Genomic DNA, 72,089 nt, shown 5'->3' on the forward strand with positions numbered 1-72,089 from the left:
TTCCAAGAGTAGGAATGTCGGGCTACCACAGGCACTTAGGCGGCACAAGCTGGACTACCCTTGGTAGGTCCTTAATTGGAAATGGAAATCGACACGGTGTCGAATATGAACAATCACTACTAGATAGGGTCAGTAGTTGGATTACTTGGACACGCTATTGATATCGCATTGGTACATTTAGTATTCTTGCCAGTTCATCATTGCATCGTAGCATACTCGGTTGTTTGGATAAAGTTTACCCTTATGCATTGACATACGGCATTGTGAGGCTTACTCGCTTTTTATGTTGAGACATATTAGTATGTATCGGATATATTATCTTATGATAGCGTAGATGTACATCACCATGACATCATGCTTATTGGAGACTTAGTAGTATAGCATTTCATTCATGCCTTCTTTCAGCAGTTTTCGTATTCACCATTTATTACATATTACTCTATGTTGTTACTTACCCTTTTCTTTTGGGGCCTAGTGGTGCATTGAGCTGAGGTCAGTAATTGCCCACTGGGAACTATAAATTATAGTTCTCACGCCCTCTTTTTCTCGATGTTTTTCAGAGCCTTCCACTCAGGGTGAGGCCAGGGATCGCGGAAAGGGTATCGCCTCAGGCTAGCGCGCTTACCGAGGGATCGTTCGATAGGTGGTCTACCTCTCGTGTTTTCTTTTTGTGAGAGGTTGAGAGATGTACCCGCATATGTATAGAGACCACCATTTTTGTACTAGAGACAGTATTGTACTACTTATGGTTATCTTTGTTTGACTAGCTTTATTTCTTTACCTTGGTGTAGATGATTGAACTTTACTTGCTCTGATATCATTAGTTGCTAGTTATTTCATTTCTTATATTTGTCCTATTACTCGCTTTTACTTCCGCTTTTATTGTAGACGCCTTATATGTGTAGACATATGGCGGGTCTGGGCACGCCACCGGGAGGGCCTTCGCCGGTCCCGGGGCGTGACATGGGCGCTACCCAACCGAGTATGTAGCGTATCTCTGTCGAGCTCAAACAGGCTCTGAAAAGCCAAAGTCAAGAAATCGACTCTAACTGGTCTAACAACCAACAAGTAACGTGCCCTCAGTACAATCTGACGCCAAAAAGGCGATACGGGTCCACCGTCACTCTGACGGCACCCCACAGTCCGGAACAACCTGAACAACACTGTAAAAATCCACTCGGCATACCAGCACGAGCGTAAATGTCTACTAAACCACCTGGAGTACTCGTCTCGAGGATACTGCGACAGTACAATTTAATAACGGCTCCTAGAACTAAATCAGGCAGTTTAATCAAGTGACATGTCCAAATCGCAAGTTTTCTCCTAATTCAATTTTCAAGTCCAACATGTATAACCTATTCAATTTATTACCACATGCTCCAAATTCAGATATGCAATCTACCATTTAATCCATGAATTCGAGTTAGAATAGATTATCCAAAAATTGAAAACTATACATGTCGACGATTAGAACTAAGGAGTCAAAACCGATGTAACCCACCTCGATTGCTAATTCCTGGCAGCACGGAACTCCCTTCGGCTGCGGAACAACCTGCCGAAACGTCCGAAAACCTCCCAAGGCCCGAAGTCAAGCTCCCGCCAAACTCTACACGGAGAATCCGACAATAAACATTAATTTTGCCTCCAAAAACAGCAACAGAGAAGAGCGAAATTCTGACCTAGCAAACCTTTACCAAATCCAGCAAGTAAGGGCTTCATGGATTCCTCTCGAAGTCCCGAATCCAACGAACCAAGTCCCGTCGAAAACCGACGCTCCTACGCCGAGTACGAATTGAAATACCGACGGTCGACGCTGGAAATTCTGCAAATCAGCACCAAGCTCGAAATGATAATACTTGAAGCAATGCAACGGAACACTCACCTCAATGGCTAATCGGACATCGACGTGGCGTCGAGAACGGCGAAAACACACCCTCGCCTAGCTTCCTCGCAGCGCTACGATCCCAGCCGTACCCTCGAACGGCTTCGCGGCGCGTCGTCGGCGTCGAATCCGAGCTCCTCGGCACCTCTACCCGTGCTCTCCACCATGCACGTAATTAACTAGAGAGAACAAAAAGTGCACACTCTCTGTTAATTTGAAGGGATAAACATGAAAAGGGCGGTGGCATTCTTATCCAAAAAAAATGACCACTATGCCCCTTGACCAACTCAAAATGAAGGGTATTACACCTATCCTGTGATTTTCCTTCATTAATCTAAAATATCGATATCCTTCTGTAACCAACCCACTATGACTACAAGCTAACAAAACAACAATAAAAACTAATTTCGTTCGGGATTATTTTCTCCACCAACATCCTGTCGAAAAGCTCAACAGCCGGCCTCCCCTGCCCATGCAAAGAATAGGAGCACATCATTGAAGTCCAAAGAACGACATTCCTCTTATCGATGCTGCGAAAAGTTTTATCAGCATCTTCTAAACTACCACATTTAGCATACATGTAAGTGATAGCCGATGCTAAGTGTGCATCAAAACTAATTGAATGGGCTGTTCGACCACCGAAATTTGGCACAAGTTTGAGAAAAAATTCTCTTGATTCAGACTGCCACATGATTCATAGAAGGGTTTATTGATGTCATAATATGAAATATGTTCCAGATATTTTGACACTATAAAATTTTTTAATTAGTATAGTAATTTATTAGTAACATAGACTTCAAGTAGGCAATGTTTAGATAGATTTTTTTTTCTCATAGAAAAATTATTGCTTTGATACGAAGTAAAAGAGTACCTAGGCTTATTTATTGCTTTGTTAATTTCTCTCTTTGTTTCATAGCTCCCCAAAAATAAAAAAGAAGAAGAAGAAGAAGAAAGAACATATACAAATAAATTCGAAAAATTCACACAATAACAAATAAAATACACCAATCTGAAAATATTTTTACATAATTTTTCTTCTTTTCTCCTCTCCAATACTCTACATTAAATTCAAGAAACCAAAGTAAATAAGACTTCAGAAGCATGCAGTATAGATCAAATGCTATTTTTTCATAAATAATTTTTTGGGTCCGAATTTACACGCAATACACAACTATAATTGACAATATTTTGATTAAAACCTCAATATATTTTTTCATAACTCAATTTCTTCATCAGTGTAAGCATAGTGTAAGTAACAACTAATGAAAGAAAAAAGCTGTAAATAGTAGGATAAGTTGAAATAATTATATATTCATCATTATTTACCCTCTAAACAGAAGAATACTGTATTATCGACATGCTGATAGGGAATTTTGGGGATTTTTGGGTTTTGGGGATGATATTTGAACATTTTGGCAGCTTTTATTTTGATAAAGGCTTTTCTAACTTGCTGGGATAGATTTAGTGACAAATGATATTGTCTAATTAAATTGCCAATATATTTGAATTCCTATCCTTTGTAAGACTAAATACTGATGCTCTTCTCACTGTCTTCAAGCAGTTTAACAGTTGCTCAGAACGAGGATATTGTTGAGCAATTCCTCTCAAGAAATCTTTCAGCTGGTATGTGAATTTACGAAATTAGAGTGTAATAGCTGTTGCGCATTGTCCAATCTATCAATTTTAGAACAAAACAACATAAAAACTGCATCCTTTACCAAACCAATCAGGACAAACCAATCCAATAACTCAAAAACCAAAGCATCTAACGCCAATTACATCTCTTAAATTGGACAACTACTCATTAGAAAATTCAAACCAGATATGCATATTTAAACCACATTAGCTATCCATTGGTTAAAGTTTGGCAACAAACTGAGAGCTATAAGGCCCCCCCCCCCCTAGCTATGCATTGGTTAAAGATATGGATATTTTCAAATAATATTTGATCCATTTTCACCTCTAAGAGAGAGGGTCATTTTTGTAAATCTAAATTTTCTGGCACTATTTGTTAAAAAATTTGTTTTGAAGGGGTTAAATGCAAAAAATGAAAAACCCTTAACTGTGGCGCCGGTCCCCTCTCTCTCGATCCTGCGTCCTGAGAAACCCTAAGCGCTTCCTCTCTCTCGATCTCTCTTCCGGGGTGGCGCGCGCTCTCTCTCTGCCTCTCCGCTCTCCTCGCTCGCCCTCTCCGCTCTCTCTCCCTCTCGCTTGCTCTCGCCCTCCCAAAACCTAAGACGCGGTGGTGATCTCCGCCGGTGTCGCGATCTCCGCACTCGCCGTCGACGGTGCGATCTCCGCGAAGACGCTTCGAAACCCTAGCGCCTTCACCATCCCGCGATATACGTGGTCTTGCGGCCGCCGCCGCCGCCGCAGTCTCAGGCAGAGACGCTCCAATTTCCTTTCTCTTCACTGTCGTGTGATTATCAGGTAAACAATTGCCAAAACCCACTTTTGTTTCTGCCTAATCTCTCTATTCCCTGCTTAAAGATCCGAATTTTACTGATTTTTAGTAGTGGCAGTGGGAGATTTCTTGCCGAGCCTTTTTGACTTGGATATGTGCTATTTTGCCTCGCCTTTTGTTTTATTTCTGTTTTTTTTTTATATTCATTGTGGTTGATGGGAATTTGGGTGACCTACGGTGGGTTTGGTGTATTTTATTTGTGCTTATTTTTAGGAAGAAAATGGATTTTTGGGGGATTTTTAGCAAAACCCAGACGCCATTTTTGTGCTACATGATCCACTTAAAGGGGGACTTTTGGTGACTGTTTTGTGATTATTGATTAAAAAAAAAATCTTTTTTAAGAGATAGTAATTGGAGGATGATGGTGGACTAAGTTGGATTTGGAGTGTTTATTTCATCTTGTTTTTGGGAAGTAATAAGTGGTTTTGGGAGGGTTTTTAGCAAAACCCATGTGCTACTTTGCGCTAAATGATGCTAGATGCTTTAGATTTCTCCAAGTTTACCATTTTTGGGAGGGTTTTTGGTGATTGGTAGTTTGAATCAGATATCTTTGTGATCGCTAATTCATAAAAAACTTGCGTAGGAAGAAATACACTTTCAATTTTGGGTGGACTAAGTTGGGTTTAGAGTAGTTATTTGTTTTTCTTTTTGGAAGCGGTAAAAATAGTGTTTTTTGGGGTTTTTAACAAAATCCATGTGTCATCTAAATCGGATCTTTGTATGTTGTTTTGATTTAGCTGTACTTTAGTGATTGTATAATAATCGCTTCTTTGGTAATTTACTATTGGATCTTTGTATGTTGTTTTGATTTAGCTGTACTTTAGTGATTGTATAATAATCGCTTCTTTGGTAATTTACTATTGTTTAGGTAAGCTTCTTTTTGTTGATTTATTATTGTTTAGTCATTATTTAGTCATTTTGTGTTTGGTTATTTGTTTGCAATTATTAATTATCTAATTTACAAGTGTGGTTAATTTTGTGAGGTTTTATTTCTAAAAAAATTAATTAATGGGCTAAGTAGGGGGATTGGGAGTAGGGCTAGGGGCGGGGGGCAAGTGGGCAGGAGGGGTAGTCTATAAAAAATATCCAATCCATATTCTTTTCCATACACCAAACATAGAATAGAATTAATTTATCCAATCCTTTACTAATTTTGTGTTGCGCCAAATGCAAGATTCGAATTGTATATAGCCAATTCTATCTAATCCAACCTTGTCTAGTCGTGTTCTTGTTATCTTATCCAATCCAATCCCATACCCCAAACATGCCCATAAAATGTTTATTGTGATAATATGATTTCATCGAGTCTTTAGTGCCATTTAAACAATTGTTCGAAAGTATCTTGAAGGAGTCTTTTGTTTATTTAAAAATTCTATGAAAGCGTGCGCCTCACCTCACTGAGGGTTGCACCTGTGCAGAAGCACCTTGCGCTCACACTCTTATAGCTCTTTGTGCCTTGTGCCTTGTGCCTTTTTAGACATTGGCTCGCAGCTATAGAAACAGAGGAGGAGAAAGTAATTTTTACTTGAATTCTAGTTCAACCGAAGTGTGCTTCGACCCGAACTTCACTTTCTGTGAAATAAACGGGCCTTTACCTGCGAGTTTGCAAAACACTAAGCTAAGAGTTCCCCATTGACTCCTCTCCATCATCCAACAATGGCTGGCGCCCGAGGCGAAGAGGTATGCACCTTTCTCTCTCTCTCTCTCTCTCTCTCTCCCTCTCTCAACCTAGTTAGTTGAACCCTAAAGGAATTTTTGATAGTTTTGTTGAGAGGATTTGATGATTTTGATTCAATTTGAATGGAGAATTCCCTATGCAATATGATTACTTGGACAAACTAGAAGAAAACAAGCTATATGGAACCACATGGCATATCACATGGCAAATATTTGAATTTAAGTGCGTCAAAGCACTTCCGTCGCAGTTCCTGTCTAATTGTTGCAATAAATATCGCATATTCTTAGTTAAATGTATTTTTGATGAGTAATTTATTAGTTTCATTGGAAGAATTTGACTATTTCGACTCAAATTGAATTGAAAATTCCCTAAAAACTATTATCAATTGAACAAAGTAAAAGAAAACATGTCATGTGGTATTGAAAATATTCTCTAATTGAATAGTTCGAGGTAGACATTAGGTTTCAGTTTGGTGTTTAGGTTTGGATTTATCAAAAAGAGTGTTGGTTTCTATGAGGAACACTGAAGTTTTTATAAATCTGAGCTGATATTATGTTGATAGGTGCTTGTTTAGATTTTTTAAATATAAAAACTACATCAAATTTATTGCTTTTGTTTAATTGGCGGCATTACTTTTCAGTAATTAAGTAATTTTACTGAAAGAACTAGAGGAGTGCAACTCAATTTGGACGAAGAATTCGTTAAACAATGGAACTGTTTGAATAAGCTGAAAGAAAATTAGCTCTATGATTGTAAAAGATGTACTAATTGGATGGTAGGGAAAATCTCGAGAAGATTATTCCTCATAGAAATATTGCTGTATTTAAAGTTGTTAGTCTCCTTTTGCGTTATTCAAGAGACCATTGATTCCCATAATAAAAGCTAAACTTCTCTTAGTTTGAGGAAAAAGAATGAGGAAAAAGAATTATATTAGGTTGATCAGTGCATGTTTAGATATCTTTTAACAAAATGACCTCAATGGTTTTGACTTTTTTCCCCTCTCTAGTCAATGGATCAAGTTACAGACTTTCTGACTTTTATTGCTGAATTTAATACCATGTTGAAGTTCTGGTTTTAATACCATGTTAAGCAGTAGTAAGGTTTGTGTAATAATTATTTATTTTCTACTGATAGGCGGCATCGGAGACTGTGGAGTCGGTCCACTTTAGCTTTTATAATGAGGAGGAGATCCGCAAAATCAGTGTTAAAAGGATCACAAAGCCTGATCTCCTTGATACCAAGAATGTTCCTGTTTCTGATGGATTGTACGATCCAGCTTTGGGTCCGATCAATGATACTGATTCGTAAGTTTTAATTCTTTTGCTAAAGTTGTTCTAGTTGTGAAATTCATATATAAAGAATATTATAATTTTCATCATTAGTACTTCTTTAATAGCTTATTATTCTTACATGCATGGCAAATATCTTTCATTTTGTTTTTTTTTTTCTTTCTCGGAAAAGTCTGTTAGTGTGCGTCCATTCTCTTATTGTTATGACTGAGCACTAATTGAAATTGGCTTGATATCGATGAAGTGAAATTGGCTTGATATCGATGAAGCGAAATTGGCATGATGCTATATCAGTAAAGTCTTTTCAAATACCTGAAGCTAGGTTTCTCTGGCTATTCTTATGGTATCGGTTGGGTTTTGTCTTTGGCCAACTAGAGAAGCAATCATCTCTGATGTTTCAGCTTAATGCTCAATTAACTTTGTTCAATGGGTAGTTAGTTATACATGCATTATAGAAAACATAATTGGGCAAGGTTCCTATAAGCTGGTGTTGGTGTCACCATAGAGGAGTCTTCTCTGTAACACCTACATTTATGACGCCATCTTTGGCACATAGATGAACCCACAAGCATTAACAAAATAACAATAACCTCTTTTGCCGTCCTTCCCATTTGAAATTACTGAAATGGTCTTGATTTCGCATAATCAGTGTGACATGGCTATGTGATTGGCTAACTTGGTTGTCTACATGGTGTTGGTGTTAGAGAGAATGCATTCTCGTTGTAGTGAGGCCTTCTGCATTCCAATATGTTTGATTGCCGCTTTGTCAAGAAATAAAAGAAAAAAGGATAATTGCATATGGCTCCTTGCAAAGCTATCAAATAGCAAATATATCACTGCAAAACTTAAGTTATCAAATTTATCCCTCCAAAAGTCCTCCCATCTGCAAATGTGTCCTTCTGTTGTCAACATTTAGATAACCATGAATTAAAAAAGCTAACTACAATTAGCTAAGGGGTAAAATCACCTTTTTACCCCTTATATATATAATTTGTATTCCAATGTTGAGTCCCGTCATCTTTCTCACACTCTCCTCTTTACCCATGGCGACAACAAGACCGATGGTGGCGGCGGCGACGTCGAAGGTGAGACCCTCGATCACAGCAAAATAAGGTACGCTGCATGTGCCGCGGCGAAGGCGAGGAGAGAGAGAAAGAAAGATAACCTTTTTGCAGGGACAAATTTGTAATGGCAAAAATTGCCATTTTACACGCCCACAGGTAAAAAACTAATGGTGAATCAAACGGTAGGGACATGTATGAATGAACCAGAACTTTTGGAGGGATATATTTGCAAATCAGAGAGTTTTTGAAGGGATAAATCTGATCATTTAAGTTTTCTAGGGATTTATCTGTTATTTAATATTTTACAGGGAGCTGTCTGAAATTAACCCAAAGAAACAAACTACTCTTCCTTTTTGTTTGTAGTTTTAATTCTCATTTATAAGGGCGAAGACTAAAACAATATATTGGATATAGAAGGAAGAAACTTCGAAGAAAAGATGAAGCTTTTTTAAAATGCTTACCTGAACTTAGGTCCCAGTTATGTAAGTAATGTCTGAAGAAAATAGTGGAGTAGAAGAGGGTTTCAATTTACATACCTAGACTAGATGTGAATTTCAATATAGGCAAATGAAGCTTTCTAACAATTGCGTACTAGTTTAGATCTATGAAGATATGAAAGAAATATCTTTTTTGGTTCTTTCTCTTTAGCGAACTCAAGATGAAATGGTTGAAAACTAAAAAGCATATGTTCCTTAGCTATGTGTGCACTTAATGCTGCTTTCTGATGCATGTTTTCTTGACCTTTCTGTGTAGCTGCAAAACGTGTGGCCAGCTTTCTGTTCGTTGCCCCGGCCATTGTGGTCATATAGACCTTGCTAGACCAATTTATAACCCATTGTTGTTCAAGAGTCTTCAAACTCTTCTTCAGATTACTTGCTTCAGTTGCCATAATTTTAAGTTGGACCATGAAAAGGTAATTCTCCCTTCGCGTAATTTTTACTTATTTAAGGATTGGCTTAACTGTAGACTTATTTTCGGCAGTTTGATTTAGGTTTTGATTTCATTTCAAAAGTTTCAATTGTAGCAGTTTAGTCCCTGAATTTTGGTCCCAGCTTCAATTATGTCCTTGATGTCTCAATTTTGATTCTGAAGTTTTGTTTTGATTTCAATTTAATCCTTAAACATTTTATCCTAGTTTCATTTTCATCCTCGTGCTTGCTATTTAACAGAGAAAAGAGCAAGTGATGGTGCTGATGTAGCACTTTTTACAGATGATAGTCTGTGGAAAGAACTTAATTGGTATTACAATAAACTTCAGGGACTAGATTGCTGTAATTGAAATATGGGAGTGAAATTGGAATTCAAATCAAACAACAGGGACCACGTTTGTAGTTAACCTTTTAAAAGTGTATATTTGTCTAATTATCATCATAAATAGTTCACCTATATACTGTTCTTAGGTCAGAAGATATACCTCCCAACTCAAACTTATATTAGAGGGCGACATTATTGGGGCTAGAAATTTAGAAGCTGCATCATGGAATCAATTAAATTCTTCTGAAAATGAGACAGTGAGTTCTGCTGATTGTACCGGAGAATCCTTTTCATCAAATCCGAAGCAACGAACATGGACTTCCCTTCAATACACTGAGGCTCTCTCTGTCCTTTCCAAGTTGATGAGAGAGAAACGTAAGAAGTGTAATAATTGCGAGGCTAAAAATCCAACAATTACCAGTCCTACATTTGGGTGGCTGAACAAGGTACTTTTCATTTACAACTTCAAAATGATTGCTTTTACATCTTTGTCTCAATAGAGTGCTGATTTTTTTGTGATTGATACATCGGCTTATGATGGTGTGTTCTTATGTGATTATTCCTGTCTTTACTGTCAATGTGAGACTTCTAGTTGTTCACTTTTTTATATCAATCTTTACTTCCCCCTTCCTTTCCCTTTTTAAACTTGTCCAGTGGAACTTCTTATTATCTTGAATACAATGTCCTAAATATGTCCTTTAAATATTTAGCTATGCCAATTGTATTGGGATAATTTTTTTTTAGTTGGGGTAATTTTCAAAAGAACCCCTCTATAGTTTCAAATTTTCATAGACGCCCCTTCAAAATCTAAAATATCACATATATCCCTCTAAATATATGACTATATCATATTTGTCCCTACTATTAGCAAACAATAAGCTTACCCCGGTCAAAAGAGGGTTAAATACTGTTAAATTAATAAAATGACAATTTTACCCTCAATTATCCCTTGTTGGGCAATATTTTAATACATGTTATTTTTCAGTTTTTTTGTCTATCACTTTTATTTGATTAATTTTTCTTTTAAGAAATTGTTAAAATTTTGAAATTGCGTTCTTTGCGATAAGATTGGTAAGCTTTTAGCTTACTGGCGGGTAAAAATGAAATTTCGGAATTAATGTACCAAATTTGCAAGGAATTTTACTAGTAGGGGGCAGTTGAGAATATTTCTAATGTTAACGAGGGCATTGGTGGTATTTTAAACTTTGAAGGGGCATTGACGAAATCACAGCAGCTCATAAGGGCATTTAGGAAATTATCCCTTTTTAATTTAGCAAATCTTATGTTTATGGAAGTAAAAGCTGGCAGCAGAATCTTTTGAGTGTTGATTGGAAGGAAGTATTATCTTGTTTTGATCCGTCATAAATGAATTAACAGGTTAGCTTGTCAAGTAAAATTTTTTGAACAGTGAAATGAGATTGTCTTGTTTATCAATTTTTAGGAACCTGTAAGTGTGAGCATGGATGCATCTGTGTGAGTTGCAATATAAACATGATGTCAGTCAGTCTTGTTGCTAGTACAGAGAAGCAATTACTTTGCTTCACTGTGGGATACATGATGTTTACTAGTGAAGGTCTATTGATCTCTGCTTGCTAATACTCATAAGGTCTATTATGCTGTCTCCTCTGTGGACCTCTTTTGACATTGCTATTAGGTACAACTAATTATAATGAATTTCTTTGTACCGTTTGAAAAATTTCCCACTTTCTCTCCCTTTTAGCTAAGGAATGGATGATAGTATGTGCCAGGTGGATGCTAGACAAGGGTTATAGTTTGGTGATCCCCTTTTTCATCCACAATGTGCTACTTACTTTTATTCGGCAATGTAAATTATGCAATGCTGAATTCAGATGCTTGGAGTACTAAATCTATAGACATCTGTTTTCTTGTTTCATTATGCGCAATTAATGAAATTTAGATGGTAATTTTCTGAGTGATTTTTTCACTTTTTTTCTAATATCAACAAAAAAGTTTAGTTTTATAAACTATATACTTAGCATGCTTACCACTAGTATTACAGTTGATTAACATTTTTTTCTTGATTGTCTCGTTCTTTTGCTAATTTTTTGGATTTCTTGTTTCTAGATTGTGCGTTCATCGGATGTAAGGGCAAATATAATAGCTCGGTCTGAGATTGAACAATCCTCCACTGTGGAACAAAATGATGAAGCTGATACAATAGCAACCAAAAAAGCTAAAAGACAAACACGGCGTCTTCCTGATGAATTAGCTAAGCAGATGTTATCTTCTGGGCAGAAACATCTATTTCCTGTGGAGGTTTGTTTATTTATAGTTTTTCTCATGACTCAATTTCTTTTACAAAAGATTCTTCAGTAGTTTAGTTGGGCATAATTGTAACATTGTTGACTGTTGTTTGAACTATTTTAGGCCGAAAATGTTTTAGAGGCTCTGTGGAAAAATGAGGCACGGCTCTGCATGCTGATATGTGATATACAGCAGAAAAGTTTAACTGTATGTAGAAGGGAAAAAGGCTACCAGATGTTTTTTCTCAGGGCTCTTCTTGTCCCACCAAGCAAGTTCCGCCCGCCGGCTGGGAGTTCTACCCGTGGGGTAAGCAGATCTGATCAATCATTGGTGTGACCCTAATGATTATACTTAAGGAGAAAAGTGGCTTATGTGTTATCTGCCAATTTAGATGATGAAGTTTCTGACCTTTGACGTCAGTTTCAGTTTCCCCAGAGTTGCTATTATAACAATTTAGCTCTGAAGTTTGACATTGATTGTAATTTGATCCTTAAAATCTCGATTCGGCCCTCAAGTTTGACCTTGATTTCAATTTCTTCCCTAAATTTCATCCTCAAAATTTCAATTTAATGAGAAAAATCTAACGAAGGTGTTGACATGACACTTTTATAAATAGTAAGCTAAAAAAAGGCATTATCATTCTGCAGAGTAAACTTCAGGGGTCAAATTGCTAGACTTGAAACTATTAGGATGAATTTGAATTTCTGGTCAAACTTTAGGGAGCAAATTGTAACCTTTTGTATATTCATTATGCCTTTATTGCGGGGGGCCTTTTTTTTGTCCTCCCTCCCCTTTCCATAATGCTCTCTCTGGTAGAAGCAAGAACTATTCTTTTTAAGTTTATATGCTTCTTCTCTTGTACTAGTCTAACTTTTCCTACATTTTGACACTGAAATTTAACTAACCTATTCTACTGTTTTTAGGTTTTAGAACATCCACAAAATGTATTATTAAGTAAAGTTCAAGAGTCTAACATTGCTTTGCGGAATCTAATTGCGCTTGATCCCAATCATCCTGATGTCTCAAAGAGATGGATGGATCTTCAAAGAAGCGTGAATGTGCTGTTTGATAGTAGTAAGGGCTCCGGTATGTATTACTATTCGTCTCTCTTTCTACCATTGTTGCTAGATAGACATTGTTAAATTAAAGTATGACAAAGCTAGTTTGTTTCGTTGATATGGTTTCATAGACCGTTATAAGGGCACTGTTGGTTGTTTTTACCTTTTTATTTGCTCAATCCTGGTGCATTTTGCTTCTCATGCTCTGAAATCTGAATATTCGACTTCAAGTCTTTAATTTTGTGGCTATCTCCTCCAACTAATCGCTGCTTTTTTGGTTGATTGGAGACTGACAATGTCGTGAATATCTGTAATTCTTAGAGCCAAATTGGATCCAATCGTGTGGTGAAACTCTTATCTACTTGGCCTTTAACTTGCAATAGGTGGGTTCAAAACTTCAAACATATTAAGGCCGATGGGCATGACACAGCACTGTGGGGCCTGCCAAAGTCAGCACTGTGGGGCATGACACATTGGCATGGGTTTTTTTAAAATTTTTTATGAAAAATTAGCTTTTTAAATTGTTTTAATATTTCTTATGGCTATCGAAATAGCTCAACTGTTTTCTGTCTCACACAATTTAGTAAGAATAGAGTCACAAAGATCTTAATAAGTGAAAAAAAATCTTATATATTTTATAAAACATACGTATGAAAACAAAACTTAAAAGTTATAATTAAATAAAATTTATAGAAAAACGCCACCATAGTTAAATTCAGTACATCTAAAATAATTAAAAAATTGAGGGAGATCTTATAATTCTTATTTTTTCACTAGAAGATGGTCTCATTATGCATCTGAGTTCACTAATTTCATTATGCATCTGAGTTCACTAATTGCATGAATATTAATAGATTTACAAGATCTATATATTTCAAGCATGGAAAAACCTTTGTAAAACTTTTTTATCTCAAAAGCACACGAAAAGCACCAAAAGCCAAAAAAATTGTCGATATGGTATCGGCACGGCCCCGTGCGTTGCCAGGGTATAACATGGGTGGATTGGGGTGACATGGGCAGCATGGGAAATCCTTGTTAAGGCCCTTTAGGAATGTGATGGCCACTCACACTACTTTGATGCTTTAGAGGATAGTGGGAACTCTTACCATAGAAATATCGACCAGGTGCTTCTCCGTTGGCTGTTCCCGTCACCATTTTAAATTAAAGTACAACTACCTACTTGCATTCTGTTCTCTATTCTCATGTTCTGGACAGATATGAATCTTGTAGATCAACTGAAATAGAGAGAACTAAGTGATAGATAAGCACATATTTGCAATGAAAATCCTTGAATATCAACTCCTCCAAATTCTACGTTTACTTTAGTTGTGAATATTTTCGTATTGTCATTTTTGGTTAACACTTTTAGATGGGCTAAATTAAGGTTCTAAGATGAATTAATTTCTACAAAATCTATACTATTATCAGTTCCAATTATGATTCTCTCAACACATTATGGATAATTTTCCACGCATATATTACTATTTATTCTTGGGTTTCATAGTACATCTTGTTTTTCCTATCTCATTTTTAGTGTTTAACACTTTTCCTTTTTACATCTCAAGGATTGTCGTGCTGTTTGAATCAAGGTTTAAAGTGCCGTGGCACGGGGGCGTGTCGTTATGTCCCTGGCATGGTACGGCACAGGCACGCTTGCGTGCCGACACGTGGCACGCTTGCGTGCCGATAGATACGTATGACCTCCTACTGGCACGCTTTGGCACGGATTTATTTCAGTTTTTTTGGTTCTAATAAACTCTTATAATGTTATTTTGAAATATTTAAATAAATAATGATGAATATTTACTATATATATCTTACTATACTCATTAATTAACATGCATGTAAGCTTTTTGTAAGTAAAATACAACTATACCTGATGTAGAATAGAAATTAAAATACAATAATAAAATTCACAAGTATAATAATTATTTAAATTTACATCTTTATATAGAGATGACTGCTTAATTCGACATAGATCGTCGCGTTTGATCATATGGCATATTGTCATATGAAGATACAAGATTTATTTGACAATATTGATATAAATATTGTTGGTATTGTGAGAAAGTCATATATTCCCGATATTATATCCATATTTTTTTGTTCTTTTTAAAAATATCTTATCAAAATTTGTTTAGGAGATCGATTTTTGTTCTCTTGATTCACCGAAAGCATCGCGGTCCGAGACCCCCCCCTGTACCGTGCCCCCTTCTTGGGGACACGGTACGGCACGACCCCGTGCCGCCCGGCACGGGCGGCACTTAAAACCTTGGTTTGAATGACCCGTGCCACTGTGCTGTGATCTGCTAGCTGCACCACACCGCACAACGGCATAGGGCATGCCAATGTCGGTAGACTCTCCTTTCCGGCAGCATGCCACTGGCACATGTGCACGCATTGGCATGATTTTTTTAATTAAAATTTTATGGGAAATTAGTTTTTGGAGTGTTTTAATTTCTCTAAAGGCTATAAAAATAATTTATGTATTAAAACTCACAAAATAGAGTCATAAATCATCTTAATCACTAAAAAATTATTATTTTATATGTATTATGAAAGTATATGTATGAAACCAAAACCAAAATCATATTTGGATAAAAATTTATAGAAAAACGTTACCATGGATAAAATCACTAGATCTAAAATGGTAAAGAAATTGGAAGAAATCTTTTTATTTATATTTTTTCATTTAAAGTTGGTCCTACAATGCAGTAGAACTTACTAATTGCTCAAAAAGTTAGTAGATTTACAAGATCTACATATTATAAGTATGAAAAAGCTTTTGTAGAACTTTGTTCCTCAACAAAGTTCAAAAAAAGGTCAAAAAATGGACGAAAAATTCATTTTGTTGATAAGGTGTCGGCACGACCCCATACCCTGTGCCGACACCTCCTTGACACTCTACAACATGGGCAGCATGGGGCGGCATAGGCAGCACGGGCAATCCTTGCATCTCATTTAGTTTTAGTGTGAAAGTTTATCTTTTTCTAGTCCTGAAATAAGTTATTGAGCTTTTCTTCTAATGTGTAATAGAATGTTTATGTTGATGACAGTCAAAAGTGAGAAGGAGACTAGTGGTATACGTCAGTTATTAGAGAAGAAGCAAGGAATACTTCGACAGAAAATGATGGGAAAGAGAGTTAATTTTGCATGCCGGTCGGTCATATCTCCTGATCCATACTTGGCAGTCAATGAAATAGGAATTCCTCCATATTTTGCTTTGAGATTGACATATCCTGAGGTAACCTCCTGATTCGATGACATCAAAGTAGTTTGTTCTTTGACCTAATTAAATCAGGCAAAAATTTAAGCACTCACAACTATGGTGTATGCTTTGTTGTCATTTTAGTGTACTTGTTATTATATAACTCACAGAAATACATTCTCAGAAGTGTGCATGATGCATCAAAGTTGATTTTGTTGCTTGTTTATTTGGGATTTGCATGTGTTTGTACAAATTTATTTATTTACAATATACCTATATCTCATCCAAATTTCCATATGTACCCTTGAAAGTGCAGTTTTTTTTTTTGGAAAAACTTCAAATACTACCCCTATGGTTCAGCGTATTCTCACTTTAGTACCTTGTGGTTTAAATTGTTTCACTTTAGTACCTTGTGATTTTGTTTTTCTTTTTTCATTAACCCCTCCGTTAATTTTTTCGTTAAATCAATGAGAAAGTTAAAACTACAGGATGCTAAAGTAAATTTTTTTTAAACCATAGGATACTAAAGTAAATATTCAATAATCCACACGGGGTATCTGAAGTTTTTTTTTTTCTATATGTTTTAATGGAGAGTTAACATAGGGGATAACGGAAGGAGAAAAACGAAACCACAGGGTACTAAAGTGAGAAAGCGCTAAATCACAGGGGGGATATTTGAAGTTTGTCCCTTTTTTTTTAAACAAAAAATTGCCCTTAACCTCTGGAGTTCACCAAAATTCCTTCAATTTTGGGAATCATCAAACTCATAGCTGGAAGAGGAAAAGAAAAGAAGAGAGGGGGGGAGGGGGGAGTGGATTGTTGATTTTTTGAGGAAGAGCTTTTTGAAAGCGAAAGGGCACAAGTTTTAAAGCTGAATGCTGAAACATGTATGTGAATACATAATTGTAGATGAACACACACACACACACACATATGTAGAGGGAGAGATGGAGGGAGGCTTGTGTACTACGCTAGCATGGAGCCCTTCATGCTATCAAGTTGTTTTCGATGATGGGATATTCAAATCGACGATTGGCTTTGTTAGTATCAAAAAACCAAATATCATATTTTTTTCAACATCATTTGACTAGTGATCAAAAGGCCCCAAAATTGACAATTTTAATAACCGATGTGATGCATCTCTAAGTTTGATGGTGTAGAACAATTCAAATCTAGTGAAATTTTGATAGAAATTTTTTTCACTATTTAGAGCAAGAACACTACCTTCGATATGAAATTAAGTCTTTTATCATTATTTTTTATGAGATTTCTCTTTTTAGCCGTTTATTTTCAGACTATCCTAGCCGAGTTGTGTATGTATATGTATATGTGTATGTGTATGTGTGTCTGTGTATATATGAATGCACTATATATATAGTAGGACTAGTGTCTAGGAGCATGGAGGCCTTCGTGCTACTAAGCCATTTTCGATAATGAAACTTCCGAATCGACGATCGACTCCGTTAGATTTGATCTAGCGTATTTGAAGTATCTAGAAGATAAATTTTGTGGTTTTCTGATATCATTTATCTAGTGATTGAAAAGACTCAAAATCAACAGTTGAAAATAAAAATCTAACAAAAAGTTATGATATAGCATTAAAATTTTCGGTTTTTGCTATAGATAGTATAAATATTTTTTGTCAAAATTTCATTTGATTTGAATACTTCTATATCATTAAACTTGCAAACGGCATATATCAACCATTAAAAATTTGAACCCTTTCGATCATTAGGTAAATGATACTGAAAAAGCCCAATTTATTTTCTAGAAGCTTTAAATACGTTAGATCAAGTCTAACGGAGTTGATCGTCGATTCGGAAATTCCATCATCGAAAACGGCTTAGCAGTACAGAGGCTTCCGTGGTTCTAATAGCATACAAGTCCTACTCTATATGTATACACACACATATATGTATGTGTGACTGTGTGTATTATATATATATATATATATATATATATATATATATATATATATATAGGGTTGAGTGCATACAGGTCCCTGCAAACATAGTCAATTGCGGAAATATCCCTGCAAAACGGAAACTCCATAAGTTGTCCCTGCAAAAGTCTAAAGTTATGCAGATATGTCCCTCTGATTAACATCTGTTAGAGAACTGTTTATTTTTTAACAGTTTTCATGTGAAATGACCATTTTGCCCTCACAAATATATCCATCCAAAAGCATCTTCCCCCTCTCTTTCTCTTCCTCTTCCTCTTCGGGCCGCCGGAGCAGATGGCGGCGACGGCGCGGGTCGAGCTCGCCGGCGATGAAGAAGGGGGAAGAGAAAGAATGAGAGGAAGAAAAAAAGGGAAGAGGAAGAAGGAGAGGAAGAGGGAGAGAAAGAGGGAAGAGAAAGATGAAGAGGGAAAGGGTTCGTCGCCCGGCAGCGCGGGGCGCGCCGCCGGCATTTCCTCCTTGCCGCGACGAAGAAGAGGGAAAAGAGAAGAGAAGAGGAAAGGAAAAGAAGAGGAAGAGAAAGAAGAATGAGGGAGGAGGGATTCGCCATGCCGCGTCGGATCTTCTCCCTCGCCGGCGATGAAGAGAGGGAAGAGGAAAAGGAAGAGGAAAAGAAGGAGAAAAGGGAAGGGAGAGGAAGAAGGAGGAAAAAAAGAGAGAGTTCGTCGTCGCGGCCGCGGCGTCGTGCCCAGGTGCCGCGCTGCCGCGCCGCTCGCGCGGCACGAAGAAAGGCGAAGAAGAAGAGGGGGAAGAAGAAGAAGGGTAGAATCGTAAATTTACTTTAAATTAACCATAGGTTAAGTACTTTAACCATGGTAACGAAATTTTCTAACAGCCTTAACGGCAGGGACATATCTGCATAACTTTAGACTTTTGCAGGGATAACTTATGGGATTTCCGTTTTGCAGGGAATTTCTGCAATGCACTATGTTTGTAGGGACGTGTATGCAAATAACCCATATATATATATATATATATATATATATATATATATATATATGAGTAAGGCTACTATGCTATCGGAAGCACGGAGCCTTCCGTGCTTCCAACTCATTTTCGATATTGCGACTTTCGAATCGTCGATCAACTCCTTTAAACTTGATCTAGAGTATTTGAAGTACCTAGAAAATAAATTATGCAATTTTTCGATATTCTGAAAATAAAAATCTTACAAAACGTGATAATATGACATTAAAATTTTAGATTAAAGATATTGATCTTGTTTTATATAGTATAAAGAATTTTCTTTCAAAATTTCACGTGATTTGGATATTTCTACACTGTTAAACTTCCAAATGGCTCACTACGGCCATTAAAATTATTGATTTTGAGCCCCTTCGATCACTAGGCAAATGATATTGAAAAATCATAAAATTTATTTTCTAGGTACTTCANGTATATATATGCATGTATATAGGAGATATATATATATATATATATATATATATATATATATATAGCGTAAGCTTAGACCGAATCAGATCATCAAAAAGAGAGGAAAACTAACTCTTTACATGCCAATCATACTACACCGGGGGATCCCAACTCACCCACAACCAATAATTATACCAATTCACTTCAACGATTCAAATTTAAAATGCCACTTGCACCTATTTAAATATATTAGTTGATAATCAAATTTGTGACTTGTCAACCACGCTAATCTTTAAATTGGGAACGTTCTATTGGCTGCCAATTTACTACACCTGCGAGATCAACTCACAGAAGAACTTTCATATTTCATAGTTTTCATTAGTTTGACAAATTAGAACACCACTATATGAACTAGTGGTTCACGAACACGTAGATTTTCGTAGTATAGAGTATATGAAATACATACACATATGTATATATACACACACGTATATATACATAAATATATATACACATATCAGATACATAGATATATATGATACCCAATAAACGTATGTGCAGGCATCGCTGTATCACGTAAAGTCTGTACAAGGACATGTTGCCTCTGAGGTATTCAATACAGAACAAACCAGACTTCAAAACAAAAATACAGGAACGGAAGATTCCTTGACAATCACGTAAAAGTCAATTACCTAACATACATCATAAATGTAGACACCCAGATAAACAGTCCATTTAAATGCTAAGATCGGAGAAAAGAGAGAAAAGGGAGAAGAAGAAGGGAGAAGAAGCAGCGGCCCATACCGCCTGACTGAACTTGATCGAAGCCGTCTGCCCCCGCAGCTGCCGGCAGCTGCTGCGAGGCAGAGCAGTTTAAAGAAAACGAGCAATGAAGTGAGTTAGGCTTAGAAGGGAAAAGAGCCGGAAGAAGAAGGACGAAGGAAAAGCAGAAGGGAGAAGAACCTATGTCGTAGCCCCGCGCCGCTTCTAGGTCCTTGCCTTGCCAAACACTTTAGGGAGAGCATGATTCGAGGCACAAGAAGAAGCGATGAAGGACAAAGATAAGACGTGAGAAGGAGAAGGAAAAGGAAAACGGGCATTTGAAAAAGCCCGAGCGGCCCGTCCCTCCTGTTACGCCGCAGAAACGCGCCCCTGGCCACGGTCAAAGGGTATGTAACTAGAAAGAGAAGCGAAAAAGAGAGGGAGAAGGAGAGGAACAAACAGAAGGGAAAAAACAGAACGATGAGAAAGAAAAAGAAGGGGGAAGAAGGAGCGTGAAACCGCTAAGAACTCGAGAAGCCGACAGCGTGCCGTAGACGAGGACGCCGAGCTACTCCTTATACTTCTAGTTAACCTCACCATTCTAAGAAAACCTACCTAAATAAACACTCCCGTAATACCACGCAAAGTATAAATCAGACAATTCAAGACGGGTCAAGAGATTGTCTAAAACTAGGAGCCCAATATAGACGTAGTTAGATAGATCAGAAGTAACGTCCCAAGTTGAAGTACCTATCTAAAAGCAAACACGGACTCTACAAAGGCGATACAAAGATACAAACGCTCAAAGGTAAAATACGTGAGTTGGAATATATATATACTCTCGACTGTACCGTACTAAACCTATCGTCTGTAATGCCTGAGTCCAAATGTTCCTCGTTCGAAGTCCTAATTTGACTGATTTAAAAAATCCCTTTTGAAGTTTTTGGGAGGGACACCAAAGCATGAAAAAGTAAAATCATGGGACACCAAATTTCACATAGTTCAATCATGAGACACCAAAGCGTGAAAGAGTGAAATCATGGAACACCAAATTACACATAGTTCAATCATGAGATACCAAAATAAAAACATAGTTCAATCATGAGATACCAAAATAAAAACATAGTTCAATCATGGGACACCAAAAATTTGGTATCCCATGATTTCACTCTTTCACGCTTTGGTGCCCTATGATTGAACTATGTGAAATTTGGGTCTCATGATTTCACTCTTTCACGTTTTGGTGTCCCATGATTAAACTATGTAAAATTTGGTGTCCCATGATTTCACTCTTTATCACTTTGGTGTTCCCCCCAAAAACTTCAAAAGGGTTAAAAAATAGTTTGAAATCCCTGTTTAAAAAATAATTGGGCACCTTGATAAATACGACTCTTTATTTCCAAAGTATAGTTCGAGAAGTGTTCCTTTAAAATGATTATATTTAGTTGAGGACTTTGATATACTCTGTCCTTTTAGGTCTTAAACTTTAGAATATTTAATACAAAGACGTGTCTGTATCCCAATTTAATTTTTTTTTATCGTTTAATCTAATTAGGAATGAACAGAAGAGGTGGTCACGTTTAGTTGGTAAATCTACCGTTGTAGAGTTTGCTTATATAAAAACCAGGTACTTGACGTCGGCATTTACGAAAGGCGTAACAGGAGTTCAGCTAGTGACACTGAACTTTAGGTCTTCGTTATATCGTCTCCCTGAGCATTGTAAAGTATCGTTATCCACTTGGTCTTTCCCTTCATGAGGGATGTGTACTACTGCTTGATCTTCTACTGCTGCGTCGCCACAGGGTCTGAGCCTGGATTTTAACCGTCGTATTTAATCTTTTATTTTATAATATTTCTTGAACGTTTTTTGTAACTTAATCACATTCAGGTTGGAATCTTTGACTTTTGCAACTATAGAAACGGGTTGGTTTAATTGTACTTCATGTGATGTTCATGTGTCTTCTACCTTACACGTTAGTAAATGGAAACTTAGAAATCTCTACGACTGGTTTTCTCTTCGAAATACGGACTTTTTTCTTTTTCCTTCCTTCTAAGTTTTCTTCATATTATCATAGAATGTGTAATTGTTTAATCATATAGGTTGTTTTCTAAGCCCTTTAGAGAACCCCTGCGTTTTAATAATAAATATCTCATTAACCAAAATCTTTCGTGAGATCAACAAGCATTTCTTTTAAAATGGTGTCTAAACTCTCAGGATTAGGGCGACGTATGAAGTAATGTCTTTATTATGTTTTCTACACGTTTCTTTTCTAAAACACCATTCTAAAGAAACATCCAACAAGAGTTAGGTAATTTACCTTTTACGTTGTCGTTTCGTGTACTGTAGGTTATGAGAACGGTTTTATATCTCTAAAAGATACGAGTCGTGTCAGTCAGAATACACTCTGTTCTCCTTCGTTTTTTATCTCTCTCTCTCTCTCTCTCTCTCTCTCTCTCTCTCTCTCTCTCTCTCTTCCTTTTCTTTTGATACAAAAAATTACCTTTCTCTTTGGTATGGTTCGTTGCCTCTCTTTACTGTTTCCAAAGAGCACAGGTACTACCCAATTACAATCTCCTACTTAAAAAGGTGAACTTCATTCTCTGGTTTCCGCCTATCACGTTAGAAGACGAGGTGACCGTTCATGAAAACTGGACGGTAGCGGTTCGTTAAACAGACTCTCTCGTCATTGCCCGGGTAATACTGGAAATTTTGTCGCCACTCTAGCTGGGACGTAGTTTCGTGTGGCTACAAGTACGTTTGATGATGAATTCCATCTCGTTTAATAAGTGTTATTTCTTTCGGGACCCTGTACTCCTACGTTAGTTGTTACTCACTGTTATTACTATTTAAGTTTATTTAGAGGGGTTAGTAGTGCTGGTGGATAGCTAAAAGTCTCACAACGTGTAGTATTTTTCGTCTGAAATTGATGAGAAAAAAGTAGAGAATCCCTGACTTGACTTTACTACAGTAGTAGTTCTCTCTATCGTTCTCTTATAGATACTTTTTCTAATGGTTAATTCCTCTTTCTCGAGAATTACCCTCATGGAAGGTGGTTTCTGCTTATCAAGACAGACTCGAACTTCAATGGTTTTGTAAAAGCAGTAAAACACGAAGTAAAGCTTTGTCGCTGCATAATTAATAACCCTTGTTAGATAGCTTTTTTTATGTTGACAGTCTTCACGTAGCTTGTTCTTTCCTCTTGTTTTGTTTGTCCTTATCCGTTTCTCTACGTCGGAAAGAAAATGTCAATTAGGTGTCATCTAGTAGTCGTGTGACAGATCAGAAGTCATTTGACCGGGGTTCCACAGTATTCCTTGTCCTTCCTATATACTTCAGTTTGATTCCTTCTTTTTAAGTTTAACCATGGGTTGAATGGAGTACGTCCACTAGGAACTAGGTACTATAGAGTTTCAAAGTGTTCGGTGTCCATCTCGTGGTCCTTCTAAGTCACAGTTGGAAACATGTTAACTCGGGACTTGTATTCATTTTATATAGTAAATCAAGGAACGAACACGTCTTAGTCGAAAGTTTCCGAGGCGATAAAGTTAAACTTTTTCAAGTCGGACTGAGGGAGTGGTTCAGGTATAAATTATTTGGCCTTGTCTCGGAAACCTTGGTTCACGCCGACGCGATGGACTCGTTGCTTCTATAGCAAGGACAGGTCGTAATATACCGATCCACTATAGCTCATAGGTCATTTTATTGTAAGGTTGCCTAGTAGTTTGAAGTAAACAACATTACGTCACACGGCGGACTACATAACAAGAGATTGAGGATTTTGAGGTCTTCTGCGTGTATATATACCGGTCGCGAGGGACATGTAAGTGTCGTTTGTTGAAGTTTCACCTTTGTTACGTGTGATTGTTTGCTTTGGTTGTCTTTTTGAACCGCAGAAATCGAAAGAATGATCAGGTACTTTTCCTAGAAGATGATAGAATGTATTAGTATAGTGTAAAGTGTAATTTTTTTGTGTACATAATAAGGGTTTGACGAGTTCAGAAAGTCTTTACGTACTAAAATAATAGATGATTGGTTAAACAATACGAAGCAAGGAGGATGTTGTAGATTTTAATACATAGCTAGGGTACAAGCTGATATAGATACGACGGTTTTAATTTGAGGTCCCCGACAAACCGGGATGACATTTCATATGACGGCAACCTACTTCACTTAAATAAAGTCTTTTTAGTGATATGATTTTAACGAAACTGTCTAAGAGAGTTGTCGTCCGCATCTTTATTTTTTAACTTCGGCGACAATGTTCTAAAGTATAAGAGTAAAGACTAGGGACGACGTCGTTTTAGTGGTTTGCAAGAGAGACGGTTCGCGAGATGACTTACGATGAGAACGATTTTTTGTCTTCGTCTTCGTCCCGCTTTATCCGTGTAGTATAACTTGTTGTGTAATGACATAGTTGGTAAAGTAGAGACACACACGCCCGCGCACGCACGCACGCACGCACGCACACACACACCCTCTCTCTCTCTCTCTCTCTCTCTCTCTCTCTCTCTCTCTCTCTCTCTACCATGCACTTCTCCGCCCTGGTTTGCCTTAGCCTCATCCGCCGCCGCGCCTCTCCGAACCTGCGGTACCGGTACCGCCGCTGCAGCGCCCCCGGTTCCTCCGCCCGCGTCACCCGCTCCCGCAGCCGCAGCTCCAGGAGGTCCCAAGAAGGTGCGGGGCGGTAGCGCTGGCCGTGGCCGTGGCCGTGGCCGTGGCCTCCTCCTCCTCTGGGTAGGCGGTACCGGCATATGCTTCGGGATCCCTAGCTAGCGTAAGGTGGGGGTTAACTTCCCCTTCGGCGCTTCTTCCTCTACTTTACTAAAAACGTGGAACAAGACATGGAAGAGGTAAAGCCCTTCTTTATTATAGGACCTGGTGCAGGTAGTGGAAATACGCATCTGGAACAATAAGTTCATTATCTAAAAAAAAAAAAGAAGAAGATAAAAGGAAGTATCTTCCTTTCATCATCCACCAGATATAGGTTCCACCATTTGGTCCAAGCTCGTCACTCCGCCTTCACATTGCGCGGAACACAGCTGCCTGTGCATGTTTAGCTTATCACCCCGAGGCTGGTCCAAACCAATTTTAGGCTAAGATCGAGTTAGCCCGGCATGTACCCAGCAATACCCATAACCTTAACCTGCCGGGTGCTAGTTTAGGTCAGTAACTACGGAAGGATCTATTACCCGACATTTGGCTAGAAGGCGGGTTTGAAAACTTTATTTAGACTGTGAACGGGTCTTAGGTCTTCGGCCAGTAGACAGCCGGAAGTAAAACCGGATTGAAGACTAACGGTTATTATACACCTTCTATATTTATGACATACTATGTAGATGTATTTAAACTAAATGTAGAAGTACGGAGGCTATTATTCCGAACCTAGTAACTTACTGCGTACTGGTTGCACAACATAGTTTGTTGTGCAGACTCGTTATTTGAGAGCTCTTTTTTCTACTGTAATACCTACCCAAGAACGCCCGGAAACGATAGAAGTGGTTGCTACAATTTAAGTAAAGTAGAATTAATTATTTGTTTTTTCTATCAAACGATAGACCAATAAATTTAAAGAGTACTCAAGTTTTACGCTTAACAATCATTAGAAATATCGTGACCTACACCTCGATATTACCAACGTCCGTCTTCTTAGGTATATCCTCTCCTTTATCTGGTAGCGTGTTCCACGAACGGGTACAAACGAAGACCGGGTTCAACGACCACGTGAAGTAGCCAGTTTAGGTTCGGTGGTTGTATGTAATTTTAGTGGTTTTTAACTGGGCTTAGCTGTTGAAAGGGCTTATGCTGGGCCAATTGGCTAATCGGGAGAGCTAGTTTAGAGTGGGCGGGTGGTTTAGACAGCATGGTTTTAGTTTGTTATGACCTGTAGTACACTAGTCTAGTCGCAATGAATTAATATATGAGCGCTCTCCCCTCCTCTGTTTTGTAAAAATTGCTTCGAGTGAGAATGAGAGAGAGGCAAGAGTAAGGAAGAGAGAGAGAGCGCCTCCCCTTGCTTCGCCGCCGCCGCCTCTACCGCTACCGCCTCCCGCCGCCGCCGCTGACCCGGTGAGGCGGCGACCTCCACAACGACAGCTATCCCAACCTATTCGCGTGCCGCCTCTTGCGGGAGCAGTTGGTGCTCGAGTGGAGGTTGGAGTAGCGGTAGTAGTTGCTCCACACACAAATGACAGTCTAGGATCTTAGGACACGAAATCTAAGCCATATGAGGTGCCGCACCAAGAGGTAAGCTAAGTACCTCGAGTTAATCATAAAGAGTGCGTAAGATCATGTTTTTAATTACCAGACTTATGCTTTAAAGCAAGCCCAACAACGACAGTCTAATAGTCTAAAAGGAAAAGAAAAAAAGAAAGACGTGACATTTAACACTACTACTCACAATTGCCGAACAGCATAGAGGTAGTCCGACCACAATCACCTACGTCGTTTAGTTAGCCATTAGAAGAGATGTACCATAAGGTCTAATAAAGCGCTCACTTGATAGCTATTCTACTCAACTTAAAATTGCCCAGAACATTTTAAGTGAAGAGAAAGACTACATAATAATCCAACGCTGTTTCACGGGCTGCTTACGCGAGCCGGGAGCAGGAAAAGATTAGTCTATATAACAGAGTAGTTTCCATTAAAGCTTGTAAATCCATGTAATCAATTAGCTCGTAATCAATAACACATAACTAAACGTCGTCGAAACCATTACCTTTCAGGACCTTGTCAATCAATCTCCGACGTCTAGATTATACGGAAATCAAACTGAAGAAAGTACCTACGAGACTTCTTTGGGGACAAAGAGTAAAAACGAGAACAAAGCGTCTAGTTCTTAAGTTGTGTCAATCTACGACGAGACAGTAAAGAAAGATTACGACCGAACCTTAGAAAGCTCAACCTATTTAAACTTCTTCGAACACCACACGCATGCGAGTAATCAATAAAGAATATTGACAAAATGAACATACGATTACTATGTGCCATATCAACCCACTAATTTAACAGCTTCTTCCTAGTAGTGGGACACGCTGAAAATCGGACTTGTGTCTCATCACGTATTGGCTAACTAAAACGTTCTCTTGACAATTTTCAATTTTGAAGAAACTCAAGCAAAGGATATTTTCACAATTTATTGTACCATAGACTTGATGGCTGGCAGAGATCTCGTTCACCGTTTTCCGAATCACCAACCATAGGCTCCAGGATTCAAACTTAAGATCAACTAAGTATAAAGGTTGATTCAAATAAAAATTTCTTTTATTTACTTCGTCCATCGTATGACGGATAGAGATTTTTTTTTCTTTTTGTACCATAGACTTCTAAGACTTGAAGAAGATTGAGATTCTGGACAGCCAAAGTACTTCCGTACCGAATCTAAGGGACATTGACTATAAATTGTACAGTCCAAACATTACGCGTACCAAGTCTACTAAGGTTGGTACGTGTACTAGTCCCCACGATTCTGGTACGGACTCCACTAAGGATACTCTAGGCAGGAAAACCAAAATCCGGAAAATAACTACGATTGTAAAATTTATACAAACACAATAAAGTAAATCGTTATCGTACGACAAAAACGACACATGAACCTCATGTACAAAGGGAACTTCTTTAAGTTAGTCGACAAAGAAACCAGGAGCTTCTTTTATACGTACGGTAAAACCTCAACGCAATGGCATATTTACCAATTAAAAGAGAGGAAAAAGTGAAGGACTACTATCTATAAAAGAACAACGGTTTTACAAAAAATAAAACAACTTGTTCAGTTAATTAAAAATACATATACAATCCTCGAAACGACACGTTTTGGACGATATAGATCTAAATAAGATAATGATCTAAACCCGTTATATACTTAAACCCTAAGGTAATAGTGTAAAATTGATTTTTTTTATTTAAGGTGGAAAGATAAGAAAATTTGACACACACGTCTCTTTAAAATTTTCATTTGAAGAACTCAGAAGTGTTTCTTTTCACTTGTAGAATCACAGTACGGGTTCCGGGAAAAACATTTCGGTAAAATCCTATTCCACATCAAACTTTTAAAATTTTCATTTGAATAAAGAACAAATAAACCAGTCAACCGTCGAATACACCTGTCCAATCTTATGCAGTAGGAACGCCACTACGATTTGAACAGTTCCACGTCTCACTAACACATGTCCCGATCTTAGTGGAACAAGTTGCACTACATAAAGTATAATATGCGAACAGAGAGAACACTGCCCTTCATTACCTATTCCTCGAAAGATCTTATAACCGAATTTCTTGTCTGCGACTACTTTTTTCGGAGGGTTTTTCTTCCTTTTTGTACATTTTCAACTTCATGCAATACCTTTTAGGAAGATTTTTCCTAATCAAACAAATTAGAATATCAGCGATAAACACTTATATAGATGAAAATCCTGGTCTTCTCTCGATGGAGACGTGACGAGAGACTCCTCCTTTACTTAGGTAAAAGATATAAAGACGTCGGTCTCCTTTTGAGGTTCCACGAAGATTGTAGTGAATTCGAAGAACACGTCCAATATCGTGAAAAACAGATAAGTTTATCATTAAATTCGAGGGAAAGACAAATGTAAAAAGACGACGAGTCAAAATTTCTCTCGAATTTAATGGTAGATAGTTCCAAATATGTTGAGTTATTATATAAGTTAACTTTTAATTCCTGTAAAGTTCCAGAAATAATGATAGTTCGTTGAAGTTAATAACGGCTAGGTAAGACCTGAAGGTCATAACCCTTCAGACAAGAGTACAATATTAGTCGAGTTCATCAAATTAGAAGAAAACAGTTAAAGACTCCAAGTGTGTCTATATTAAAAGTCACTACCTTATTATACCTCCCGGGTGTTATGTTTCCTTTACGATCCGTCCGTAGAGCTGTCAAATCCCGGCCGATTAAACCATACGCGTACTGGAATACTGATACCAAGATAAATACGGGTAATATTCATCTTACTACGTAGACTTATTCTTGATCCGCGTTTATTTTAAATGTATTGAAACGAAACTGTAAAAGGGTTCATTACAAAAATTGACCCCTGAAAGGATAGAGAAATATTTTCTCTCTTTAGAAAAAAAATAAAAACTTTCCTTACATATCGCATAAAAGATATGCAAAGTAATTTACATTATTCTCAATGTACATTTTGTTTATATTTAATATTAACGACCCCGACTCATACGGGCGTCGTTATTAACTAGGAAGTTTAACTTGGGGGTCAATGTTTTTAAACTTGGTGTAATCACGTAGTAACACTTTAGATAAACCTCGACAAGAGATGACCCATATCATTGTTTCTAAAACCGAACATGTAAAAGACCATAAGAATAGGAAGTAAACTGGGAGTGTTCCCCCTTACCCCCTATACCAAAACACGACGATGAAAACTACGTAAAAACGACAATCCAATCTACTATGGTTGAGACTTCTACTTTTCTATCTTATTTAACTCGCATACTTCCTTTAGTAGGTTACCTACCTAACCGTCGGTATATTCCAAGACATCATCAACTCTAAACATGAAAGCAGCCACGTATAAAAGTGATCGATGGACTTATTAAAGTAGAATAGTCCAATGAATATGGTCGCTAATAAAAGTTCTAAATATACTAGATCGACAGTTCGACTATTTTGTTCCGGATCGAATACAACTAGTGGTCCATACAATAAGTACTAATGTACGGTTCCTGATGTTAATAATAATTTGTTTAATGAATAGGACAATCAACGACTACGTCAAAGAATTTTATTACTAGACTACTGATTACAAGAATGGTCATGAAAAATGGACTGGTTGTAGCCATTCTCCTTTTATATTTTTTTTATCAAAAAAAAGAAAAAAGAAAATTCCCGCAAGTACTCTAAATTTAAAAAATAACTTTTAAATAAAGAGTACTTCAGATAAAAATACTATCTTAAGGACAGACTACCCTTATAAAATAAACCATGTATAGAATCTTATATACTTTTATATAATAGAGATGTAACCCAAGTTGTTTCTTTAATAGGTTGATATTTTAATAGGATTATAAAAAAAAAAAAATCTCTCTTTTTTACGTACTAAGAAAAGTAAACCCAAGTGTTTAATAGTTATATTTATAATATACAATAAAATATGGTTTAATTAACATATTTTTAGTGTTCATGAACTTATTTAATTTAAATAAATTTATAAAATTTTAAACTCTCTAAGTATTAAATAGACAGAGAACATAATTTAAATTTTAAACCCTTATTCATATTTTAAACCTTTTATTATTCTAAGTTATCATTTTAGTTTTAAAACTTTCCGAACTATCCACTAAGTTTTACTAAGTATCAAATCTATTCAAAACATGCAAAAATGATATAATGTTAAAATTTACCGGTTTTTCTAAAACGTTTGAACAGTTGACTCATCCTATTACAAGATGATTGTTAAACAATCACATAGCTTCCAACCATCTTCAGTTTTTTCTACAACAGATGTCAAAGACCAACAAAGAGTCAGTTGGATTCCAGGCTGGAGTCAATCAGCGGAATATCTCAAGTGACGTAAGCTTAACCCATTGACAGTTTTAAGTTTCGGTTAGGTTTCACGCACGCTAGTCAACGGGTATGGTGAAGGTCTCGGTGTTTTTATTTTGTTTTTGTATAGTTTGGTTTGGGGTTTTCTACGGTTTAAGGTGGTTTACTAGTTTTCTCATCCTCCATTATCCGTTTCACTCAATACTACCCAAAGTTCAAAATCCCGGCTTTTTATCCACTTTTGACGTCAAAACTAGATGCGTCGACGTTAACGATAAAAGTTCAAAGTGTCTTCGAGTTCTACTCACTCATCTCGATGAGTTATCGCTCTCATCATATCCCACACCCTCCTCTTCTACCGACCCCCCTACTCCTCTTTTTTTTTCTTTCTCTCCCTTGCTTTCTTCCCATCCATATCGATCCCTCTACACTCCTTCTATCTCTCTCTCTCTCTCACTCTCTTACTGTTCCCATGGATATACCGTATGTAAGGAGTCTGCTCTGCCCTTTTCCCACCCCACTCCATTCCTCACCCTACCCCATCCGTCTTCGACGGCCAAGTCGATCAAGTCAGCTGATTGGGAGTTGACGCCAGCTGACGGCCCGACTAGACTCGCCTTCAGACTTGTGTTGTTGGCCAAGGTTGCCGCGAGTTTCCATTGAGTGGGTTAAAGTTTTAACTTCAGCCATAATAAACCGTTTTTTATTTTTAGATCTAGTTTTCAAAATTTAATTTATCTACTTTCTAGTCCCCGACATCACCTCCACCTTAAAGTAGGAGGTTCTTACACTCCGGCATAACCTTGACTCTCCTATTTGCTTAAGTTCTCTACTTCGCCGAAGATCGTTTTTTAAGGAAGCCGCTATCGTCACTGAGTGATTATTGGTTGCAATACGAAGACTTAAAGATTATTTATTGAAGGAAAAACTGCCACCTTATTCCAGGATATATGCGATATATTTTTTAAATTTTATGGTGACTTTCACTCCTTCAAACATACGAATCAGGATTGAGGATTCTTCTTCCTACGAGTCTAACATTTATTCGAGGAGTCTTCTCTTACCCCTACTCTACTTCCTACGCAAACACGCTGTTGCTGCTGCCCTTCCGTGCTCTTCTCCAACGCCGAAACACTCCTCGTTAACTCTTCAGTTTAATTCAACTTATGTACTTGTCCTAATTGCAGTAGTAATCCCCCCTATTACTCTTGCGGATGTGATCAATGTCACCTTTTACTCATCTTGGTACGAAGGAACCCGACTTTTAACAAACAGCGATCAATTAAGGAAAGGAAAAATTTTAAAAACGGATAAAAATAGGAAAAATTGGAGAAAGAGGAGAGAATAAAAGAACAAACAAAAGTGGACCAAAAATGGTCAGGAAACGACGGAGTCAAAAAATCAGCTCAAGTAATGCATGGGATTATTTACTTCGAACAATAAAGAGAGAGAGAGAGAGAGAGAGAGAGAGAGAGAGAGAGAGAGAGAGAGAGAGATATATATATATATATATTGATCCGACCTTTTGATAATTATCGTGGTTATTGAACCACGATAATTTAAAAGACGGGAAACTAATTTTCTACACGCCAATCCTACTATGCCCAGGGGATCCCAACTCACCCAACAACCAACTTATCATATTAGCTTGCCTACTTTTACTATTTTCTTCATTTAGATTGCCATCTTTTGAACTATCGTGGTTTACGAAGCACGATAGCTATCATAGGGTCGGCCTGATATATATATATATATATATATCTCTCTCTCTTTCTCTCTCTCTCTCTCTCTCTCTCTCTCTCTCTCTCTCTTGATCCGATGATACGATAATTATCCTGGTTCAGTAACCACGATGGTTCAAAAACTGATAACCTAATTCTCTACACGCCAATCCTACTACACCCGGGGTATCCCAACTTACCCACCAACCAACTTATCATATTAGATTGCCTACTTTTACTAGTTTTCCCGTTTAGATTGCCGCTTTTTGAACTATCGTGGTTCACAAAGCATGATAATTATCGTATCATCGGCCTGAGATATATATATATATATATCAACTCAATCTTATGATAGCCATCGTTTGCCTGAGGTAACGGTGGTTAAACAAAAGCTACTACCTCGGAGGTTTAGCTGCTAGCCGTGGTAACTTATACTAAATATAGTAAACTTCATAGATCTTTAGTTTAAAGTACGAAAAGGCTATAACAAGAGAATAGGTAGTTCACCCGCATTTTTACTTGCTGACTTTTATTTATAGGAGATTTTTCACTACTATCTTTAAAACATTAGTTCTAGCTCTCATATCTAGAATAAGATTTATCAAATTTCTTAAAAGATTGGTTTTAAGTTAACTAAACCTATCGAAATGTGGCAAATTGCTCTTTTGTGTAGTATAGCTGGTAATTTTAATGTCTAAAACTTTGAGAAACTAGTAATCAGTTTACTACAGTTTTTCTAAACTTTAAACTAAAGATTTGTGAAGTTCACCATATTTAATACAAGTTGCCACGGCTAGCAGCTAAACTTCCGAGATAGTACCTTTTGTTTACCTACCGTTGTCTCGGGTAAACGATAGCTATCGTAAGATCGAGTTGATATATATATATAAGTCTTTTATATAAAAATCTTTTAAAATTCATTACGTCTTGTTGTTCCACACCACGGGTCGTGATATATATTTGTTTGTTCCTAAATTCACGGCACCGTACCTCAACACGGCCTTTAAACGGCCGTGTCATGCCGTGCCACGTACGGCTCGGCACGGCTACACACGGCCAGTTTTTTTTAACACACGGCTGTGTATTATCATACTTTATAAATAAAAGAAATCGTTGTTTTATAAGATTGATAAATAATACAGAAAAATAGTGTCGAAAACTTGAAATAACTCTTTTAATGAATAATTAAATTTCTTATCTCCCAAAACTCGACACGGTAGCCGTGCCCCAGATATAACACATCCATAGAACAACCGTGCTATGCCATGCCACCTATGCCGGGCACAGCTACCCGTGAATTTTGCAACATTCGTTTCGAGGTTTAGTGTTTATCGTGGGAACTTTAAAATTTTTTCTTACGACGGTCTCTCTTTTTGTTTCTTTTTTGAAGTTTATAGTGAGGACATCAAAGTATGAAAGAGTGAAATCATAAGATATTAAATTTCACATAGTTAAATTACGGGACACTAAAATAAAAATAGAAAAATAATGGCCAAAACAATTAAAAAAAAACAATTTAATCACTGTTTCAATCTTAATTTCCCATGACTTCATTTATAAGCTATTTGGATTCACCCCGTAGACTTCAAAAAACATATATTATTAAATTGCTTTATAATTACCTCTTCGACTGCTTTTTTATTTTTATTTTGGTATCTTATGATTGCACTATATAAAATTTGATGTCCTATGGTTTCACTCTTTTATACTTTAGTGTACCCACCCACCATAAACTTCAAATGGTTTTTTGTTTCCTTGTGAGACATCGATTAATTTAGTCACACTTTTGTTATAGACCGAAGTTTAAAAATAAAAAGGAAAGTGACTTATGTAAAAAATTACGTCTATTATTATTTTGATCATTCTAGGCGTGGACAGAAATTGATAAATTTATGGAAAGGGCATTTCCTTTACAGCTTTGCACGTATTATGGAATTTTTAATATTAAATATAAGCTTTGTCACGCCTCACATGATGATTCGGGAAGTGGAGAAAACTTCGTGTCTCTTTCTGTACCGTGAGAATGTAGCGGAGTTGTCACGGGGATTATCCCTGGTGGCGACGGCGCACTTATCCCGCGAGCCGACGTTTTTGTGATTGTCAATTATTTTTGTATTTTCATGTTTTTTTTATTTCTTTCTTTTTGTATGTCGATCGACCAGTACATAAAACTCTGACTTCATATACAAAAAAACCAATTTTGATGCTTGTGGGCAGTTATAATTTTGTACACTCTGAACTTTCGAAAAAGTTCTTTAAATAAAAAAAATTTTTTTTAAATTATGTCTTCACCCTACCTACCGTTAATTCGACCTACTTTTCATAGCCTCAGGTCATTATCCGTTCGTAGGTCGGTGAGGTAGACTCGGCGCTCAAGGCCCCTTGAGTCGTAGCGTGCCAGCTGTGAGCTACGTTCTTCAAATCCCAATTAAACATACGGTTTCGCTTTTCTTGGATTCCGCACTCCCGGTGTACACCCGGGTTCGCTCAAGTCGCACCGTGCCAAGAGTGGTGTTTAGTCTGCATGATAGGCACCTACAACCGTCAGCCAGCCTCAGGTCATTATCCTCGAGTCGGATCGATCGAACTACTAATTGTTGGTCGTATGTATGACGTATATATGGGATTAGGGTATTCCGATTCCTTCCTCTAGGGAAATATATATTATAACAATCGCAAGAATTAAACCGAGGAGTTGGTTTAATTCGTACGCCCGTCCATTAATTTCGGGATTTGAGCACTCAATTCGTCGTACGTACGTCGAGTTGTCAGTTGGTGCCCGACCTCCCTACTAGTTCTGCTCTTGACATTCATAACTTTTCAAGGAATGAGACGGACGTCCCACGACATCCATTTAACTGGAACAGCTTGGCCCCTACCTAGTCCGTCCAAGGGTTTCCTTACCGGGAGTCCTAACCTCGGGTGGCATACGCCAACTGGGCAATGTATGCACTTGAAGTACGACGTTAGGCATAGACGTAGTTCGCATGGCTTGTTCCCTCTCGATCGATCGTACGTACGTATCTCTGTTCGTCTCCCATAATTGTTTTCTCGCTCCAAAGACGACGACCGCCTAGTAAGTATGGTAAAACTCGCCCTCGCCCTTGCCCTCGCCCTTGCCCTCGTCTTCGCCTTCTGTGCTTCCGCCTCGGCGACGTCGGTCTGTTGTACTCCTTCTCGTGTCTCTCTCGATCCTTTCGGAAGGAGTCGTAAAATCAATCGATTTATATATTGGTGAAACCTTGCTTCAAAGGGATTCGAGAATTAAAACCCTGCGTATGTATACATATCATGTTGTCCCCAAAATTAATAAAGATAGTTGGTGTGCAAACATCCGCTAGCTAGCTTAGTGCCCACCGTAAGGGGTCGTTCCCGTACGCACGTCAAGGGTTAGTCGACTTTCCCAACTCCTTTTCCTGTACTTTCTTTGCGCTCGTTGCAGAACGCCTGCAATTAATTAAGAGGTAGTACCTTAAAGGAGATTAAATTAGATTTATAACTCTGTTAAGAAAGTGTAAAAAGATAGTCTTTTATTTTCACACTTTTCTAATGACACTCTTTTCTCTGAAAATCTATTTAAGGCATATTCTAAATGTGGATGCCTATCGAGTATTAGTATTCCCGAACAAACCTGTGAAGTTTTAAACACACTGTAAAAAAGTGAAACCATAATTATACAAGAGAATGGTATAATGAAATAAAATTTCATGATATAATTATATATGATGAATCTACCCGTAACAAAATGAGGGAAGTTGGTTGAACGAAACTAAAATAAAATAAAATAAAATAAAATAAAATAAAAAACCCGTCTCGATTCTGGAGGATAAATAAAAGGTGTCTTTTATAAGATAAAACCTGGATCAAAATTATTTTAAATTAAAAAATCTATTAAGAAAGCTCAATTTTAAAATAAAAATAGAGAGGGTTGCACATACGTTCACCTTCACATTTTATATAAAGATATAGATAAATTTAGCTAAAAACTCATTATTAAAGTTCTAACACTTTTTACCTTGTTTCTATAGTTCACCGATCGATCTCTCCAGGCTGGTGTTTTTCCTTTTCCTATTCTTTTATTTCTTGTTTTCTTCTATTTTTTACACACGTAATTCCTGCTGGTTGTTATAGAGTGGTTAGTTTATTGCTCCCTTCGCTTCTTGTACTATAAATGAAGTGGGCTTTTCTCTTTAGTTTTTTGTTTTACTGTCTTGGTTTTTCACTTTTACTATACACGAAGTCTTATAGGTCTTCTTTCAAATCACTAAAATTTAACAAAAAAAAAAAATCTCTCTCCATAGTACGATGGACGAATTAAGCAAATAATTAAAGTATATCTTTATTTGAATCGACTTTCACACTTAGTTGATCCTAAGTTTGAACTCTGGAGCCTATGGTTGGTGGTTCGAAAAACGGTGAATGCGATCCCTGCTAGTCACACTAAAATTTAACAACAACCGTCTAAAAACTCTACCGGAATTTAGATGTATCTATCAACAATTCGATAGGTAAACAAAACAACTACCTAATAAGTTCGATCTTCTATGATACGTATAAAACTTACCTGACGCTTGTTTTTGATCTATTACACGTTTGAAACACAACTTCCTAAACTGGATTAGATTTTACATTTTGAGTATCAATCTTTTTAAGGAGTGTGATATCTATACTATCCTAAAAAAAGGGTTCGTACACTTATCTTCACTCGTAGAGTCGCTGCTTTTTCATCAAATTCAGTTGGAGGTTCAAAAAACGATTTTTATCCTTGTTTGGAAAGTCCAAATCACGACCTGGAAAGAACGTGGTTTAACGTGAGTGAGATCTCAGGGCAGTTAACCATTCAGGAGTTCGATCAGGTTTTGATGTTAAAGTTCCAACACCTTTTTACTTGTTTCAATAGTTCACCGATCTTTCCTAGCTGGTGTTTTTCCTTTTCTTATTTTTTTTTTATTTTCTGTCTTCTTGTATCTTTACACACGTAATTAACTTCTGTTGGTAGTTATAGAGTGGATAACTGATTGATCCCTTCGCTTCTTGTACGATAAGGGAAGTGGGGATTTTTTTAATTTTTGATTTTGTATTTTTTATTTTTCACTTTTACTATACACGAAGTCTTATAGGTACTCAATCTACCAGCCGATTCACTAAAAATAACAACCGATTAAAAAGTCTACCATAAATTTAGATGTACTTATCCAAAATTCAATAGGTAAACAAACCAACTACCTAATAAGTTATATCTTCTATGACACGTATAAAACTTACCTGGCGCTTGTTATTGATCTATTACACGTATAAAACACAACTTCCTAAGTTTGGATTAGATTTTACAATTGAGTATCAATCTTTTTAAGGAGTGCGATATATATACAATCCTAAAAAAAAAAAGGGGTTCGTACACTTTTCTTCACTCGTAGAGTCGTTGCTCTTTTATCAAATTCAGTTGGAGTTACAGAAAACGATTTTTGTTCTTATTTGAAAAGTCTAAATCACGACCTGGAAAGAACGTGGTCTAACGTAAGTGAGATCTCAGGGCAGTTGACCATTCAGGAGTTCGATCAGGTGTTGATGTTAAAGTTCCAACACCTTTTTACTTGTTTCAATTGTTCACCGATCGATCTCTCCTAGCTGGTGTTTTTCCTTTTCCTATTTTTTAATTCTCTGTTTTCTTGTATCTTTACACACGTAATTAACTTCTGCTGGTAGCTATAGAGTGGATAACTGATTGATCCCTTCACTTCTTGTGCGATAAGGGAGTGGGGATTTTTTTAATTTTTGATTTTATATTTTTTATTTTTCACTTTTACTATACACGAAGATTCGATTCACTAAAAATAACAACCGATTAAAAAACCTACCATACATTTAGACGTACTTAACAAAAATACAATAGGTAAACAAACGGACTACCTAATGAGTTTTATTTTCTATGATACGTATAAAACTTACCTGGCGCTTGTTCTTGATCTATTACACGTATAAAACACAACTTCCTAAGCTTGGATTAGATTTTTCTATTCGAGTATCAATCTTTTTAATGAGTGTAATATATATACAATCCTAAAAAAAAGGGTTCGTACACTTATCTTCACTCGTAGAGTCGCTGCTCTTTCGTCAAATTCAGTTGGAGGTTCAGAAAACGATTTTTGTCCTTATTTGGAAAGTCTAAATCACGACCTGGAAAGAACGTGGTTTAACCTAAGTGAGAGCTCAGAGCAGTTGACCATTCAGGAGTTCGATCTGGTCTTGATGTTAAAGTTCCAACACCTTTTTACTTGTTTCAATAGTTCACCGATCTCCCCTAGCTGGTGTTTTTTCTTTTCCTTTTTTTTATTCTCTGTTTTCTTGTATCTTTAAACACGTAATTAACTTCTGCTGGTAGCTATAGAGTGGATAACTGATTGATCCCTTCGCTTCTTGTGCGATAAGGGAAGTGGGGATTTTTTTAATTTTTGATTTTATATTTTTTATTTTTAACTTTTACTATACACGAAGTCTTATAGGTACTCAATCTTCCAGTCGATTCACTAAAAATAACAACCGATTAAAAAACCTACCATATATGTATATGTATGTATGTATATATATGTATGTATATATATATATATGTATATATAGTATAGATAGTATAGTAGCCTAATTTTATATCTATATATGTATGTTCTTTTTTTTTTGAATTTCATGTTTCCAAAATTTTATTTCTTATGCCTCCGCAGCCATCATAGTATTTTAAAATGGTTGATTGCTAATTTTGAATTCACTACATATCCATATTTTGCATCCAACACATATGCATATATGTATATGTGAATATGTTTTTCTATTTTGCATCCAACACATATGCATATATGTATATGTGAATATGTTTTTCTATTTGCTTCTTTACGGTTTGATACATAGTAATGTACTGCTTGGCAAACTATATACTGAACAACAACTCAAAGACCAGCTTTTACCAATTTTCTAATCTTTTTTTGGCCTTCACCACTTGGCGCGGCATACAAGAAAATTTATGCTGAAATTTACTTTTGCAGAGAGTGACACCATGGAATGCCAATAAACTACGTCATGCCATCATAAATGGTGCAGATATTCATCCTGGAGCTACACATTACAAGGACAAAGAGAGCATGTATAAACTCCAAGTTGGGCCAAATAAACGTTATGCAATCTCTAAGAAGTTGCTTACATCTAGAGGAGCTGTTGGGCAACAAGGAAAAGGCCCGGAATCCGAGTTTGAAGGGAAAGTTGTTTATCGTCACTTACAAGATGGCGATATAGTACTTGTTAATAGACAGGTAAAAGTTTCTCACATGGTGCTTGCCCAAACTCCTTTTCTTATGAACAAGTTCATTTCTTATTTATTTGAATTGCAAATTGTTTAATAAATAGTAACTTCTATGAGTGGAGTTGCTTTATTTCATATGCTAACTAGTATATACTTTTGGTTCACATCTATTTTTCTTTTTCGCTTTTTCATTTTCGCGTATTCAATATATATACTTGAAATTGAGACTTTGATGCATGTCTAATTGCATCTATCCGACATTAACAATGGTAATTGCATCTATTGGACATTTTGTTCGAATTTTATTGTAATGACCCAGCCGGCACTAACTTGTTAGACCTAAACCACCAACCCAAAATGCCTAATCCTAGTTATTACTATTCAAATCCATTCGTCCTTATATTTTTATACACAATTCTTTTCCCATCTGGCGCCACAAACTCTCCCCATTTAAACCTTGACGTCCTCGTCAAGTCTAGTTTCTTGGTCATTCCCTAGCGATCACAAAGCGATAGCGATGTGAGACCTATCTCTGACTTTTGGCTGGTAAATTGACTCTAATACCAAAATTAATAGCCCAACCCTTTAGTGTCAATAACTTATTGATCCCAAACCACCGGCCCAAAATTCTTTAATCTTGGTTATTATTATTAGTGTTCTTGATACTGATGTACCCAATTTTGACACTGATGAGGACATCAAGTCCAATTCCCTAGCTTAAGATCACTAGACGACGTGAGATGTAGAGGTGGCGCCTGCTGGTTCAGAGGTGGCTCCCTCCAAACCGTGGTGTAGCATTTTGTTCCGCATTACCACTTTACTTTTACAATGCTGCTAATTGGTTTTGATGTAATGATCTAGCCGGCTAATACTAATAACTCGTTAGGCCCAAACCACTAGCCCAAAATGCTTTAATCCAACTATTATTATTCGAGCCTGTGGTCCTTATATTTTGATGCACAATTCTTTTTCTATCTAATGTGGGACTATTGAGGCATCACATATACGCTATGCTAACTGATACTAACATTTCCATGATAGTTAGAATTTTTTAAATTGCTATTCTCTATTTGCCTCGGTTAACTAAAGAAAATAAACTGCACTACTGGAAAAACTAGGTTTTTTCCTCTTTCTTATTAATGTATAAGATAGTTTCAACTTTCAACCAATTGAATAAATAGTTTCTTCTTATATTTCATTAACTTCCCTTTGTTTGCATAACAAGTTACTGTGAAGCTAAAAAGAGGCAACAATTCAATGGTCGTTGGAAGCATAACAGCTATAAATCCAATATTAAAATCAAGTTTTGTGCACATTTTAAATTCCTCATTGGTTTTTTTGAATTGTCAGCCCACTCTTCACAAGCCGAGCATGATGGCTCATTTTGTTCGTGTTTTAAAAGGAGAGAAGACACTTCGTATGCACTATGCTAATTGCAGGTTTTTTGCCGTGCTTTCTTTATATTTATTTTTTTCTTTTTTTTGGTGCTATATTGTAGGAAATTCACTTGAATTCGTTGTTTACTTAGTACTTACAATGCTGATTTTGATGGAGATGAAATGAACGTGCACCTTCCACAAGATGAAATTTCTCGTGCTGAAGCCATTAATATTGTAAATGCCAATAAGCAGTACATTGTTCCAACAAGTGGAAATCCTATAAGGGGTCTGATCCAGGTAAAACGAAACTTTCAATATTTGATCTCTGCTTGTTTATTTAAGAAGTCATTTGAAGTCCATACTTTAGTTTTAGCAAAAGCCAGACACTGTCTTTTTGGAACTTTCAACCCAATTTTCAACTTTAGGATCAAATTACCCCTCTGCTACATGACAGCGATCTGCACTTCTGAGTGATAAATACGCAAGCTTGTAATTACAGTTCCACACTTTAACTGTGCATTTATAATTTAAAACTATGCGATTCAAAACTCTAAACCTGGTCCTGTAGCTGAGGGACATTTGGCCCTTGAAGTTGAAAACTTGCAAAAGTTAAAAAAAGGTCCGGTGTTTGAAAACAAGGTTAAAAGTTACTTTTTTTCTCCAGTAAAAATTTCCTATGGTCTTTTTAAAGTAAGTATTTACCTTAATCTTTTCTTCAGGACCATATTGTAAGTGCTGTACTCCTTACAAAGTTGGACACTTTTTTGACCCGTGAAGAGTATCATCAACTTCTCTATGCTTCCTGTGTGCCTACATCTTCCAGTTCTCAAGGTAGTAGGTTGGGCCAAAAGCTTTCTTTAAGTAGTTCGGGCAATGAGATAGAGCCACTTCTTCCTGCTATTTGGAAGCCCAACCCACTATGGACAGGGAAACAGGTTAAATATTTACACCTTTTTGAATGCCTGGAGCTTTATGTAATATTAACTGTCTATTGAGTTGTAACCATGAAACATGAAAAAGCTGCATTTGTATTGGGCATATTCATACATGATCATCTATTTACGTATCTCATCCTGTAAGATCCGAATTATTTGGAATATACCCCTTAAAGTTCATGGTGGTTAACTATAATTAGAGGTAGTTTATTAACGAGGTGCATTTCAGAGAGTACAAAGGTATCAGTGTAAACATCAAGTCCTTGAAGGACATATGGAAATCCAAAATTTGCAAGGATATGCATGTACAGAAAAGTTTAGGGATTATATTATTTGTAAAGACTTCTTTTTTTGGTTTTAACTTGTATATCTTTGCAGGTTATCACTGCAATCTTAAACTATGTTACAAAAGGCCGACCACCTTTTACTCTTGAAAGTAAAGCAAGGATCCAAAAGGAATATCTAACTGGAAAAGATCACCCTGAACTCAAGTTGTATATTCATGATAATGAGCTCATACAAGGAATTATAGACAAGGCTCAGTTTGGAAAGTACGGCATAGTTCATACTGTCTATGAGCTCTACGGTGCAGATACAGCAGGAGTTTTGCTTTCTGTGTTTAGTCGCTTATTTACATTGTTTCTGCAGGTGAATTTCTTTGTTTTTCTTCTTGTGAGAACTTATTACCTTTCTATTGTTTTACTATCTGATTTAATTGTGGCCGTTGAGAACATATTATATGGTTTCAGATTCATGGGTTTACGTGTGGAGTGGACGACCTTCTACTGTCTCAGGATTCAGATCTGCAGAGGAGTAGAATATTAGGAAAAAGTGAAAAATGTAGTGAAGAAGTTCATATGAGATTTACTGGTACTAAGGGTGGTGATCGAGGTATGTTTAATACTTCGAGCAGTACACCATGGTGCATATGCTGAATGTTTATCCTTAATTTCCCTCATTATTTATTGGAGTTTTACTTAACATAAACCTGCAAAATTATCTATTTTATATGCACCCTGAAAAATCTGATTGTCTCTATTGTCTTTCTAAATTTATTTCTTATAAACATGCTCTTATACTTGCTAAATATGCCCTTTTCTGATAACTTTGCTAATTCAAAAACTCAACTTCCCCCATGAATTGGATCTCTCCAATTTAAAATAAAAGTTCTTTTGTTGGAAATTGCACCTTTGATGGTTATATATGAAAATTCAAAATTTTCAGTGGAATATATATTTAAACATGTATGTGTGTAATCCCCCATTATTTGTTGTCCAATAATTTGCCTTTCCAGTTATTCTTGGCAATTGCACGCGTACTTTCTTTATTATGCTTCTCATGCTTGGTCTTCTGTTTCTACTTCCATTTCAATTTCATTGATTCATTCACTTGTTTACGTGTTTCAGTCTACTACTAGCTCGCTTTTTGTTTGTTGAAATGGTTCAGCAGTAAAAGAGATTTCATACATTGGATTAATTGAAATCAATACTCACCAAAGTCAGCTGAGAATTTCTTGCTTTTCTTGGCATTAATAGATAACTGTGGTTTTTTAATTAGACTATTCCTCCTTTTTGACTTCATAGTCTAATTCCTCTAATTTCTCTATGTAGACCCAGTGAAGCTACAAAGGAAGGTTGAGAAAGTCATACGGAGTCACGGAGACTCTGCGACTATTACCTTGGATAGAATGATGTCGAATGCTCTGAATGCTCTAACTTCTGAAGTGAATCAATTACTATTTCCAAATGGATTAGAGAAGCCTTTTTTAGAAAACTGCCTCTCTCTTATGACTGCAACTGGAGCTAAAGGTGGTTTGGTGAGTTCATTTTCCTTTTCCATTACATTGTCTTTCAGTTGTTGTTTTAGTTAATCAGATTAATGGCCTTCTATTAGTACCCATTACTCAGTGTTAGTGGCAGAATGAAAATTAGCTTCTAATTATTACTGTGCATTTATGAGAAGAATACAGAGTGATATATAGATATAGATACTATATGGATATTGATACTATATGGATATAGATATTGAAGATGTCTTATACCATATAGATATTGATTTAGGCTTAATTACACTCTACAACTACATTGTAGTTTATTTTTTTTTAATTTGCTATATCATACTTTTTTTTTCGAAGGCACCATTGTATTATTATATTTTATCAATTTTTACATTGTGTATTTTAGATTTATTTTTAGTTTTTTTACCTTGTACTGTTTTTTCTCATGGATATCACTAAACTTTTCTTTTTCTTACCAACCTCTACATTACTTTTTACAAATCTACTATTTTAGGTAAATCTAACAACTTTATTAAAAGGCACTGATTAAATAGTAGAAACACAATATAAAATAAATCTCGATGATAGACTCATTGAAAGTTTCTATCAAGTTATTTTTAATTATCCTTTTTCTATTTTTTATGTATTTTGTTATTTTTATGTCAAAATAAGCTGAATATATGCTTTGCCACTCTTAACCACTATTTTTTAATAGTTGTTATATAAAATTATAGGTTTATTGCTTAGTGTAGGGATTGGAAAAAACGATAGTTGAGTGGTGCTTCTGACAAAAAAAAAGTAGTGTGTAGAAAGTGAAAAAAATCTATTAGATAGAGTGTACTATAGTCTAATTAAGCTTATTGATTTATACGAGACAATTCTTGCACAGATGCGCATGCAGATACATGCATGCACAGATATATATGCATGTATAATGTCCTTGTAGATTAAATGAAGTTGCCTAAAAGTCATACGAGTGAAGCATCCAAGAAGTATCCAAGCTGTATACATTCAATTCATTTTATATGATATATGTAAATTATCCAAGGCCTATCTTTGAAGTACCAGTAAGGTCATATTTGACACATCCTCTGGAATATGAAGCATCTTTGCTTCCTATTCATAGTTTCTACCTTCAAACAATATTTCTCAATTGATTTACCATAATGTGCCAGTAGATGGTATTGCCGTGAGCAAATGTTATACATAATTCTTTTGTGCTGAATGCCTTTTCACTGTAATATTTGGATGGCGTTGATCAAATGTGAAAAACTCTTGAGTCTATCTTGCCTGACTTTTCGATTAAGATTATAAGATATATGTTAAATATTTCATAAATAGTCTGCAAACTAACTTTTCTGATCCTTTTTATACAGGTGAATATGACACAAATATCTTCTCTGTTAGGACAACAAGAATTAGAAGGAAAACGTGTCCCACGCATGGTCTCTGGAAAGACGTTGCCTTGTTTTCCGCCTTGGGATACTTCATCTCGTTCCGGTGGATTCATTGGCGATCGCTTTTTGACTGGCCTTCACCCTCAAGAGTATTATTTCCATTGCATGGCTGGTCGCGATGGGTATAACATGCTTCTCTTTTGGTATATCATATGGATTGTCCCTCTGCTATCTAGATGTTATGACTTAGTTCTTGAACTTTCCACTTGCACTTAGCCCCTAAACTTTTTCCTATGAAAGTTTTTATTAGTAATAACTTTTCCCTTTAAAATGCATTTTTTTTAACCCTGTTTTAGCTACACTGAAACAAAGAGGTCATTTTACAGGGGAAATAATAAATGGTCATTTTCACATTAAATCATAGATTTTTTTTTTCTTTAGTTAGGGATGGAATAGCTACATGAGAAAGCTGAGGGACTATTATGTGCCTAAGTAAGAAAAAGTTGTGGGACTAAGGTGCGCGGTATGAGGATAGCACAGCGACCATTTTGCTTATATTTAGAATAGTTCTGTCCAAAGTAGTAAATTAATATCACACTGACCAGCATTTTACATGTGCAGACTGGTGGACACTGCAATTAAAACATCTCGCAGTGGTTATCTGCAAAGATGTCTTATTAAGAATCTTGAGTGCTTGAAAGTCTCTTATGATCACACAGTTCGCGATGCGGATGGGTCGATAGTCCAGTTCAGTTATGGGGAAGATGGTGTCGACGTCCTTAAAACTAGCTTCCTTGCTAAATTTAGAGAACTTGCTGATGTAAGCTCATAAATAGTTTATGCAACATTATCTGTTTACATGTATATCTCTTCAAAATCTGAATTTACTGCAAATCTGAATTACCTTGTTTTTAACAAAAATGCGCTCCCTCGCGTGAGCACGAAAATAGTATCAGTGCACTTTGCTCTTCTTAACATGCAAAAACCTACTTTGACCCTTCACGGTGGAGACTATCAGTACTGAATCCCCTTCTTGTTGCAGTTCTTTTTTTGTTTTAAATTCAGGTTTTGTTTGGTACTTTGAGAGTATGGTCTGAAATACCTGTTGTATCCTTTTTTAGTGGGAAGATCGCATTGTAAGACTTAATGAACATTTCCTGGATGCAGAATATGAAGGGCAGGGGATAAGTGCTGATGGTCTAAAAATTCAGGGGTTAATCTAGGTTGTTAATCCTCAGGAGGGCAAACTAGCAATGGTGTTATTTGTCCGGGTGGTTTTCTGCAATTGAACCAACTATTTTTGATGGACCTTTAGCTTGAGATGAGAGTATGCACAAGTGTATGTACATAAATAAATGGGTGATTTCACTGGAATATGTATGCGAAAAGCCCAATTTTGAATCTATCTTTTCCTGCCTTCTAATACCTAGTATTAATGCATTTTATTTTGTCTCTCAGAATCGAAAAGTTATTATGGACAGGCTTAGCAGTCAGCTCGGTGACGTGCATTTGTCAAAATCTAGTGGTTTCATCAATGAATTGCCATTCGAGCTGAGAGATAAAGCAAGTGAATTTGTTCATCTATCAAAAAAGAAACAGCAATGCCGCTTTGAAATAAAGCGAAAGGACTTGATGAAGTTATTGAAGGTCAAGTATCTAACCAGTCTTGCTGAGCCTGGTGAGCCCGTGGGTGTAGTTGCTGCTCAATCTGTTGGAGAACCATCAACTCAGATGACGTAAGTTCTCATCTTCATTTGGTCCTACATTGCTTATAATGCACATTAAAGAGCTGCAGATGTTTTTATCACTGATTTAAATGATGTTAATGTTTTCTCAATAATTTATACTACACATCTAAGGTTCAACTGAGTGATCAAGTGTATGTCCGATAAATACTAGTTATTCATCCTTAGTAGTAGATAATTTTATCATTAACTTATAATGATTTTATGTTTGAGCTTTATAAATTAATTGAATGAATTATGATTTCATTATTGTTGCTAAATTAGTATTTATCATTAACTTATAATGCTAGGTTTTTATCCCATTTATATACTGAAGTAATAATAAAGTATATCTGATGCTTGATTGAGTCTTAGTGTGGAAATGCTTAACTTGAAATGATTTTATTGTTAATAACAAGAAATTGTTATAATAATTTTATGTTATTACTCGAGAATTTAAGTGCCTAGACACAAGGGCTTGCCAAGTAATACCTGGCACAGAAGTATGCACGGCATGGCACTGTGCTTTCCTGACTTGTGGAAATAGTGGTGTGCTAGTGACCATGAAGGGACTCCGAGTGGCAGTCATGGCCACGCGTTTGGTATGATCCTATTTTGGGTTTATATATTCTAAATAAGTGTTTGTTTTAAAGGTTTTCTAAAAGTAAACACCCTATTGGACTGTTCAAAGTATTAAACATACCTTGATGCCGATTCGGTGAGCAAATCGGCTCGGCGAATCGGCAGAAAAAAAAAATTCCCTTTTGCAAATAGCCTCCTTTCATTACAATATTTGCTCTCCACAAAATGGAGAGTACTGTGAACTTGTTAACATGAGTGAAAAAGTAAACCCATAATTATATGTTGGCCTGTAACAGAATTTTCTGCTTGTTGATATAGTACTTAACAGAGCTGAAAGAAAGGTATGTTGTGTTTTTCCACTAAAATGTACTAATTATCAGTTCAAATGGTGTTGTCAACTTTCAAAGTCGTGATAAATCAACCCAAATCAAATGGCCTTAATTAGCAACTCTGTCCTGTCATTTTATTCCGAGTCTCTCTAAGAAACAAATCTCAACATATTGCATGTGTTTTTTTCTTCTTTTTTTGGCATTTATTCATTACTTTTGCAGTTAAAAATTACTATATCGTCTGGTTTCTTTTAGAGTGCCTAATATTGGATTCTTTAATCGAGTTTCACTTGATTTGTACGTCCTTTTTTCTTTTCTTTTTCTTTTTTTAAAATTTTTCTTTTCTTTCATTTTAGTGGGCATCGACCTTACTTTATTCCTTGCTCGGGTCATAATTTAGTCCTCTTTTTTTTTTTTGCTTTGTAAGATACTTGTTGAGGATTTAATTTTTCATGCCTGATATATTTTTGTTAGATCAGATGTAATTAATTACACTGAGGCATATTGATTACTTAATTATTGTTAAATTATCGATTTAATGTTTATGTCGCTTCCTCCAGGCTCAACACTTTTCATCTTGCTGGAAGAGGAGAAATGAATGTGACACTTGGAATACCTCGCCTACAAGAAATTCTGATGACCGCATCAGACAATATCCGAACTCCCATTATGAAATGCCCGCTGCTTGCGTCCACAACTCTGTGAGTTATTCATAAAATAAGTTTGCTTATACTATACGAATTACATCACAGAAAAATAGCTGATAACTAAAATATCTTATGATCGTCTTGATGCTATGACAATGTTTTTCCTTTTCAGGCTAAATTACAAAAAACACACTAGCACTTGCCCTTCTATCTCAGTTATGGTTTGCATGTCAACCTTGCAGTTTACTAGTCTCTCTTAGTTCGAATAAGTTTTGGATGACCATCAAATTCAGATGAAAAACTTAATGAAACTGAGTTGGTAGATTATACTAGCTATATAATCAAACATTTGATTTACATAACAGAAAAGACCTAGAAAGAACTCGACATAGCTCACAATGTATGTGAATTCATTTTGTCACGTTTTGCTCCTGAATTTGGTTAGTCATCCAGAATTATTTGACCTTCTCGAAACAAGAATAAAATGCATGGTAGACATTGTACTTAAGCAAGAATAATAGGGTTGGTTTTTGCAGTATAGCCTATTTTCAATTTGACTTCTTTTTTGAATGTCCTGTAGATACACTGCTCTCTTAATAAACCAAGTTGTATGCTGCTCTTTTTTTCTTTTGAAGGGAGGATGCTGAACGAGTTGCTGCGAAGTTGAGGAGGATCTCTGTGGCAGATATTATAGAAAGTATGGAGGTCCAAATCGTTCCGTTCTCCATTCAAGGGAGTCAGGTCTCAACAGTTTATAAGTTAAAGATGCACCTCTACCCTTCTGAGCTTTACCCTTCTTATTCCGACCTAAAATTACAAGATTGCCTATCAACCCTACGTTCAACCTTTGTCCTCGCTATGGAAGAAGCCATAGAAAAACACTTAGACTTGATAGACAGAATTAACAATATCAACACTGTTACTACTAAAGACGATAACTCAGCAAACGAAGTTGATGAAGAAGAAAGTAGTAGACCAGCCAATGAAGAGGAGGGAGACGGAGGTGATGACGATGATGACATAGGTGGTGAAGACCAAGGAACAGATGCAGAAAGGAGGAAGATGCGAAAGAGCGACGAAGTGGAGTATGAGGATGGTATAGAAAATGAGGGGAGGGGTACTGTGGCAAATGATGATGAACAAAATGAAGAGCACAAATCAGGATTTGAAAGTGAGATTGATCAAGTCGAGACAGAAGATGATTATACCATGGGAGGGGAAACTACTGTTGAGATTGAGAGAGAAGAGGAGCCAGATAGCCCAAAAAAATCCGAGGGTTTTCCTGCATCTGATGATGGAAATATGGAAGTTAAATCAGTCAAGAAGGAAAAGAAATTGGAGAGGAAAATGGTGAATACTAAGAAGAGTAAGAGAAAGTTGAACAGGACTATTCATGTGGAGGCTAATGGTTTGAATTTTGAGGTTCACTACATGTTCAGGGACGAACCTCGGGTATTACTGGCTGAGGTATATTCGCTCCCTCTTGCATTTTCTAGCTGATTTCTTGATTCTCATAAAGCATTTTAATATGCTGACAATTAGAAATGCCATTTTTTTGATGATATGAAAGCAAGGATTGCCCATGCCACACTGTGCTGTGGCCATGCCGGCATGCGGTGGGCTGTTTTTTTTGAGTTTTTGGGCTTTCGTGGATTCTTTTTTTTAAGGTGAAAAGTTTTACGAAGGTTTCCATACTTGAAATATGTAGATCTTATAAATCTACTAACATTTGAAGCATTTAGTGTGTTCCATTGCAATAATAAGACCAACTTTTAGTGGAAATGCAAAAATAGTGTTGTCCCTAATTTTTTTTATCATATTAGATCTAGTGAATTGAACTTAAGTGTTTTCCTATAAATATTTATCCAGTTATTACTTAAGTTTTATTTTCATGTATGTTCTTTGTAATATAAAAAAAATAAATATCATCTAGTTATTCTCTATTCTTACTAAATTGTGTGAAATATAGTACTTGACCCAATTTTATAACCATTAGAGATATTAAAACACTCTAAAAAGTTGTTTCTCGTGAAAATTTAATGATATAGAAGTATGTGCCAATAAGTGCTGATGTGCCAGTGGCATAACACTGGCACAAGGAGGCATGCGGACATTAGCATGCATGGGATGTGCCAGTGCTACGACAATCCTTGCATGGAAGTAATGAAATGTTTGTCTTTCTTAACGTTATTAGGAATTATCATATAAAATTCTGCTAACATTATGTGAACTGGATGATTGTATGTCTAAATGTGTTCTCATCCCTATGTATTGTTGCTTATTTCTGGAATAATTGCGTAAATTGCATTACTGTGGTAAAACCTTATTGAATTTCCGTAGAATTTCCGTAGAATATCTATTACAAGGTATGCGAACGGACGATTTGCCTAGCTCTTGAGTTTTTCTTCTTTTTTTTTTTTTGTGAAAAAAGAAAAAACAGATTTGGGAAAGAAATTCATTTTTATTCTTTGGTAAAGAAATTTTATTTCTTATTAGTGCTATAGGTGCATATTTGACCATCCACTACCTGAGAAGCTTCGTTGTTATTATAAAACATGATACTTTGATATTTTAACACATTAATCCAGTGCCGAAGAATGAATTAGCTATGGCTTCAGCTTTGAAGTTAGAATCTAATAAGCATGACATTTTGACAGTGCTACATAATATGATATGGATGATGCCATGAGTTGAAGTCTATTGAACATTATTATTTTTGCATAGACCATCACTGATATTGTTTTCCTATATATGATAGCTACATTATTCTAAATGGGAGTTTCTCAGCTGGATTATATGATTAAACGTAATTGAAGCTTGCTCTTCTCTAGGGGTGGAAAAGAGCCGAGCTTGAGCGAGCTTACCTCGGCTCAAATTTTGCTTGAAATTAATTTCGAGCCTAAATTTAGGCTCAAGCTTGGCTTGAAATTAATTTGAGCCGAGTTCGGGCGAGCCTAATTTTGAGTCGAACGAGCTCGAACTCTAAACGAGCCGCTTGAAATTCTCAACATTGTACGATCAATAGTTTAATTTGTATAGAATATTATCTACAATTTGATACAAAAACATGTCTAATAATTCAAAATACAAAAATAGTTATATGAAATACGGTATTATAATATGAAGAAAAATAACTTATGAGTTGAATATCTAATATTTTCAGCCTTGTCTTCTCTTCCGCTTTCAATCTCTATATTATTCATTTTATTTATGCGGTCAAAAAATGAATAAATTATATAGGCAAATATTGGATTAAAATATCCAATCATATATAACTAAAATCAAAATTTTGTATAAACAATAATTTTTTACCTTAAAAACATTCTGTATATTTTCTCAAGCACACAATTAATGGCAAGGCAGGCAACGGTGGGCGCGTGCTGTTATTTGGTAACTTGGGGGCTTCAGGCTTGGCCACTTGGAGAGAGAGAGAGAGAGAGAGAGAGAGAGAGAGAGAGAGAGAGAAAGATTAGAGATTTAGAGTAAAAAAAGAAAAGGAGAGTGTAAATTTAGTGGTGCCCTTTTGTTTGTCTATTGGTTTTGTTTTTATGGGCTAGCAACATTGGTCCAATTTTAACTAAACTCAGGTTACTCACTCAGCCTATTAGTATATTTAATTAAAATATATTATATTTATATATTTTTTAAATATATATATATATAGAGTTGAGCTGGAATGCTATCGGTAGCAAACGGGCTTTATTGCCACCCATTTGTTTTCGATGACGGAGCCTCCAAATCGACGATCGGCACCGTTGAACATGATCTATACCACTTGAAGTGTCTAGAAACCAAATTTCAAATCTTTTCGACACCATTAGCTTAATGATCAAAGGGTTTCAAAATTTGTAATTTTAATGGTCGATATGAGGCGTTTTCTCCTTTAACGGCGTAAAGATATTCAAATCAATTGAATTTTTGTTAGAAAATTTTTTAAACTATTTAGAACAAGATCTATACTCTTTGATCTTGATTATAAGACTCCTATCATCACTTTTTAAAGAATTTTTATTTTCAGCCGTTCATTTTTGTGTCCACTTGATGAACAAGTGAACAATATCGAAAAAGCATTAAATTTGGTTTCTAGATACTTCAAATAGTATAGATCATATTCAACGGTACCGATCGTCGATTTGAAGATTCCATCATCGAAAACAAATGGGTGGCAACGGAGCCCGTTTGCTATCGATAGTATTCTAGCTCAACTCTCTCTCTCTCTCTATATATATATATAGTGAGAGAGAGAGAGAGTGAGTTGGGCCGGAGTTCTATTGATAGCAAAAGACCTTTTTTGCTATCACGTTTTTAACCATTGGATGAGAAATTGTAAGGTTAAGACTTAGTATGATATTAGTCCCCTTAGGGTTGAGTGGTTTCCCTAGAGTTGAGTGGTCCTTACTGGATTATAATATTTAATCCAACGGTTAGAAATGATGAAAGAAATTGATCCAAAGGCTAAAACTTGATAGCAAAAAGGACCTTTTGCTATCAATAGTATTCTAGCCCGACTATATATATATATATATATATATATATATATATATTCGAGCTTTTCGATCCTAATTTGAGCGAGCCGAGTAATACTCAAGCTCGGCTTGAAATGAATTTCAAGCTTTTTCTTTTGTTCAAGCTCGGCTCATTTAATTTCTAGTCGAGCTTGAGCGAGCCGAATATCGAGCCGAACGCGAGCCGGCTCACTTTGTAAATTCAACACCCTACTGTTCTCTTGCTGAAAATGAACTGATGGACTTGAAATTTGCTTTTTTTTTTTTGGGATTTGGGATATACACTGCTGCAATTTGTGCAATTGTGCAAATGATATTTGTGCCTTTCCTTGGAAACCGTATATATTTGCATTCTATTCCCCTGCCCAAACTATATATATATATATATATATGCAAAACTTGTTTTTGCATAGTTACACCTGATAGGAACACTATTGCAAATAAATAACATTTTCAGTGTTACACATACAAATACTCCTCCTGGGATATTGTGGTGGATTTGTTCTTTTAAACCATGTTGAATTGCTGAGGATTTTTTGTTTATTTGATGCCCAGATTGCTCAGAAAACAGCGAAGTCAATCTATGTAAAGTCGTGCAAGAGCATCGAGCGGTGCTCAGTAGCCGAGCCGCAGAAGAAAGAGGAGACCCACATGCTTCAAAGCGTTGGTGTGAACTTCCAAGCATTCTGGGACTTGGAAGAATATTTAGACATCAACAAACTCATCTCCAATGACATACATGCGATGCTCAACACCTATGGTGTTGAAGCTGCCAGGGCTACTATCATACGAGAAGTGAAGGAATTGTTCCAGGCATACGGGATTGACGTAAATATCCGGCATTTAAGCTTAATTGCAGATTTCATGACGTTTAATGGCGGGTATCGACCAATGAATCGGTTGGGAATGGGTGAATACAACACTTCGCCGTTTGGGAAGATGACCTTCGAGACAGCATCGAAGTTCATCGTAGGGTCGGCATTCCATGGGGAGGTCGACACACTGGACGCCCCATCAGCAAGCATCTGCTTAGGTCAGCCGGTGAAGTTCGGGACCGGTTGCCTCGATCTGATGCAGAACCTGGTATAATTATATCCGAGTTTGAAGTTGAGCAGAGTACGCATTTGCTATGTATCAGCTGTGGTGTAAGAGGTGAAAATATGCGGCTGCTCCGATTTGTACATGAGAGTATGAGATGCAATTAACATAAAGATGTGTATTTGTTGGCTAATTATGATATGTACTCTCTGACAGTATTTAAGAGGAATGAGAGAATTTTGGCAGTTACATTCTTTTCATGTAAAGTGATGAAAGTTAGGATAGTCTTTACTTCGGTGGGACCATAATTCGGAACGATATTTTCCCGATACACAAATGTATTTGTTATAGTTCTCTGATCAAATGTTGAATCCTTGTAGAACAAGAATCTATTTCCGGCACCTATGTTGAAACCTGTAAACTAGAGGTTGATACAGCAATTTATAACCTTTTCATTGAGATGTTGGGCCTATATGCTCTGACCACATTCTTATTTTTTTAAACCCCTTTCTTTTTCTTTTCCTCATTTATTGCCAAGAGCTCCCTATAGCAAGCATTGTATGTTACAAAACTTTTTGTTAATGTGGCTTTATACTATTGTGTGTGTGTTAATAAATTGTTAAGGTAGGGCACTCTTTAACATCGACTCTCATGAAATGCCAAACACAGTTATACATTACTCAATGACTTCCATGTAGTTTGATAATTAGGGTTTCAGTTTTAATAACTCAGCAGCGAGTTCGTCAGGTGAGCTTACCAGATTTCATTCTTGGGAGGTTTCAGATCGGATCTTGTTAAGTTGGGTTGATGTGTTCTTCTTGTAGGTTGCCATTCTTTACGTGGTCGTGGTAAGAACAGGCATTCTGATGAACCTCTCTTGAATTGTGTTGTTGGGCATTTAGTTCTTCTACTTCTTGATGTTTGCCGACTGCCAAGGTATGTTTTCAGAACCCAGGATTACTATGAGAAAAGTTTGTGCCTAATAGAAGATCTTCTTCCATGAACATGTAGTGTGAATGATATTTTGTTTGAATGATTGTGATTCAATGTTGAGAATTTGATAGATGAAAATCATTACTGTTGATAAGTAAGTGTGCCTGTATTTTGGTAGATGAAAATCATTATTGTTGGTAAGTTAGTATGCTTGTATCCTGACGCCGTGCATGTACATGTATAGGAGGATTCTGTCCGTATGATAAGAGAATCTTTTATGCATGTGGCTGGTTTGTGCGGGTCCTGTGTGAGGACCTGTTTGCGATATTCGGATTTTCAAAAATAAAAAATAAAAAAATTCTCGTGTTTTCAAAAAAATAATTAAATTATGATTATTCTTGTGAGCAAAATTGTTGGTATTGTAATTGGTAGCTATCACAATATGATCAATCTTTCTTAGATTCCCTATGTTCAGTAGGCTACCGTAGTAAACACAAAAGGAGTTTGTTTTTTTTTTTTTTTTTTTAANTATTTTTTTTTTTTTTTTTTTTTTTTTTTTTTGGGTATCCAAAAATTATTGTTAAACATTATAATATACAGTAAGGTTTGTCATGAGTTTTTTTTTTTTTTTTTTTTCTTCAAATAATGTTAGCCTTTTAGGATGTTCTAAGGTGTTATGTATATAAACTTGATCCAAATTTTATCTCTTATCTAGTTTAAGTCAAAATAATTATAATATAATTCATGAGAGTTCTTAAATGCTACTGTAAGATTAATAATTAACAAGATATAATATAGAAATATTTTTAATATATTCAAATCATAACTCTTTAAGTCTGAATTTTTATCCTCCATTGCTACTAGTATATTTAGTTCCTGGGTAGATCACACTGGTAATTGTCATAATCAGTTACTAGATTGATCCTTCGACTATATAAATATTGCTTTTTTTTTTTTTTGAGAGAGAGAAAGGTAGCACGCTATCCGCTTCATTTATTTCATTTAAAAATAAACTTAGCTAGAAATGCGAATCAACTAGAATTTAAACTTGGGTCTCGGGTACCAACCATCAAGCTCTTTTGCCACTTGCGATAGGAACGGTCGGTGACTATATAAATATTGTTGATACAGGGGAAAACTCATTTGCTGCTGACACATCTTATAATAATAGCGAACATATTCATTATAGCGAATAGTATTGTGATATACGTATATTACCGTATCTGGTAAAATATAAAAGATGAGTAAACAGATTCGTACCAAACCTTGTTGGTTCATGAGGCCCAAGCGAGGCCTGCTGCCACGCCCCGTGAAATCGAAATCGTTGGGCCAGCCTTGCCTCCGATGAATGGGCTGTAAACCGTAGGGCTATATACCCCTCAAAACTTCTAAAATATTTTATTTATGGGCTTTTTTTTTGCAAATAACCCCCTGACAAATTTTATTTGCAAAAATAGTCCCGTCAAAAAATTATTTACAAAAATAGCCCTGCCCTGCCACGCCAGCGCCACGTCAGCGCCACGCGGGCAAGGCGGGCCCAGATGTTTAAGTTGAACACGGTGAACCATTCACCATGTTCAATACAAGATTTTTGTATTGGACACGGTAAATGGTTCACCGTGTCCAATACAAATACCCCAACAATGACTAAGTTGGAGGTATTTGTATTAGACACGGTGAACCATTCACCGTGTCCAATACAAAAAGTTTGTATTGAACACGGTGAATAGTTTACCGTGTTCAACTTAACCATCTGGCCCAGCCCCGCCCGCGTGGCGTTGACGTGGCGCTTGCGTGGCGGGGGCAGGGCCATTTTTGCAAATAAATTTTTGACATGGCCAATTTTAAAAAAATTTTTGTAAGGAGGCTATTTGCTAAAAAAAACCCTTTATTTATTTACTTTTGTTTTTTTTTTTTATTTTAAATATTCACCTTGTACATTTCTCCGTTATTTAAAAATACCTCCGTGGTTAGTGCTCGTTAAGTCATCTCGGGTTAAATTTGAGTTAAATTTCAACCATAAATAAAAAAAATAAAAATACCTATTTTGTCCTAACTCAAGGGCAAATAAGAAAAGTTAGTGATAGTAAAAGAGTATATTTAAAAGTGTCAAAAGTCAAAAGGACAAACAAAAAAAGTTGGTGACAGTATAAAGGTATATTTGAAAGAGCAAAATGGTAATTTTATATAGATAACAGCTGTTCCTAATAGCTCACTAACAGAATTTAACTCTAACATCTGTTTGGTTCGGGGTTAAGGGATGGAATAACCCCTTAACCTTGAAGTTATTCCCAAACACTCAATTTGTGGGGTGGGATTAGCTAATCCGACCCCACCCCACTACTCCAACCAAACAAACACTATTTTACCCACTATCCTTCTTATCCCACTTACTCCAACAAACACTATTTTACCTGACCTGGAGTAAGCCCAATTCTCAACCAAACACAAAATTACTCTAGCCCCACCTTAACCCTGAACTTAACTCTATCACTGAAATAATAAGTTTTTACTTAACCCCGTACCAAACGGTAGATTAAGGGTACATTTGAAAGAATTTGGAACCTTAAAAGGGTATTTCTAATATTAGAATTCTAAGAAGGGTAAATACGAAAGTCGGAAACTTTTCAGGATATATAAATTATTCCCCCACAATATATGTCTGCAGTAGGCGGGGATAACATTTTTCAATGCAAAGGGAATTTTCTTAGTACTAGTTAAAAATTAAAATAGCAATACTACTCGTACATTTAATGGATGTAAATTTTATATTACAGTCCTTCAGGCTCGTTTGGTTCGAGTATAAGTAAGAACTGCTTACTTCAAGGATAGTTAAAGTTCAAATATAAGCAGAAATTAGACTAATTTTGTATTTGGATAAAATTAGATTATTTTTTGGAATAAATTAAATAGTGTTTGAGTGGTTAGTTTGGAATAGGAGTAATAAGAGTTATATTTTTAAATTAAAAATATTTTATGTAATTAATTAACATCAAAATATTAATTAAAATGATTTAATAAATTAATAAATTTATTCGGTATGAATATTGTATAAGATAATAAAAATATATTAATTAATTAAATATAAAAAATAATTTAACTTTTAAGTAGTTAGTAAATCATTTTAGTTAGATAATTAGTAAGGAAATTAACTAGATTAGTAAGAACATTAATTGTTGATTAATATAAATATTAGTTTATGGATAAACACATTAAATTATTAACTATTAATTAGCTAATTAGTTATAAATAATGAGTTAATTAATTACTTATTATTGAAGCAATAGATAATGATTTAATACATTAATTTGATTAATTAATAATTTAATACCATAATTTAAATTAAATTTAGACTTTAATTAAGCTTGTTCCGACTTCGGAATAAGCTTGTTCCAATAAAAATGGTGGAACAACAGTTCCAACCTTATATCAGTTTGTTCCAGAAAAAGGAGAATCGGTGTTCCCATCTCCTAAAATTGTGTTCGGGTATAAAGGGGGAAACAAGGGCTTATTCCCTCCCTTTATACCTCAACCAAACGATGACTCGGGCTAATATTTTTGTAATTAAAATGTATAGGCGCCCCCCGAACTTTAGCCTGATTTGATAATTATCAATATAAATTGATAAGATTAGGGCGTTCTGATACCAACTATAATACTTCGACCCACTAGTACTAATAACTCATTACTACATTAGGTCTAAACTATTAGTCGAAAATACTTAAGTGCAATTATTATTAACATGATTTATAGCCCCTTATATTTTTAATCATAATTTTTTTTAGTCGGAAGTGGAACTATTGGGGCGTTATAAAAAGTAACATTGCCTGTAGAAAGAGTCTATATATACATGTGTGTACCATGTATCAAAAAATTATATCATGTCATGAATAGGGGTGGCAATCCAGCTCGCTGTTCGGGAGCTAATTCGTGTTCGGCTCGAAAACAGCTCGAATACATATATTTTATATTTATATAATTTATTTAATTTATAATTTTATATATAAATAAATAATTATATATAATATATATTTTTATTATTTAAATTTTAGCAAAATAAAAATGTAAATGCGAGCTTAATTATAAAAAGACTCATTTATATGTAAAGTTTCAACTATTAGATCAAAGTCTAATGGATAAGATTTTATAAATTTACTTTTTATGTATATTTAATCTAATCCTTTTTAATTTATCGTTTGTTGGCCAGCTCGTGGGCCAGTTAACACGAGCTGGATTTTTCGGCTCGATACTTTAACGAGTCAGCTCGCTTGTGTTCGGCTCGTTTACACCCCTAGTCATGAATAGCATGAATATGCATCAATTTAAATCCTATAGCAATATAGGAGATATAGGAAGAGTTTATCCATTTCGGTAAGGTCAAACTCACCGGATATTATTCGATACTTATTCGTTTCACCAAACGAAGTTATCTCTTAGACTCCTAACATCCTAAGAAAAATTTTCAAAGGATTACAAGGTTCTAAAAAGTTTACAACGAAATTCACCAAAAATTCAATAGAAAAATAGGTGAAAAATACCTTTGATCAAGTAGAACTTGTCCAAGATCCAAACCAAAGTCAGAAGGCTTCAAATCCAACTTAAGAAAGGGTTCAACACCCAGCAATTTAACCTAAAAAATTCAAATCAAGAAATCCCAAAATAAATCATAGTTTCCTTAAAACTAGGTTTTATTCCAAAATTCTTACAAAACTCACAATTAGAGGATTTAAAAAGACTACTAATCTCAACAAAAACTCCAACCAAGCTAAAAATGCTAGGTTGGAGTTGAATGCTCAAACAGGCTCCTTTCTTCACTCCCAAGCTCCCTTCAAGGTCCAAGCAGCAAACTTCAATATAGAAGATTGAGAAGAAGAGATCAAATCCAAGGATTTTAGGGATTAGGAGGAAGAAATCCAAGAGAGAGAGCACTCACCTTCTCCTTTCTCTAACCTCAGCCCAAAAGTGAACAAGTGAGGGGGATGAGGGGTTATACTACATAATGTAACAATTTTCATCAGGCCCCTCAAAAACCCAAAAATAGTATACTGCACGAAATTAGGTTTTGCAGCATTGAGTACCGGTACACACAGCTAGATTCTGCAAAATCCGAGAGCTGTCCATTTCGGCACTCTACTGAGTTCCGGTACCTCAATCCAGTACCGGTACTCAACACCAAAATCTGCAATATGCAAGTTTTGATGTCGGGAACCTGTTCTCGTGCCTAACTAGCTCCGAAAACAGCCCAAAACATTCCAAACAACCTTCAAAACTTTCAGAATAGCTCAAAGCACTATTCCTACACTGGAACATTGCAATTTACTAAAGTTCGGTGTGCTACACTCTACTCTCCTAAAAAGGAGCTTCCTCCGCGAAACTAAAAGTTGAGTACCTAAGAATCTATCTGGAAAAGATGGGGATAACGCTCCTACAGCACACTCTCCAACTCCTAAGTAGCCTCGCGCTTGTTATGGTTGCTCCAAATTACCTTCACATAGGGAATTTCATGATTATGAAGTTTCTTCACCTCATGAGCCAAAATCATCACAGGATGCTCCTCAAAGCTCAAGTCCTCGTCAACTCTAATAGAGTGGAGTTCAAAATGTGAGCTAGGTCAAAAAGTACTTCTAAAGCGTGGAAACATGAAACACATTATGTATTCCCGATAGGTTCGGCAGCAAAGCAAGCCGATATGCTACTGGGTCTACATGCTCCAAGATCTGAAAAGGTCCAACAAATCGAGAACTTAACTTTCCTCGAATACCAAATCTCTTAATCCCTTTCGTCGGTGAGACCTTCAAAAAGGCATGATCTCTTATTAGGAATTCCAATTCTCGCCGACACTTATCAGCATAGCTTTTTTGTCTACTCTGAGCCGAGATCAGTCGCTCTCGTGTAAGGTGAATCTTGTTTTCAGCTTCCTGTAGCACATGTGTAAGGACCGCGGTAAGGGAGTTGCGACTAGCTAGAGCCTTTTTGGAAGTTTTTTGCTTAGGTGGTCACCTTTCTTTGTTTTGTCCCGAAGGGTGTACCCGACCATTTTGTATAGAAACTACCATATGTTCTGAGATGTATTTCTTCTTTTATCAACTTATGTATATCTTATAATAGTTGTACCCTTTTGTTGTAGTAACTCGTTATTTCCTCTATTGGATTGTTGCTTTAGTGTTTTGTTAGTACTTATGCTCTGATTACCATGATAGGTTTATTTCCTTATTATCTCTCTCATTCCTTCTCTGTTATATGTTTTGTGATAGACGCATTGTGTGCACCAGGGGTGCCTTGTGCGCACAACGGGTCTGTACACGTGCCGGATAAGCTTCCACTTGGGCCCGGGATGTGACAGAGGCGGAGGAAGAGGAGACGGCCCCGCCTTCGTTATTGTCGCCAAGGAACACTAGCACCGATGGAAGAGGAGATGGAGGAAGAGGAGGTGGCGCTGCCCTCATTACTGTCTCCGAGGGCCGCAGAAGCGGAGGAGGAGGACATGAGGGTTGGAGAGAAAAAAAAAAAAACGAAGGAAAAAAAAAGAGAGAAAGGAATAAGAATATTTTAGTCTTTTTATTGAAAATTAGATCCGAATCTGCAAATCCAAAATAATGTTTTGCTTTTACAAAATCGCAAAACCAATAAATTTTTTATGCAAATTACCAAAATAAAAAAAACAAAAAAAATAATTATTTACAGAAATTTTTATGTATTTTTAGCCTTTCAAAAGTTGTGATACTGAGGATGCTTCATAGGATTTAAGGGGGAAAAAAAAAAGAAAAAAAAAGGGGGCACTTGGGTGCATGAAACCGTATCTGCAATTCTGCATGAAGAATTTTCTGTCTTTCTCCATCTCTTCACTTTATTTGAATTCTCTCTCCCCTCTCCTGCAGGGACAGTCTGCTTTCGTGCCATGCTAGTCTTTCCCTGCTCTAAAGCTGCCAGCACTCCTCCCCACCAACCCACCCCCCCTTAACCTCACCAAATTTCCCTCCTCAAAACACCATCACCACTAAAACATCCTCCCCTAAACCCCCATAACCCAAAATAATAATAATAACAATTATTATTATTATCATGTGAGAAAGAATTAATTAGTTACGCCATTGAAAGGTCGGCATCTTTATGCAACAAAAAAAAGCGCGCGCGCTCGTCCCTGAGAATTCGACCACTCACATCATCATGAAACCCTTTTCCTCTCTCTCTCTACTTTCTCTCTCTCTTGCTGCTTTGTGTTTGTGTTCGCGTGCTTCGGGGAGCCAAAAATCTTGCCCACTTTTCTCCCAGCAGCTGGTCCTTCCCCTCCCCACCCTCCCCGCACCGCTTCGGGTTTCCGCAGCTTTTGCTCGCGAATTTGTGGGGTTTTTGGCTTTTTTGCTTCTCGCAAAAGCAGCTTCTTGGGCTCCCTCCTGCTGCTGCTGCTGCTGCTGCTGTTGGTGGTGGTGTTGGTGGTGGGTTTTGTACGTGTTTTGTCCGCGTCGTTCCCTGCTTCCAAAATCCCCTGCTTCTGCTGTTGACCGAAGCAACAGCGAGGTGAGAGAGAGAGAGAGAGAGACATTATGTGTGGGCTGTGGTTTGGAAGAGGGGTTTTTAGGGTGAAAGATGAGATTTTTAGGCTAAAGATGGGATTTTGATCGGTGATGTTTTTAGCGACTTTTGGGTGTGTGGAGGAGAGAGTTTGTAGCACGTTTTTAGGCAATTGGGAGGGGAAATGTGTTCCACTCTGGAGCAGGGGAAGAGCGCTTGTTTGAGCAGTGCAGCTCCGGTGCTCGACGAAATGAAGCTTCTCGCAGAAGCGCAGTGTAAGACAGGTTAGAGCTTGTTGTAAGACCCTTTCTATTGTTAGTGTGCTCTCGCATTTTGCGTATTTTCGTCTAAAATTTGATACAGTAGTAGGAAGCGATGGCTTAGAAATAGTAAAAATGACTCTGCCAATGCTAATGTGCGCGCGTTAAATTTTACGTATTAAATGGAAGATGTGGCAAATTGAACTTATGACCTCTTGCTATAGAAGGCTTAAGATTGGCTTTGATACGAAACCTGGTCTACAGATGGTCGTAACACCTATAAATATTCGTATGGACCTCACTTTCTGCACAAGAATTTAATTGCCGCGGCATAGAGTGGTGCTAAAAACTTGCTGGCATGGTACGACACGATTCGTGCTGGTCACAAAAAAATATTATATATTTTTATCAGGTTTTTTGAACTTTATTCAAAAAATTACTTACTAATTTAAAGAATAGAGGGTCTTGAGCTGTGTTATCGGCATGGAGGCTGTATCGTGCCAATGTCTTGTTGGCACGTTACGGCACGGTGGACACGGCCCATGCCGAGGAGCACTTACTTGCTTCTGCATTTTAGTTGTTTCTTTGATGGGTGTGAGAAGACTGCTCTGCTTATTATTTAGGTGCAAAGAATGTGATACACTCTGAGCTTTGGCATGCCTGCGCTGGCCCACTTGTGTCGCTGCCGCCGCCAGGAAGCCTTGTGTATTATTTTCCCCAGGGACATAGTGAACAGGTTTTGATCTTCGCTTAACGCCTATATACGTAGCCCCTCAAAGTTGATGGTGATGTATCTTATTATCTAATCCTAGCAGGTGACAGCTACAACTAGAAGGACTGCAAATTCGCACATTCCTAACTACCCGAATCTCCCGTCTCAGTTGATGTGTCAAGTTCACAATGTCACGCTGCATGTGAGCGTAATTCTGTATAATTTTTATAGTTGTTTACGGATATAATTATGTCATGTGATTGTTTTTTTTTTTCCCGATGCTCATTCTTTAGTTTAATTTGTATACCTTAATTTTTATTTTACTAATGTATCCAGGCTGACAAGGATACCGACGAGATTTATGCCCAGATGACCCTTCAGCCAGTGAACTCTGTAAGGAAATGAAATATTTTCTGAATTGTATTTTACACATGTTGGCTTATTTTGTTTATAGCACAGGTGCTAGAGCAGCATGCCAGTTATTTATTCTTCTCTAGTAGTTGTATATACACATTGGCTCATTGTTACTGTGGCATGTTTTTGTTGCGCGCCCTTGTTCGTGTAACATACGATGGCATAGTGGGAAAAAAAAGAGGAGAAAGGGGTCAATGGTAGGCGATAAGACGGGACCCAAGTATACTAATCAATACTTTAGATTATTATATATTTAAGGCGTAGGAGTTCTATAAAGGACTGAGTTGGACCTACTTAGGAATTAATATTGGTTTTTTGGTTCGGGAGTCCTAACCTATAATAATTGTTGAAAATGGTCTAAGAATCTTGAGAAATCATCAAGAATATGCAGCAAAACAAGGTATTTTCAACTTATGTATTTTTTTGGTGTCATAACTTGTCTAAACTTATAATGCCCGTTGTGCTGATCTAATCTTATTTCAAAAGTCTCACAATATGGTTTATGAACTTTATTCCAAATTATCTTTTCTGAAAATTTCACAAACTTTATTCTCAAATAATTGCCATGGCTTTATATATTACTCTTGTTTTTAAGTAAATAGGTTCTAATGTACTTAGTTTTTTTAAAAAAGTTTGTTAAATCCAAAGAATCCACGTAAAAAGATTGTTCATCTACTTAATTCCTAGTTCCTTTGAGCATTCCTAATAATTTCCATTCTTTTTTCTTTCATGGCCGATTTAAGCATGAACTTCCACTATGCTAAATCATTTACATGTAAGATTTTTTTTTCTTATTAGTTCCCTATATTGCTATTAGTGGAAAAAATTATCATGTAATAACCTCTTCCTTAATCTCATTATCGATGGCAAAAATCTTCTGGTCATCATTTTTTAAATACACCTAATATAGTTTAACTCTCTATGCTCTCTCTTACCTATCTTGCCGAAATGATTTATATCTCATTCTTCTTTCTTTGTTCATAATTTTCTTTCAATTTTACTGTAAACCTTTGTAAAGTTTGCTATTTTACATTCTGTTATACTTTCTCGTAATTGTATTGACTCTCTTTGCTAGCATTCTTAGTGTAACAGATATCAATTTTATCATTCAGTAGCTTCTTGTAACATCCCTCCTGGTGCCTAGATGTCTTCTTTCCCGTCCGTTATTCTTTTCGCTAGGTCTATTAATTTGGATTCACTTGGAAATTTTGCCAATATTACTCTTGATTCACACTTTTGAAACAGTTTAAGTAAAAAATGACCGTTGCAGCAACTGAGCTGTTACTTGATTGTTTTTCTGTTATGAGACATTGTCCTTGGCTGGTTACATATATCTTCTCTTTCCTATTTTCAGGAAAGCGATATTCTTCCTATCCCAGATCTTGGGCTTACAAGAAGTAAGCATCCAACTGATTTCTTCTGCAAGAATTTAACTGCAAGCGATACGAGCACACATGGTGGCTTCTCAGTGCCTCGAAGAGCTGCAGAAAAGCTTTTCCCCCAACTGGTAAGGAATTCTCTGTGAGTAGATTGGAATAATTGATGAGGGCAACACCCATTAATGAGTGTTTGTCTGTTTTTCCTAGGATTATTCTGTCCAACCCCCAAATCAGGAGCTCACCGTCCGAGATTTGCACGATAACTTGTGGACATTTCGGCACATTTATCGTGGTAGGAGTAATTTACATGCTTTGGTTTCTGATATTCTACGTGGAAACTATTTGTTTTCTCTTACAATCATGTTGTTTGTATTGATAAACCTATCATGGTATAATTTCTGTAGGATGTGCATGCATAGTAATTAAATTTTAACAATCAACAGTTACTGATTTCATTTCTAGAGAGACTACAATTTTTGCCACTTACAGCTGAGCTCATGTTAGATGACTTCTTCAAGAGAATGGAGGGGGGGAAAATATTGAAAATCCCTGTTCTTTGCAGGACAGCCAAAGCGACATCTTCTGACGACTGGGTGGAGCCTCTTCGTTGGTACAAAACGACTAAAAGCTGGGGATGCTGTCTTGTTTATAAGGTTCATCTATACCTATTATCAGATTAGTTGAACCCTCGTGGATTTTTTTTTTTTTTTTTTTTTTTTTTTTTTTTTTTTTTTCATTAACATCAAGTACAACTTTACACTGACTTCTTGGCAACAAGCCAGGAATTGTTTTGAAATCATTTAATCAATACATAATTTAATCCATACTAGTAGTTACCCACTATAATAATAACAGTTAGTCTAATAAAAGTTAGTGTATACAGGGATGAGAAGTCCCAGCTACTGTTGGGTGTAAGACGCGCAAATCGTCAACAAAGTGCATTGCCTTCATCCGTACTGTCCACTGATAGCATGCACATAGGTGTCCTGGCTGCTGCAGCCCATGCTGCAGCCAACCGCAGCCCGTTCACGGTTTACTATAACCCAAGGTGTTTTAGTTTTGTAATTTTCGTACGATTGTCTTTTAATGAATATTATTATTATGAACTCCATTGATGCTAATTATATGTCTCTCCTTTTCTGTATAGGGCATGCCCTTCGGATTTTATAATACCATTAGCAAAGTACAATAAAGCTGCATATACGCAGGTATCAGTTGGGATGAGATTTGGAATGATGTTTGAGACAGAAGAGTCTACCAAAAGAAGGTAACAAAGGTTCTACCATCACTATCTGCACATCGCTTCTATCAATACATTGATATGATTCTGCACATACTGTTATTTAAACTTGTTGCTTTTGTTTCATGTTGTTGTAGTTTATAGTGCGATCTTGCTCATACGCATACAATGTTATTCTTATTCCAGTATTTTGATCAGTTTATTGATTAATCTTTCGTGACTTCTTTTGGTATCTTTATGCAGATACATGGGCACGATAGTGGGAATCAATGACTACGACCCCTTAAGATGGCCTAATTCGAAGTGGCGCAATTTACAGGTGAAAATTTTGGCAGGACAATCATTGTTAGTGCCAGAAGATAATGACAACAATATTTTAATGAACTTCGTTTCTTAATTAGGTAGAATGGGACGAATATGGCTGTGGAGAGAGACCAGAAAGGGTTAGCCTATTTGAAATTGAAATGCCGGAGAGCCTTTTTGTTTTTCCTTCTCCATCAGTGAATCCAAAGCGCCAATGCCTTCCTGGATGTTCTAGTATGCTTTACATCCGTATATTATCTTTTCCTCAGTTTACGTCAAAACTTATAATGCTAGATATCATAAACTTGTTAAACTTAGATATCAGGAGCCGAAGCAAACGAATCAAACATATGTACAGATCATCTCATCTTAGTAATCAAAGAACTAGTAGTGGATTTCGGCCAATGTTTGAAGTAAGATAAAAGAAACTTTCTTATATTTTCTAGGTCAAATCATAGTAAATATTTGAATATTAGTATTTAATACTACTAATAAATGACACCGTCACAAAATAATGTACACTGTTGATTATTAATAAAATGTGTGTTGACCTACTTGTCGACATCGTAGGGCACATATTGAGATCCTTCTTAAGAGAAAATAACTTGGTCCTATTTAATTTTTTAGTATATTTGGTTCAAATCAAGGATTTAAGTATTCATCGACACGGGCCGTATCTATCGTGCCGTATCGTGCCAACAAGATATTGGCACGATACAGCCTCCGTGCCGATGGCACAACTCAAAACCCTCTATTCTTTAAATTATCAAGTAATTTTCTCAATGAAGTTCAAAAGATTTGATAAAAATACATAATAAACAGTTAGAATATTTTCTTGCTAAAGAAAATAAATATTTAATGTTATTATGTGTTGGCACACATGAATTTTTTTTACCGGCACGCATCGGCACGGCCCAGCACCCACCGTGTCGTACCGTGCCAGCAAGTTTCCGACACGACCTTGTGCCACGGCACTTAAATCCTTTGTTCAAATTGTGATTTTTAAGGACCTCATATATATTATCTCCATTAAATAATGTTTTGCTCTTTTTTGCTGGTTTAAGCATTGATTTAAAATTTTGGTTCCACACTATGTAGGTCCATGTAGTCAACTTTGTGGATCGTAAGTGCTAACCAACTATCCCAAAAGCACGTGCTAATAGGAAGGGCGCACCCATCGCGCTTAAGGGCTTAGCCACAGCTCTCGTGGGCTTCGACCTAGCTCAACGCACCTGGACGTTGGGTCTATTGTTGGGGCTCTTGCCATTAGGTCTCTTATGGATCACATCCCCACTCAACTTATTAGGCTCATCAAACTCAACTTATTAGTCTCTTGGGCCTACTGTCACGGGGCAGGAAGTTTGGACCTATTTTAGCACAATAATAAATAGCCAACAATCCCCTTCCTCAACTACTGCACTGTTAATGCAGCATGTGGGAATCGAAACCGCGCCACTGGCTCTGATACCACTTATGGATCGTAAGCGCTAACCAACAATTCCAAAAGCACGTGCTAATAGGAAGGGCGCACCCATCGCGCTTAAGGGCTCAGCCACAGCTCTCGCGGGCTTCGACCTGGCTCAACGCACCTGGACGTTGGGTCTATTGTTGGGCCTCTTACCATTAGGTCTCTTATGGATCACATCCCCACTCAACTTATTAGTCTCTTGGGCCTATTGTCACGGGGCAGGAAGTTTGGACCTATTTTAGCACAATAATAAATAGCCAACAATCCCCTCCCCCAACTACTGCACTGTTAATGCAGCATGTGGGAATCGAACCCGCGCCACTGGCTCTGATACCACTTATGGATCGTAAGCGCTAACCAACTATCCCAAAAGCACGTGCTAATAGGAATGGCGCACCCATCGCGCTTAAGGGCTCTGCCACAGCACTCGCGGGTTTCGATCTGGCTCAACCCACTTGGACGTTGGGGGGGCCTCTTGCTGTTAGATCTCTTATGGATCACATCCCCACTCAACTTATTAGTCTTCTGGGCCTATTGTCACGGGGCAGGATGTTGGATCTATTTTAGCCCAATAATAAATAGCCAACAAACTTGACAACCTGTTTGTCAAAGTTAAGTTGTATCAGTTTGAAATGTAGAGTGATAAAATCACCAGGAGGAGGCAAATATCGTAAATGAAAATACTGAAGCACCAGTTACTATAGTGAGCCCATCTATTATAATGTTGACTGTCCATGTAAATTCCCAGTTATATTCATTGTGCATGTCAATTGTGACATACTATTGCTTCGATACATACTCAATTAGCATTAAGTGAAATCTACTTTAAACATTTTATTATATAATCTTGCTTGTACATAATTTAATTTGCAGTGCCTGGGACAGAGTCCATTGGATTTCAGAACATGACATCAAGGAGTGTAGAGAATATGTATGGCAGTGTTGATCATTTAGTCTCTGGTTTAGCTATGAAGTTTCTAAATCACTTTCAGAATTCTAACGTAAGCGGCCAGCTCGAGTGCCTGCAGCCATTATATGGTAGCACAGTACACGACATCAAGTGCAATTTCATCTCGAGATCTTATCCTGCTATTTTACCAACATCTAGTGCAATTCAATATCCACTCAAGCAGAAGGATGTACTTGGAAATTTGGAAATGCAGAAGGAACTTCATCTTCCACTGCAAAATGCCCATTTAGAAAATCGTAGCTCCCAAAGTTGTCGTTTGCCTCGAGGTGCTGATTTAGTTTGCGCATCAGGGGTGCATGTGGCTTCCCAAGAACAATGTGAGGAAGAATCTAATTCAGGTCTAAATTGCGTGGATCGAAATGAAAAAAATGAAGCTTCAGTTCCAGCCGAAAATCAAGATGAGGAGTATCATTCTATGAAGAGACAACTGTCTGATCAATCTCTGACAGACCATTTAGAATGTCGTAATGGTGAAAACTCCTCCGACCCACTTAATCATGAGAACTTTTTTTCCAAAATTATTGATAGCCAGGGGCTACAACATGACAAATGCAGTGATCTCCAGCAAATTAAACAGCATCTTGATCCCGTCGTGATGTCAACAAATCAAGAATCAAGTTGCTCACCTGATAACAGCGACCCAGTCAGCAAACCGCCACTTCAAGGATGCATGTCGCATTTTTTGGATAATGCGGATTGGATGTTCCAGCCTTCTTATTATCAAGATTTTAGTGGCATCCAACATAGCCTAACAACTGATGATAGGCCAGATGCTCTATTTTTGTCCGCTTCAGAGAATATTACAAATTCCTCTGCTGATATATCTTCAATAGTAAACCCACGAGCTTTCGATCCCCACGAAACCTTTCAATCCCCCTACCTTTCAGATTTGCATACTCTCCAATGCCTGCCGAATTCTGTTCAAGAATTCTTAGGCAGCCCAGAGCTAAATCCACTAAGCTTTATTTCATCGGAGGATCAAAATGTAGCTGTTCAAGCATCTAACAAATGTGGAAGGAAGGGCTTATCGGAGAAGAGCAACGATCAGAGCGAGACTTTCAGTAATCTCCACTTTGAAGACGGCGACAGAGGCTTTCTTGTCGGTCCATCCGCTCAAGCTACGACAACCTTAGAGGACTTTGACTTAGGGGAATATTCCAAATTTAATGTTCCTTTCCAAAGTCTTGCCTGTGACTTCGTTTCGCAGGAAATGCAGTCTCAGATTACCTCAACAAGCTTTGCAGAGTCTCAAGTCATTTCTCTACACGAAAATTTTGACCACTCCGGAGGTATTTCGTCTTGCAGTATTGATGCATCTGATTACGATTGGAGTAGAGATACCAAGAAGCAAGTCTCCCAACCGCCTTTGAGAACATTCACGAAGGTTTACCTCTCTTCTCAACAAATACAATTTAAGTTCTTAACTATGTAGAATGTTGCGTTAGCATGTGTATTTTCTATTCATTGAACAAATGTTTTTGTTCTTGTTTTTTCTACACTAATCAGGTTCAAAAGCTAGGATCAGTTGGAAGATCAATAGATGTGACACGCTTTAGGGACTACCGAGAATTAAAATCTGCAATTGCTTTCATGTTTGGACTTGAGGGGAAGCTGGATGATAGCAGCTGTTCAGAGTGGAAGCTTGTTTACGTAGATTATGAAAACGATGTTCTTCTTGTTGGAGATGACCCTTGGGAGTAAGTCTCACTATTTCTTCTTTCTGTTTCACTGCTCGAAACCAAGTCTGTAATTCCTTTCCACTAATAATTGAGATAGATTTTATGAACTTGGGTTGTTTTATTTTCTCTTCATAATTATTTAATAATTAGATGAAAATCATGGACTACATTCATTTATTCAACAAGTTAGTCAGGGAACAGGATTCCCTTAGTGATTTTTACTCGATTTACTTCAAATACATGCCAAGGTGAATGTATCGACTTTAACCCGATAAAGATGTTGGTGGCGTACTTTGTGGCATCTTAAGACAACAATATGTCTTGAGACTGGTAATGTTCAGTATTATACATGCGAATTAACAGTTCAGAACAGCAACTTTTCAAGTTAAGGCAGAATGTTTATCCCTTTGACTCACCATGGCCTCAAAGGCAGTCATAAGTCGGTAACAGATATTTGAAGAAAATTAATTTTTCTCAGTTGATAGGTGCAAATGATGTATTGTATATCTACTAATGAGTTTTTGATTAGACACTTCTACATTTATATAATTGTATCCTTACTGCATGTAAAAGCTGTTGCAAGAAATCAAATTGTTCTCGTTATCTTTTATTCAGCTAACCGGTAATTCCACTGGTACAGCTCCTCTCTGATTCTTTATCTTTATAGTAGAACCATAGCAGGGTAGCAACACCTCTTACATGATATAGTTTAAGTTCGCAGTTGTTTCATTATGCTGTACATCTACCCTATTTTGTGCTTTAGGATGCGGTAACCTCTTGACATGCTCATAGATGCATACTCTGGTATTCCTGCAGGGAGTTCATTAACTGTGTAAGATGCATCAGAATCTTATCTCCTTCTGAAGTACAACAGATGAGCCAAGACGGCCTGCAGCTCATGAATGGTTTCGTCCAACTGGGTCAATAGAAATTCATAATCGCCATCGACTCCTCGGCTATGTTTTGTAGGATTGTAGAACCGAGTGAGCATCGCATTTCTCTTGTAGTGTTAGACTAAATCGCGCAATATTGTAGTGAGCTGATGCCAAAGTTTAGAACACGATCGGCCTCATAGTGCTGGGATTGTTAATAGATTTTGAGTTTCATTATTTTCATTAGAAATGC

The 72,089-nt window shown here is 36.7% G+C and overlaps 2 protein-coding genes and 1 long non-coding RNA gene across 6 annotated transcripts in view; 2 read left to right on the forward strand and 1 right to left on the reverse strand.

The window, feature by feature from the left end:
* Positions 1,466–2,164, reverse strand: LOC109728822. Of its 3 annotated transcripts, none has more exons than XR_002221119.1 (3): positions 1,883–2,164; positions 1,689–1,813; positions 1,466–1,606 (listed from the first exon to the last, which is right to left on the reverse strand). It is a non-coding gene; the product is annotated as an uncharacterized LOC109728822 (long non-coding RNA). The 3 variants fall into 3 exon arrangements; XR_002221117.1 differs by having other exon boundaries at positions 1,680–1,813; positions 1,883–2,163; XR_002221118.1 differs by having other exon boundaries at positions 1,695–1,813; positions 1,883–2,162.
* On the forward strand, positions 3,952–54,555 carry LOC109728570 (DNA-directed RNA polymerase I subunit 1). Of its 2 annotated transcripts, XM_020258991.1 has the most exons (22): positions 3,952–4,312; positions 5,824–6,026; positions 7,159–7,328; positions 9,131–9,290; positions 9,778–10,077; positions 11,717–11,908; positions 12,020–12,202; positions 12,820–12,982; positions 16,011–16,198; positions 39,528–39,791; positions 41,132–41,220; positions 41,310–41,457; positions 41,880–42,095; positions 42,474–42,743; positions 42,845–42,986; positions 43,706–43,911; positions 45,249–45,451; positions 45,891–46,089; positions 46,728–47,005; positions 48,465–48,605; positions 49,187–50,018; positions 53,612–54,555. In XM_020258991.1, exons 2-22 carry the CDS (start codon positions 6,003–6,005, stop codon positions 54,143–54,145), a joined length of 4,902 nt encoding a protein of 1,633 aa, XP_020114580.1. In that variant the 5' UTR covers positions 3,952–4,312; positions 5,824–6,002; the 3' UTR covers positions 54,146–54,555. The 2 variants fall into 2 exon arrangements, with proteins under 2 accessions (XP_020114580.1, XP_020114581.1); XM_020258992.1 differs by lacking the exon at positions 3,952–4,312 and having other exon boundaries at positions 5,811–6,026.
* Positions 61,832–72,089, forward strand: part of LOC109728524 (auxin response factor 11) — a 10,375-nt gene continuing 117 nt past the window's right edge. The window contains exons 1-14 of the mRNA XM_020258941.1: positions 61,832–62,823; positions 63,423–63,535; positions 63,615–63,713; positions 63,848–63,904; positions 65,280–65,432; positions 65,512–65,596; positions 65,867–65,957; positions 66,188–66,352; positions 66,452–66,571; positions 66,788–66,863; positions 66,946–67,081; positions 69,189–70,669; positions 70,792–70,982; positions 71,781–72,089. The exon at positions 71,781–72,089 is cut by the window's right edge and continues 117 nt beyond it. Coding sequence (XP_020114530.1) covers positions 62,724–62,823; positions 63,423–63,535; positions 63,615–63,713; positions 63,848–63,904; positions 65,280–65,432; positions 65,512–65,596; positions 65,867–65,957; positions 66,188–66,352; positions 66,452–66,571; positions 66,788–66,863; positions 66,946–67,081; positions 69,189–70,669; positions 70,792–70,982; positions 71,781–71,892 — 2,979 coding nt within the window. The 5' untranslated portion in view covers positions 61,832–62,723 and the 3' untranslated portion in view covers positions 71,893–72,089. The remainder of the gene's footprint in view (positions 62,824–63,422; positions 63,536–63,614; positions 63,714–63,847; positions 63,905–65,279; positions 65,433–65,511; positions 65,597–65,866; positions 65,958–66,187; positions 66,353–66,451; positions 66,572–66,787; positions 66,864–66,945; positions 67,082–69,188; positions 70,670–70,791; positions 70,983–71,780) is intronic.

The sequence above is a fragment of the Ananas comosus genome, linkage group 24 (genome assembly GCF_001540865.1).
Source record: "Ananas comosus cultivar F153 linkage group 24, ASM154086v1, whole genome shotgun sequence".
NCBI classification, from domain to species: domain Eukaryota; kingdom Viridiplantae; phylum Streptophyta; class Magnoliopsida; order Poales; family Bromeliaceae; genus Ananas; species Ananas comosus.

Excerpts from the sequence above, each read along its gene's own strand:
- LOC109728570 (XM_020258991.1), top strand. The coding sequence starts at position 6,003 with ATGGCTGGCGCCCGAGGCGAAGAG. Across the intron at positions 12,203-12,819 it reads CTGGGAGTTCTACCCGTGGG|GTTTTAGAACATCCACAAAA; the intron begins GTAAGCAGATCT and ends TACTGTTTTTAG. Across the intron at positions 46,090-46,727 it reads AATTTAGAGAACTTGCTGAT|AATCGAAAAGTTATTATGGA; the intron begins GTAAGCTCATAA and ends TTTGTCTCTCAG.